The following is a 72,089-nucleotide window of genomic DNA, read 5'->3' on the forward strand; positions in this document are numbered from 1 at the left end:
TTTTGGTTCTGTCCATTTGTAGCTTGTTTTTGGACACAGGTCCAGGAATGGCTAAAGGATTGCAATATTTACCTGGAGCTAACCTTGCAGATAGCATTACTGGGTGATCTGAAAAGTCATAGTCAATCAATCAATAATATAATAATACTTTTAGCAAAAATGTTTATTTTTAATTCACAATCTGTAGAAGCAATGAGAATAGAAAGGTTCAGAACTTTTGTAAAACATCACAGTACGGTTGAAATATATATGGCAAATAGAAATCCTATATGGATGGTGTTAAGAGATCGATGGGAGGTATTGAATAGAGTTGAAGGATGGGACTAATAACAAATAACAACAAATAATAACAAAGATAGCTAATAATGTAAGCATACTGTGTCCATAATAAGTATATAGGTTGTATGTTGGGAGCTTTTGGGAAAGAGCACAGTTAGAAAGATATGGCATATAGAAGCAAACCGGATGGACATCATGAAAATGATCGGAGAGGTTGAGAGTAGAAGAAGTTCAGGAGCAATATATATATATATATTGTAAAATTATTGTAAAATTAACTCTGTCCATAAGGTGTAGATAGTAAGTATAGACCGGAAGTAGAGGCCTGGGCATTGTTGTTCACTAATTTACACCAAGTAGGGAAAGGATGGTGGGGTTGAAAAGTAATAAAGGGGAGTATATATATAATATATAATAAATATAATAAATAAATAACAGGTTTGAATAAATTGTTGCAAATTTATAAAAATAAAAAACTGAAATATCACATTTAAATAAGTATTCAGACCCTTTACTCAGTACTTTTTTTAAGCACCTTTGGCAGAGATTACAGCCTCAAGTCTTCTAGTATATGACGCTACAAGCTTGGCACACCTGTATTTGGGGAGTTTCTCCCATTCTTCTCCACAGATCCTCTCAAGCTCTGTCAGGTTGGACGGGGAGGGTCGCTGCACAGCTATTTTCAGGTCTCTCCAGAGATATTCGACCTGGTTCAAGTCCGGGCTCTGGCTGGGCCACTTAAGGACATTCAGAGACTTGTCCCGAAGCCACTGCTGCATTGTCTTGGCTGTGTGCTTAGGGTCGTTGTCCTGTTGGAAGGTGAACCGCCCCAGTCTGTGGTCCTGATCACTCTGGAGCAGGTTTTCATCAAAGATCTCTCTGTACATTTCTCCATTCATATTTCCCTCGATCCTGACTAGTCTCCCAGTCTCTGCCGCTGAAAAACATCCCCACAGCATAATGCTTCCACCACCATGCTTCACCGTAGGGATGGTGCCAGGTTTCATCCAGACATGACGCTTGGCATTCAGGCCAAAGAGTTCACTTGGTTACACCAGACCAGAGAATCTTGTTTCTCATTGTCTGAGAGTCCTTTATCCACAGAGGAACTCTGAAGCTCTGTCAGAGTGACCATCGGGTTCTTGGTCACCTCCCTGACCAAGGCCCTTCTTCCCCGATTGCTCAGTTTGGCCGGGTGGCCAGCTCTAGGAAGAGTCTTGGTGGTTCCAAACTTCTTCCATTTAAGAATGATGGAGGCCACTGTGTTCTTGGGGACCTCGGAGCTCGGAGCTCTACGGACAATTCCTTCGACCTCGTGGCTTGGTTTTTGCTTTGACATAAACTGTGTTGTGACGTGACTTTCATTAATATGATGACTGTTATTTATCGAATCAGCTAACTATGTTTAACTGTTACTCAAGTAAATTAGTCATGTAACAATGAACTCATTAGGATTTGGGGAACCACGGAATAAGTTGTTTATAGAGTTACCATCTCCCGAATTAAACTCTAAAAGGTATTTACCTATCACTATGTATAAAACAGTCAACGTGCCAATCATTACCTCTTATCAGTCTTCATTCTGAAAGGTCACAGAATTCTTGGATCCGCAAGAACCCCAGCTTTACTTATGATTCAGCACTACACAAATTGGCTTAATTATTTTTTTATTAGCTAACTAAATAATTACACAGAATACATACATACTTAATACATGAGAAAAAGTCCCTAGCGGACTAACAACAGCATGATTGCTTGGTTATCAAAAGAGGGAGGGGTAAAGGGAGAGGGTGAGTCAAAGAGAGAGTCAAACCTATCATTGAGACATCTGGAAACTACCCTCAAAGTAATCATCATACTTTGCTCAGAACTAGCGCCCGTTTTGGAGTAAGAAACCAATGAATGTATTTACATGTTTGCCGCTCATCTATCTCTGTTGAACCAAGCCCTCTTGGAAAGGAGGTTTTGGCTGGGTCTTCACTCAGCTCACTTGTAAGGCTCTGATTGTCCACCAGAGGTCACAATGTCCTTCTTCTTTTTTCTGGCTTGTAGTGGAGTGTACTCAGAGCAGATACTCAGATGCACCAGTGATTGTCTGAGCTTATATGAAAACCTATGATCTCGTTAGATAACTAAAATCACGTCCCTATCTTACCAAAAATACTTACATCATTTTTCATTTCTTATACACAACGTATTGGATGAAGACTTGACAGATAGAATGTGTATACTTTCCAAATTACAGTAATTTCTTGATACCATCCTTAATGACATCACAAAATAATAAACAATATGACATGATTATTATTTAGATCCCCACTGACCATTCCCCACATTCTGATGTTGGAAATATTGATCAAGTGTTCACTTTTTGGACTTAAATGTTTTGGCGGCAAAAGTATTCTGGAGACAAAGCACATTCCTTTACCAATACTGAGAGGCAACGGAGAGATTCTCAGTTACACAGGTGGACTCCAATCAAGTTGTAGAAACATCTCAAGGATGATCAATGGAAACAGGATTCACCTGAGCTCAATTTCGAGTCTCATAGCAAAGGGTCTAAATACTTATGTAAATAAGGTATTTCTGTTATTTATTTTTAAGAAATGTGAAAACATTTCAAAAAACCAGTTTTCACTTTGTCATTATGGGCTATTGTGTGTAGATTGATGATAATTTGCATTTATTTAATCCATTTTAGAATAAGGCTGAAACGTAACAAAATGTGGAAAAAGTGAAGGGGTCTGAATACTTTCCGAATGCACTGTATGTCTGATATTCATGTCCCTCCAATCAAACACTAATTTACCGTGACCTCAATGACCCCATTATGAAAAAAAGGTAACTCCTGCACACACAATAATATTAACTCTAATACACATGATAATAACACACGATAATGTTACCTCTATTCACATGATAACAACACATGATAATATTACCTCTATGCACATGATAACACACAAGAATATTACCTCTATACACATGATAATAACACACGTTATACTACAGCATTGTTGAATACTCGTTTCTGATTGGCTTGAAGGGCATTCTTGAATGCACATTAAAACCAGATAGCGGGACATTTGGAAAATATATCTGGACACCTTGCAATCATGATGCAATTTGCGCCTACACATGCAGACCGTACTTGCTACAAAGTTACAGAAAGCTAAACCAACAACTACACAAACTGAAATGGGATATATTGTACACGCAGGTCCAACAAGTAAGAAACTTAGATAGCATTCTTTTTTTTTTGCAGATACTTTTTTGGGGAGCATCTGATGACCTAATGTGGTGAGTGGTAAACATGAATTTCTGCTGTCCCCTCTGCCACTAAAGCTTTCAAATCCTCCCACATGTTTCTAGTTTGACCTTGATATTGGCAGGTTTGCTAGCAAAAAACTATTTAGCTAGCTTCTAGCATAGTGTTTGATATGCAATGTGATCTCCTTGTAATTAACAGTCAGTGTTAACGAGTGTCCTGATGAGAAGGCAAACCTTTCTAGCTAGGCCAGGCAAAATCGGGCATTATTGTTATTGTTATGGATGTATCCAAATGAATGTCAATAGAAAACAGCTACTTTACTGTTATTCTGGCTGCAGAGCTCGTGACTGTGTAGCCATAGCTAGTTGGCAAGCTAGCAGCAAGCAAGGGATAATAAGGTTGCCAGCGAGCATGGAACGGAACATAAAGAATTAACAACTGGGTCGTAAATATTGAACTAATTGACCAAACGACCAAAAGATGAGAAAGTATGAATTTGCTTATAAAAATGATAATATTAACAAAATAAAAGTATTTATATCGGTAAATATGTGCTTTCATATTGTTTTCTTTGGCAACTGTGGTATAAACGTGATAAACGCCTCTGTTCACATTACCTTGAAAAAATGAGCTCTGCAAAGGGACTCGCTTGTGTGACCATCAATCAATCAAATGCATTTTAAAACCCCTTTTTACATCAGCGGTTGTTACAAACCAGCCTACAGCATAACAAATATTATTGTAAAGTTTACACTAAACAGCAAGATACAATGAGTGTAGCTTCCTCAATAATAATTATGTCAAACTACAAATGAAAAGCCTACTGCTTTTAGCACATCCTGGCCTTAATGTACATACAAAATAACTGCATATTTATATTCAGATTTCTGAGGTCTTGTAACTTATCTGGCGGCTGGTTATGAGTTATGGACGTGTCACAGAGAGTCCAGTTGTCCTTGATACACCTTTGTGATTCAGTGTAGAGTCCTGCAAGATAAGAAATGACCCCTAAAACACTGATAAACTATGGCTGTGGACACCAAGAATAAACACACGCTTCCCAATGAGAATCACACATGCATAAACCAACCTCTGCTGCTATTCTGAAGTTGTTGTCAAGACAACACCTATACGCATTCTGAACCCAGTCCCACTGCTACTCAGATATATTATTGATGGCATACAGAGCCATATGTGCAGTAAAGAGTGGGAAATATGCCCAAGAAGTAAGTGTTTTAAAACTGTATTATGGTAGTGTTCCTAAATATGATTTGCATAGTCATCTAAAGCCCATATTTTGGTCCTCGACTGTACACATCTACCTGGGTTTGTGGTAAAAACACTGGTCTCCAGGGTTCTGGAGAGTATGCCTATTGTATATCAAAGAAGCTTCCTCACAGACACAGTAACTGCTGCGTCACACCACAACGCTATGGCATCTGTTCTGTTAAGGAAGTTTAGACTTTACTGAGTCATAAAGACTCTTGCCTGTGTTTCTAAACTTGCTGTCCTTCTGTGAAGTTTTAGGTGTTATTCTGCCTGTTAGGACAGTGGAGGTGGGCGGGGCGGGTGTGTGGGGCGGGCAAGTTGCTGACTGATCAGGACAGGAGAGAAGTTGAACCCATAGACAGAGTGGGAATGGATGAAGTCTCCTGGCTATAGAGAGAGACTGTCTGTCTGACCGCCAGCCAGCCAGCAAGCCAGCAAGCCAGCCAGCCAACTCTCTGTCTGGGCTGCAGTTGTGGCCTGTAGCTTCACAACTGCAATGAGATTAGACAGCTCTGTTAGGACATAATACCCTGACTGGATTAAACAGCACACTTAGAGCTGAAAACACTGTTAAAATGGGCTGCAGCACATACATTTTTATTTTATTTTATTTGAACAGTCAGAATATAATCCTCCCAATAGAATGGACTTTGGAATGTTCTAATGGAATACTCTGCTGAATGGTTAGAATATAATGCACATATAAGATTTTAGACTCGGAGGTCCAGAGGGCAACAAATCAGGGTACCTCCTCCGTCTAGGACTGTAAACACGACACAATGTCCTTTCCTCCTCGACATCCTCCCTATTCACCTCAAACACGGTTATGGTTTGAAATCTCTCCTTCGTTAAACCCTAAAAAGCACTACAGGTGGAATTACCCAAACACTACATTTCCACCAACTGACAAAAGTGCAGACAGACAGTCCCTGAACGGACAACAGATCGTCTGACCATGATAGTCATACAAATATCAAACAGAGTTTATCCTCAATAGTCTGATTTCACTCAGAGGAAGATGCCTGTTCTCTCTAGTCCTTGATTTGCTTTAAGGAGTTCAGGCCTGGTTACTTTGTGAAGTGTACAAGAAAGAGGGCTTTGCAAAGAGGCTCTATACAAATAGAATGTGATTTGATTACATGACAAGAAGTGGAAGTTCTGTATTGGGAGTTTGAAAATAAAGCTTGATCTGACTGTCTGCTTCTTGACATCAGCCTTGAACAAAATGGGTGTCTTCAATCACAATTAGAACTGTCAAGCCGTCGCTGTTCAGTGTCACATTCAAATGAGACAAGAAAGAAAATAAACCTGAAGTCTCTCCGCTCAGGAATATAATAATTAGGCCATGTAGAGTTTGACGTGGTTGTCAGACGTACCTGTCTAATTATTTTTCAGAACTCATTAGGAAGTTTGAGTTGAGACTGAAACACTGAATACTGCACCACCTCAGCTAAGAAACACCTCCGCATCTGTGTTCTAACAATAAACGTGTCTGTCTGATTGCTTGCCTAAACAATACGAAATGTGAAAAACATTCCTGGAGAAATAGCAAAAGCAAATCAAGCGGTGAAGAGTAGAGCAGTACCCCCCAAAGTGACTATGCATACTTGACTGATCACAGTAACAAATAAAAAGTGCCACACACCAGCCCTGCAATCACCAACACAGTGAGAGCTCCAGTAATGGGCCTCAGGAATTGGCGATTCTTTGATTTTCTTTGTGTTTCCTGGATCATCAAGCGTCTGACTGAACCGATTCCCTGGACCGTCGTTAGTGTGGCTGAGGAGGCTGTTTTTCCACCGTCACCTGAGAGAGCAATTAGAGAAACGCCGCTTCTCAGGCATCTCTGTGAGTCCGCCCCACGCCGTCCCACCGCCACACAACAAATCAGATCCAGTAACGCATCGCAGCCCAAAATTACCCAGACCACACATAATTACTGATACAAACATTACCCACCACTGAATCGGATGGAGAGAGAGCGAGAGCGCGCACGAGAGAACGAGCAAGAGAGCGAGAGAGAGAGAGAGAGAGAGAGAGAGAGAGAGAGAGAGAGAGAGAGAGAGAGAGAGAGAGAGAGAGAGAGAGAGAGAGAGAGAGAGAGAGAGAGAGAGAGAGAGAGAGAGAGAGAGAGAGAGAGAGAGAGAGAGATAGAGCTCAAGACAAAGACACTCACCTACTGTATGTGCACACAATACTTACACTCACCTACTGTATGTGCACACAATACTTACACTCACCTACTGTATGTGCATACAATACTTACAATCACCTACTGTATGTGCATACAATACTTACACCCACTCTCTGAAAGGTAAATACAGAGATATTTTAGAAATCGTCTCAAAGAGGGGTTTAGAAACACACGCACGAACGGGCTGCTCAGACACACACATAACACTCCTCAGACACACACACACACACACACTCCTCAGACTCGCACACACCTCAGCCGAGCAAGGCGAAAGACACCCATGCGCTCACACTGCTGCGAAAGCTACAATCAGTTCTGCAAAGGTCACCTATTACTCAAGACACTCGGTTTCTTCTCCGCTAGGAGAAAAAGGTCAGACCTGAATCACTCTTAACCACAGACATGAAACACTCAAAGGAAAGCTGAGATCTTGGGCAACTAATTGCCCCTCGTATGCAGTGCCCTCTTGATGTTCAGTTTATTAATCCTGTCTAGTCCCATTACGAAATGTACTGACTGAGTGAGTGAGTGAGTGAGTGGGGGAGGGAGGGAGGGATTTTGCAAGCAAGCGGAGACTTTTCCAGAGAAACAGTTGACCAGAAGAGATTAAAGTGGAAAGTAGAGAGGTGAAGAGTCATGTGCCTTCTTTGAATGTGAATACTGTTTCACGGAAAGTGAAAGATATGTAGCGTTCATATTCCAGCAATAGACTTTATGTTCCACCCAAAATCAGAAGAACCATAGAACAGAGTGATGGAGATGTAAAACATTCTTCAGACAAGAAGACACTCTGGGTGGGAGTGTTCTAATGATGATAATGGTAGTAAAATAATCCTCTGCTAGGCTACCTGCTGAGAGTGATGTGTTGGGGGTTTGAAAGCTTTTAATAATGAATGACTCAAAACTTGCTGCATAATTATCTGCTCTAAAAAGCTGACACCGTGGCTCCTGCATAGAGAGAAAGAGAGATCAAGGAAGAGAGAGAGACAGAGAGAGACAGCGAGAGACAGAGAGAGACAGAGAGAGACAGAGAGAGACAGAGAGACAGAGACAGAGAGAGACAGAGAGAGACACAGAGTGAGAGAGAGAGAGAGAGAGAGAGAGAGAGAGAGAGAGAGAGAGAGAGAGAGAGAGAGAGAGAGAGAGAGAGACAGAGACAGAGACCGTGACTGGTTTCAAAAGTCTTCCGCGATAGAGGGGAACATACTCCTCCGTTCGCCTACTAACGAATTGACGCTCTCCTCGACCACTTGACCATTTATCGGTTTCCGGATCACGGAGGAGAGGAGGAAGGAGGAGTCGAGGAGAGGACAGACTTATTCCAATTGAGAATCTCCCCATGTATCATGCCCATAGAGAATTATAGAGGCCTCTAGTGGCCAAAAGGCAGTATTACCATGGACAGCGCCATTGCAGGCTTTCACCATTTTAATGTAGTCAACTGGGTGGGACTTCCAACTTTATTGGCTGATCCCTCCTGGTGACCCTGTTGGAGTCATGTCCAATCGTGTCATCAGGAGGGATCAGCCAATCATGAAGAAGATAATTTACTACTTAAAAATTGAGATAGCCTCAGTAGCGCTGCCCATGCTGTCACAGACGCCATAATGGCACGGATACAATGATGAGGCCTCTTTCCATCTCTATGGTCATGACACACTGGACCAAGGAAGAGTAGCCTTTCAAATGTTGAGAACTTACATTTTTGATGCCTATACTCCCACCTGTGAGTGCTGTAGGAGGGTCAGACTCATTCTAGACAAAATATGTCTCATTCTAGACCATTCACTCTGTCATCTAGTCAAATCGAGCTCCAACAGTGACAATGAAAAGGTCCCTGATGGTCTGCAAGCAAAAGATAACCCTGAGATTGTTATCCATTTTCACATAGCTTTTATGGCAGAAATGTACTTCCCTATACTGCTACAGTAACTACAGGCCCTAGTTATGTCGCACCTGGACTGCTGCCCAGTTGTGTGGTCATGTGCAGCAAAGAGGGACAAAGGTAAATTGCAGTTGGTACAAAACAGAGCAGCACGTATTTGCACTTAGATGTGCACAGAGGGTGAATGTCAGTAACATGTATGTCAATCTCTCTGACTCAAAGTTGAGGAGAGATTGACGGCATCACTATTGGTCTTTGTGCAAGGTGTTCATGTGTTGAAGGTACCAAACAGTCTGTTCAAGCAGTTGGCAAACAGTTTGGACACTAATCGGTACCACACAATACATTTATTTATTTTTATTTTATTTCACCTTTATTTAACCAGGTAAGCCAGTTGAGAACAAGTTGTGTGGGCTAATTACAGATGGGCGTTGTGATCGGTAAGCTGCTCTGATAACTGATGCTTAAAGATAGTGAGGGAGGTAAGTGTCTCCAGCTTCAGAGATTTTTGCAGTTCGTTCCAATCATTTGCAGCAGAGAACTGGAAGGAATGGCGACCAAAGGAGGTGTTGGCTTTGGGGATGACCAGTGAGATATACCTGCTGGAACGCATACCACAGGTGGGTGTTGCTATGGTGACCAATGAGCTAAGATAAGGCGGGGATTTGCCTAGAAGTGATTTATTGATGACCTGGAGCCAGTGGGTTTGACGACGAATATGTAGTAAGGGCCAGCCAACGAGAGCGTACAGGTCACAATGGTGGGTAGTATATGGGGCTTTGGTGACCAAATGGATGGCACTGTGATAGACCACATCCAATTTGTGGTGTTGGATGCTATTTTGTAAATGACATCGCCGAAGTCAAGGATCGGTAGGATAGTCAGTTTTACGAGGGCATGTTTAGCAGCATGAGTGAAGGAGGATTTATTGCGAAATATGAAGCTGATTCTAGATTTAACTTTGGATTGAAGATGCTTAATGTGAGTCTGGAAGCAGAGTTTATGGTCTAACCAGACACCTAGGTATTTGTAGTTGTCCACATATTTTAAGTCAGAGCCGCCGAAAGTAGTGATTCTAGTCGGTCAGGCAGGTGCAAGCAAGGCTATTTAGACTGCCTATACGAATGCGGTGATTGACAGAGTCAAAAGCCTTGGCCAGGTCAATGAAGACGGCTGCAAGGTACTGTCTTTTATCGATCGCGTTTATTATATCATTTAGGACCTTGAGCGTGGCTGAGGTACACCCATGACCAGCTCGGAAACCAGATTGCATAGTGGAGAAGGTACGGTGGGATTCGAAATGGTTTGTGATCTGTTTGTTAACTTGGCTTTCAAATACTTTCGAAAGGCAGGGCAGGATGGATATAGGTCTGTAACAGTTTGGATCTAGAGTGTCACCCCCTTTGAAGAGGGGGATGACCGCGGCAGCTTTCCAATCTCTGGGGATCTCAGACGATACGAAAGAGAGGTTGAACAGGCTGGTGATAGGGGTTGCGACAATTTCGGTAGCTAATTTTAGAAAGAAAGGGTCCAGATTGTCTAGCCCAGCTGATTTGTAGGGTCCAGATTTTGCAGCTCTTTCAGAACATCAGCTATCTGAATTTGGGTGAAGGAGAAGCGGGGGGGGGCATGGGCAAGTTGCAGCGGAGGGTGCAGAGCTGGTGGCCGGGGTAGGGGTAGCCAGGTGGAAGGCATGGCCAGCCGTAGCAAAATGCTTGTTGAAATCTTCGATTATCGTAGATTTATCGGTAGTGACAGTGTTTCCTAGCCTCAGTGCAGTGGGCAGCTGGGAGGGGGTGCTCTTATTCTCCATGGACTTTACAGTGTCCCAAAACTTTTTGGAGTTAGTGCTACAGGATGCAAATTTCTGTTTGAAAAAGTTAGCCTTTGCTTTCCTAACTGATTGTGTATATTGGTTCCTGACTAGTCTCCTGAGTGGCGCAGTGGTCTAAGGCACTGCATCGCAGTGCTAACTGTGCCACTAGAGATCCTGGTTCGAATCCGGGCTCTGTCGCAGCCGGCCGTGACCGGGAGACTCATGGGCGGCGCACAATTGGCCCAGGGTAGGGGAGGGAATGGCCGGCAGGGATGTAGCTCAGTTGATAGAGCATGGCGTTTGCAACGCCAGGGTTGTGGGTTCGATTCCCATGGGGGGCCAGTATAAAAAATATATAATGTATTCACTAACTGTAAGTCGCTCTGGATAAGAGTGTCTGCTAAATGACTAAAATGTATTTTTTTTTGTGCTGGTCAAGGGCAGTCAAGTCTGGGGTGAACCTGGGGTTATATCTGTTCTTAGTTCTGAATTTTTTGAATGGGACATGCTTATTTGCTTATTTAAGATGGAGAGGAAAGCACTTTTAAAGAACAACTAGGCATCCTCTACTGACGGAATGAGGTCAATATCCATCCAGGATACCCGGGCCAGGTCAATTAGAAAGGCCTGCTCGCTGAAGTGTTTTAGGGAGCGTTTGACAGTGATTAGGGGTGATCGTTTGACCACGGACCCATTACGGATGCAGGCAATGAGGCAGTGATTGCTGAGATCCTGGTTGAAGACAGCGGAGGTGTATTTAGAGGGTAAATTAGTCAGGATGATATCTATGAGGGTGCCCGTGTTAACGGATTTAGGGTTGTACCTGGTAGGTTCCTTGATAATTTGTGTGAGATTGAGAGCATCTAGTTTAGATTGTAGGATGGCCGGGGTGTTAAGCATATCCCAGTTTAGGTCACCAAGCAATACGAACTCTGAGGATAGATGGGGGGCAATCAATTCACATATGGTGTTCAGGGCACAGCAGGGGGCTGATGGGGGTCTGTAGCAAGCGGCAACAGTGAGAGACTTATTTCTGGAAAGGTGGATATTTAGAAGTAGAAGCTCAGACCTGGATAGTATGATAGAGCTCTGCAGGCTATCTCTACAGTAGATTGCAACTCCGCCCCCTTTGGCAGTTCTATCTAGACGGAAAATTTTGTAGTTGGGAATGGACATTTCAGACACTGCTAGAACATCAGGGTTGGCTGAGTGTGCTAACACAGTGAATAACTCAAACTTAGGGAGGAGGCTTCTGATGTTAACATGCAAGAAACCAAGGCTTTTGCAATTACAGAAGTCAACAAATGATTGCACCTGGGGAGCAGGAGTGATACTGGAGGCTACAGGGCATGGGTTAACCTCTACATCATCAGAGGAACAGAGGAGGAGTAGAATAAGGATACGGCTAAAGGCTTTAAGAACTGGTCTTCTAGTGCGTTGGGTACAGAGAAAAAAAGGGGCCGATTTCCAGACATTGTAGAATAGATTCAGGGCATTATGTACAGACAAGGATATGGAAGGATATGAGTACAGTGGAGGTAAACTTAAGCGTTGGGTAAAGATGAAAGAGATAGCATCACTGGAGGCACCGATTGAGCCGGTCTCCGTGTGTGGGGGGTGGGACAAAGGATCTATCTGAGACAGGTTGAGCAGGACTGGGGGCTCTACATTGAAAAAGTACAGTTAGAACTAACCGAAACAGCAATAGGCAAGGCATATTGACATGGGAGATAGGCATAAAGCAGTCACAGGTGTTATTCGAGAGAGCTAAGACAACAGCTGGTAATGGCAACGAAAGTTTGAGCTGAGGCTAAGCAGATCAACAGGATGGGGTACCGTATAAAGCAACAGTCCAGCAGGCATCAGCTGTGTAGCTGAGTGATAATAAGGTCCAATGAACAGCAATAAGTAAGTCCTGGAGCAGTTCAGTGGCTGCTACGCTACAGGCGAGCTGGAGGCACGGCTGTTGATTGCGTGTGCTAGCGGGCCGGGGCTAGCAGATGGATCTTCGTGGTCGTCGCAACGGGAAGCCTGTTGAAAACATCACATTTTGCTTTGGCTGACCACTTTTCTATACCCATACCGAGGGAAAGTGGTGTTATAGGGCGAGTGCTTGAGTTACCGCCGCCTGAGCCTGCAGCTCCTGTAGAGGATGTGGCTGCTGCTACTGTAAGCCTGTTGGTGTCTGAGGACGAGGGTGAGGCTAATGCTCCAGCCACATTGCCCCGTTTTGACCCACTCTCCCCACTGTCCGACAGTGATGCCAGGATGGATGTCTGCTCGATAAGGCTACAAATCACTTATTTTTTTACATTTTTTCTCATAATAAAAAAAATAATTAAAAAAAAAATATTTTTTACCATCAAACACAAAATGTTTATTATAAACACACGGTAAACGGCTTGGGGAAAACGGTCTGAGGCTGGACCCAAGGAATGAAACAATTAAGTCAAAAACCCCTAAACTGATCTTGCCTGCCTCAAGAACCGCTAAGCTTACTGCTAACCATACAAAAATACAGTGGGTGGTCCGCTCAGGTCTAACTAGTGTGTTTAGACAAGGTTTTCCTACGGGTAGTGTAGGCCCAAGGGCAACTTGCTAAACCCCTCTTTTCCCAGGCACAGACCAAAAACATACAGTGAGGGAAAAAAGTATTTGATCCCTTGCAGATTTTGTACGTTTGCCCACTGACAAAGAAATGATCAGTCTATAATTTTAATGGTAGGTTTATTTGAACAGTGAGAGTCAGAATAACAACAAAAAAATTCAGAAAAACGCATGTCAAAAATGTTATACATTGATTTGCATTTTAATGAGGGAAATAAGTATTTGACCCCCTCTCAATCAGAAAGATTTCTGGCTCCCAGGTGTCTTTTATACAGGTAACGAGCTGAGATTAGGAGCACGCTCTTAAGGGGAGTGCTCCTAATCTCAGCTTGTTACCTGTAGAAAAGACACCTGTCCACAGAAGCAATCAATCAATCAGATTCCAAACTCTCCACCATGGCCAAGACCAAAGAGCTCTCCAAGGATGTCAGGGACAAGATTGTAGAGCTACACAAGGCTGGAATGGGCTACAAGACCATCGCCAAGCAGCTTGGTGAGAAGGTGACAACAGTTGGTGCGATTATTCGCAAATGGAAGAAACACAAAATAACTGTCAATCTCCCTCGGCCTGGGGCTCCATGCAAGATCTCACCTCGTGGAGTTGCAATGATCATGAGAACGGTGAGGAATCAGCCCAGAACTACACGGGAGGATCTTGTCAATGATCTCAAGGCAGCTGGCACCATAGTCACCAAACAATTGGTAACACACTACGCTGTGAAGGACTGAAATCCTGCAGCGCCCGCAAGGTCCCCCTGCTCAAGAAAGCACATATACAGGGCCGTCTGAAGTTTGCCAATGAACATCTGAATGATTCAGAGGAGAACTGGGTGAAAGTGTTGTGGTTAGATGAGACCAAAATCGAGCTCTTTGGCATCAACTCAACTTGTCATGTTTGGAGGAGGAGGAATGCTGCCTATGACCCCAAGAACACCATCCCCACCGTCAAACATGGAGGTGGAAACATTATGCTTTGGGGGTGTTTTTCTGCTAAGGGGACAGGACAACTTCACCACATCAAAGGGACGATGGACGGGGCCATGTACCTTCAAATCTTGGGTGAGAACCTCCTTCCCTTAGCCAAGGCATTGAAAATGGGGCGTGGATGGGTATTCCAGCATGACAATGACCCAAAACACACGGCCAAGGTAACAAAGGAGAAACTGTAACTAGGCCAATGTGAATTCATCTCCCAGTGTCTGTTGGAAAGAAGACTGAAGCAGGTTTTCCTAGGATTCTTTCTGTGCTTAGCTGTATTCTGTTTCTTTTGATTTAAAAAAAAACTCCCTAGTCCTTGCCGATGACAAACATACCCATAATATGATACAGCCACAACCATGCTTGAAAATATGAAGAGTGGTACTCTCTGATGTATTGTGTTGGATTTGCCACAAAAATAACGCTTCGTATTCAGGACAAAAATGTAATTTCTTCGTCTATTTTGTTGCAAACAGGATGCATGTTTTGGAATATTTGTATTCTGTACAGGCTTCCTTCTTTTCACTCTGTAATTTAGGCTAGTATTGTGGAGCATCTACAATGTTGTTGATCCATCCTCAGTTTTCTCATATCACTCTGTAACTATGTTAAAATCACCATTGCCTCCTGGTGAAATCAGTGAGCAGTTTCCTTCCTCTCAGGCAACTGAGTTAGGAAGGATGCCTGTATCTTTGTAGTGACTGGGTGTGTTGATACACCATGCAAAGCCTAATTAATAACTTCACCATGCTCAAAGGGATATTCAGCGTCTGCTTTTTTAATTTTTACACATAAACCAATCAGTGCTCTTCTAAGAGAGGCATTGGAAAACCTCTCTGGTCTTTGTGGTTGAATCTGTGCTTGATTGAGGGACCTTACAGATCATTTTATGTGTGGGGTACAGAGATGGGGTAGTCATTCAACCACTATCATGCTAACCACTATTATTGAACACAGAATGAGTCCATACAACTTATGTGATTTGTTAAGCACATTTTTACTCCTGAACTCATTTAGGATTGCGATAACAAAGGGGTTGAATACTATTGACTCAAGACATTTCAGCTTTAATATTTTTATTAATTTCGAAAATGTTCTATAAACAAAATTCCACTTTGACATTATGGGGTATTGTGTGTAGATCAGTGACAAAAAAATCAGGCTGTAACATAACAAAATGTGGAAAAAGTCAAGGGGTGTGAATACTTTCTGAAGGCACTGTAGGTGAGTGGCATTGCACGAGCCTTGGCTTGTGCAAGCCAGAACGGCTCATAGGGCAGAAGCCATCTCCTGTTTCTGAAGCGTGAGGCAGAGGCAGGAGATGATGTAGTATATCATTTTATGTATTTTTGTTGCCAGGAAGAGTAGCTAATTGGTGATCCCAATAAAATAATAATTACTAACTGACAGTTGAATGTGCAGCAAACAGCACTCTGATTCTATATCAGCTCTGCCACCGTTGTCGTCACTGTGAACAACCAAGTGGTAAAAAACATGCAGAAAACTCAGATGTTCAGTGTGACTTTATGAGTACCAGCATTCACAGATCACAGATGTTCAGTGTGACTTTATGAATACCAGCATTCACAGATCACAGATGTTCAGTGTGACTTGATGAATACCAGCATTCACAGATCACAGATGTTCAGTGTGACTTGATGAGTACCAGCATTCACAGATCACAGATGTTCAGTGTGACTTGATGAGTACCAGCATTCACAGATCACACATGTTCAGTGTGACTTGATGAGCACCAGCATTCACAGATCACAGATGTTCAGTGTGACTTGATGAGTACCAGCATTCACAGATCACAGATGTTCAGTGTGATTTGATGAGTACCAGCATTCACAGATCACAGATGTTCAATGTGACTTGATGAGTACCAGCATTCACAGATCACAGATGTTCAGTGTGACTTTAGGAGGAGTAGCATTCACAGATCACAGGTCAAATCAAATCAAATCAAATCAAATTGTATTGGTCACATGCGCCGAATACAACAGGTGCAGACATTACAGTGAAATGCTTACTTTCAGCCCTTAACCAACAGTGCATTTATTTTTAACAAAAAAAGTAAAAATAAAACAACAACAAAAAAAGTGTTGAGAAAAAAAAGAGCAGAAGTAAAATAAAGTGACAGTAGGGAGGCTATATATACAGGGGGGTACCGTTGCAGAGTCAATGTGCGGAGGCACCGGCTAGTTGAGGTAGTTGAGGTAATATGTACATGTGGGTAGAGTTAAAGTGACTATGCATAAATAATTAATAGAGTAGCAGCAGCGTAAAAAGGATGGGGTGGGGGGGCAGTGCAAATAGTCCGGGTAGCCATGATTAGCTGTTCAGGAGTCTTATGGCTTGGGGGTAGAAGCTGTTGAGAAGTCTTTTGGACCTAGACTTGGCACTCCGGTACCGCTTGCCGTGCGGTAGCAGAGAGAACAGTCTATGACTAGGGTGGCTAGAGTCTTTGACAATTTTGAGGGCCTTCCTCTGACACCGCCTGGTATAGAGGTCCTGGATGGCAGGAAGCTTGGCCCCAGTGATGTACTGGGCCGTACGCACTACCCTCTGTAGTGCCTTGCGGTCGGAGGCCAAGCAATTGCCATACCAGGCGGTGATGCAACCAGTCAGGATGCTCTCGATGGTGCAGCTGTAGAATTTTTTTGAGGATCTGAGGACCCATGCCAAATCTTTTTCAGTCTCCTGAGGGGGAATAGGCTTTGTTGTGCCCTCTTCACGACTGTCTTGGTGTGTTTGGACCATGATAGTTCGTTGGTGATGTGGACACCAAGGAACTTGAAGCTCTCAACCTGTTCCACTACAGCCCCGTCGATGAGAATGGGGGCGTGCTCAGTCCTCTTTTTTTTCCTGTAGTCCACAATCATCTCCTTTGTCTTGGTCACGTTGAGGGAAAGGTTGTTGTCCTGGCACCACACGGCCAGGTCTCTGACCTCCTCCCTATAGGCTGTCTCATCGTTGTCGGTGATCAGGCCTACCACTGTTGTGTCGTCGGCAAACTTAATGATGGTGTTGGAGTCATGCCTGGCCATGCAGTCATGGCTGAACAGAGAGTACAGGAGGGGACTGAGCACGCACCCCTGAGGGGCCCCCGTGTTGAGGATCAGTGTTGCAGATGTGTTGTTACCTACCCTTACCACCTGGGGGCGGCCCGTCAGGAAGTCCAGGATCCAGTTGCAGAGGGAGGTGTTTAGTCCCAGGATCCTTAGCTTAGTGATGAGCTTAGAGGGCACTATGGTGTTGAATGCTGAGCTGTAGTCAATGAATAGCATTCTCACGTAGGTGTTCCTCTTGTCCAGGTGGGAAAGGGCAGTTGGAAATAAGCCCCCAGGTAGGGTTGCAAAACGTTCCCAAAATTACCAGGTTTTCCAGAAATCCTGGTTGAAGGCCTCCTGCATTCCCTGCGTATTCTCTCCTGATTCCAGGATTCTTTCAACCAGGATTTCTGGAATGCCTGTACATTTTGGGAAAGTTACCGTAATTTTGCTAACCTACCGTCAGGCTTTACTGTGTATTGTGTTCATCCTTCCACAATAATAGTTGTATTTATGTAATGTTGTCTCCAAAATTGTGCAGCTTTATAACCATGTATTTCAAATGATCAAATAAATCCAACATACAGTGTATCTTTCTAGATCTCTGACAGATCTCAGAAAATGCACAAATCATGCCTAAACAAGAACCAACCGTACTCGAACAAACAGATGTCATTTTTAAGACAACAGATAGACAAAGCAAGCCACACAGATCTCTTCATTAAACCTACTGCACATATTAAGTGTATTTTGCCAGTCTGTCCCTAGCAGGGCTGTCTGTCCCTAGCAGGGCTGTCTGTCCCTAGCAGGGCTGACTGTCCCTAGCAGGGCTGTCTGTCCCTAGCAGGGCTGACTGTCCCTAGCAGGGCTGTCTGTCCCTAGCAGGGCTGTTCAATTCTGGTCCTGGAGGGCCAAAACCTGGTAGTTAATTGCACTCACCTGGTGTCCCAGGTCTGAATTTGTCCCTGATTAGAAGCAGAAGATGAAAACCAGAAGTGTTTTCACCCTCCAGGACCGGAATTCAACAACACTGCTTAGCTAACAGTCTCAGTGTGGCAGCATCTCCACCCATCTCCTCTGAGACAGACAGGGCTTGATTCCATAATGATGCAGCCGTCACAGCTTGACTCCATGGGGATGCACAGATGCCGTGCAGCCTTCACAGTTTGAATCCATGGTGATGCCCAGATCCCATGCAGACCACCCTCCACTAAGCTTCCAGTGCCATTTGGTTTACCCCAAGCAGGGGTCACACGAGGTGGTGTGCGGCTACTGGGCGTGCTCGAGGCGCCAGGGTGAAAGAGAGACCTTCTCAGCAGTTACCGCAGTAACAAATTGATCTGACCTCTGGAGTAGAGACACCCGGAAGACACTTTGATGCATAAAAATCTATTCATGCACCACGCTTTAATCCATTCTCTTCTCTCTCTCCCTCTCCCCTCAGACACACACACTCACACACGTAGCACACAGAGTTACAGACACAGGCACACATACACACATATGCAAGCACAAAAAAACATACACCCCCACACAAATTCACGCACACACACAAAAACTCACAACTGCGAACACACACTCACAACTGCACTCACGCACGCAGACAGGCACGCAGGCAGACACACACCATTATTCCAAACTTTTCCCATTAATATGGATGAGATAGGCAGAAAAATGTACACAACTGATAGAGAGCAGGAGTCTTCCCAGCAAACCAAAATTGTTTCTGTGAAAGTTCCCAGAACATTAGTTAGGTTGATGCAAATGTTCTCATAACACAAAAGCTGTCCAGTCGTAGATTATAGAATGTTTGTTTAAAACATTTGCCTGATGTTGCAAGAACGTTCCTAGAAAACATTTACTCCCAGAATGTAATCATTAGGATGTGGCAACATTGTGGGGACATGACAACCGATATGTTCCCAAAACACAAAAACTTTCCAGTTGTGCTAACATTCAGATAATGTTTGTATCAGGGTGCACAAAACATTCCTTAAATGTTGCAAGAATGTTGACAGAACAGACTTTCTGAGTTATTTAAAGGGTCCCAGAACATCTAATTAGGTTGTGGGAACAGTGTGGGTACTGTACAAAATCAGGATGAAGGATGCATGTTAAGGGCAGGTAGAAACAGGGCTAAAAAAGGAAGCGTGGAATTCCTGATAGACCATAATGCCATGGCTATACAGTTGAAGTCGGAAGTTTACATACACTTAGGTTGGAGTCATTAAAACTCGTTTTCCAACCACTCCACACATTTCTTGTTAACAAACTATAGTTTTGGCAAGTCGGTTATGACATCTACTTTGCACATGACACGTAATTTTTCCAACAATTGTTTACAGACAGATTATTTCACTTATAATTCACTGTATCACAATTCAGCTTGGGAAATTCCAGAAAATGATGTCATGGCTTTAGAAGCCATTTGAGTCAATTCGAGGTGTACCTGTGGATGTATTTCAAGGCCTACATTCACACTCAGTGCCTGTTTGCTTGACATCATGGGAAAATCAAAAGAAATCAGCCAAGACCTCAGAAAAATAATTGTAGAGCTCCACAAGTCTGGTTCATCCTTGGGAGCAATTTCCAAACACCTGAAGGTACCACGTTCATCTGTACAAACAATAGTACGCAAGTATAAACACCATGGGACCACGCAGCCATCATACCGCTCAGGAAGGAGACGCGTTCTGTCTCCTAGAGATGAATGTACTTTGGTGCGAAAAGTGCAAATCAATCCCAGAACAACACCAAAGGACCTTGTGAAGATGCTGGAGGAAACAGGTACAAAACGATCTATATCCACAGTAAAACGAGTCCTATATCGACATAACCTGAAAGGCCGCTCAGCAAGGAAGAAGCCACTGCTCCAAAACCTCCATAATAAAGCCAGACTACGGTTTGCAACTGCACATGGGGACAACGATCTTACTTTTTGGAGAAATGTCCTCTGGTCTGATGAAACAAAAATAGAACTGTTTGGCCATAATGACCATCATTATGTTTGGAGGAAAAAGGGAGACGCTTGCAAGCCGAAGAACACCATCCCAACCGTGAAGCATGGGGGTGGCAGCATCATGCTGTGGGGGTGCTTTGCTGCAGGAGGGACTGGTGCTCTTCTCAAAATAGATGGCATCATGAGGAAGGAAAATTATCTGGATATATTGAAGCAACATCTCAAGACATCAGTCAGGAAGTTAAAGCTTGGTCGCAAATGGGTCTTCCAAATGGACAATGACCCCAAGCATACTTCAAAAGTTGTGGCAAAATGGCTTAAGGACAACAAAGTCAAGGTATTGGAGTGGCCATCACAAAGCCCTGACCTCAATCCTATAGAACATTTGTGGGCAGAACTGAAAAAGCGTGTGCAAGCAAGGAGGCCTACAAACCTGACTCGGTTACACCAGCTCTGTCAGGAGGAATGGGCCAAAATTCACCCAACTTATTGTGGGAAGCTTGTGGAAGAATACCCGAAACGTTTGACCCAAGTTAAATAATTTTAAAGACAATGCTACCAAATACTAATTGAGTGTATGTAAACTTCTGACCCACTGGGAATGTGATGAAATAAATAAAAGCTGAAATAAATAATTCTCTCTACCATTATTCTGACATTTCACATTCTTAAAAAAAGTGGTGTTCCTAACTGACCTAAGACAGGGCATTTTTACTAGGATTAAATGTTAGGAATTGTGAAAAACTGAGTTTAAATGTATTTGGCTAAGGTGTATGTAAACTTCCGACTTCAACTGTATACTGATAAAAAAGAAGCTGTAAGAACGCTTCCCTGGTGTAGAGGATTAAACACCTGGTTTGGGAACCTAACATTGCATGTTCAAACCCCACGTGCAGATTGTCAATACATGAAGTGTAAAAAGTATATGGTTATATTTGTATCATCAAATGCTTTTCAAATGTCCTATGAATAAAGTAATGTGCAGATTGAAATAAAAATGCCATTTGTTTCTATATCGCCTACAATACAGTCCTCAAATGTGAATTGCTATTAAATCTGGAGAGAAACATGAAAGGGAAGTAATCTGATTTCTTATGCTTTAATTTGCATGCTGAGAATGTTGTGGTAATATTAGGTAAAAGTTAAATATAACATTTTCTAAATGTTCTTGAAATGTTCTGAGGACCTCCAAGACAATGTAAAATGTATATTGCATGAACATCAATGAAATATTATGTTAAACCTAAAACAAATATGCTATGAACGTCATAAAAACTGACTTATTTCATTCTTACAACATTAAGGGAATGTCCTGTGCAACCTAACAGAAGCGTTGTATGAATGTCATCACAACTGAGCATATTTTGTGTTTTGGGAACCTAACTCTTGTAATGTACCCACACTGTTAGCACAACTTAATGAAACTTTATTGGGAACGTTCTTGTAACATCAGGTGAATGTTTATTTCACCCTAAAATAAACATTGTACAATCATCCAAACAACTGGACAGTTTTTGTGTTTTAGGAACATATATTTTGTGATGTTCACACCAGACTATTCCAACAACCTAATGAAACATTCTGGGAACCTTTAAAGAACAGATTAAATGTGTTCTAGGAACGTTCTTGCAACATCAGGCAAATGTTTTATACATGTTATGAGAACATTTGTCGCTACCTAACAAATGTTCTGGGAACTTTCACAGAACCAATTTCGGTTTGCTGTAAAGAAATTACTGGTACATTGTGTTATCAAATCAAATCAAATCAAATGTTATTTGTCACATGCGCCAAATACAACAGGTGTAGACCTTACCATGAAATGCTTACTTACAAGCCCTTAACCAACAATGCAGTTTTAAGAAAAATAAGATAAGAGTTAAGAAAAATATTTACTAAATAAACTAAAGTAAAAAATAAAAGAGCAACAATAAAATAACAAAAACTAGGCTTTATACAGGGGGTACCGGTACCGAGTAAATGTGCTGGGGTACAGGTTAGTCGATTACATTAGGTTAGGTACAGGTTAGTTATTACATTAACTGGACACCTAATGATATCTTTTGGGGAATGTTCTGTGGTGGTTATTACAGATGTTGTGCACAACATTTGAGTGAATGTTAGCCATTCCAAGGATATTTAATTTAAAATGTTGTTATCAAAAACATTCTGAATGTATTTTTGGAATATTGTCATCCTAATGTTAGATAAAACCCTAACTAGAGCTTAATGAGAATCTTAGCTGATGTTCTGGGAATGTTCCCAGTTTGCAGGGTTGCCTGTGTAAAGTTGAGTAAGTCAGGTCCATTGGGGAAAATAATAACCACAGATAAAATACACCTCAAGCAATTTCATATGAATTCCAATAGGAGAAGAACAAGACTTATGATGTGAATTTAATTTGTTATTGAGGGGAACAAAGTGGTTTCTATTGTAATGTTACGAGGCTCATGAGGCTTATGTCTATACATCATGATATAAAGAGGGACAATTTATTGCCTCCAATAACAAATTGCAGTCACAAAGATACATACATAAACAGTACATAAGACATTTCTACACATATATGAATCCAGTATTTTCATAATGAAGTACATGAACTTTAATTGATGTGGATGTGTGTTCCAGACCGTATAGACCACTCAGGTTTTACCAACCAGTAGCAACGCAGCCTGCGAAAGAACAATTTACATAAGGTCATTACAGTAATCAAACTAATTGGCAACGCCACCATAAAACTAATTGAGCGTGAATGCCAATCATGATTATATAATATTTCAATGTTTGGCAGGGGTGAATCAATCAGACCCCTCTTTGCGCAACGTGAATCCACTGCAGACTGGCTGGCTGCCTGGGAGGATGTTGATATTTACACATATGCACGCAGGCGCACACACACACACATAATCACGCGCACACACACACACACACACACACACACACAGTGCCACTGACTAGGGGGATGTTGTTCATATTTACTCAGGTCAGGTGGAATGTTGTTGTTGATGTTTCCCAGCCCCTAAATGCCACTGCCTCCGTACATGTCGTTTAGGAGGGACAGACATTTAACAAGCTGTTAGGTGAGCTGCTGTAACTGGAGCCTTCTGGTCAAGTTTGCCAGGCTGCTACACCTCAACCAGTGGCAGCAGCATATAGCATCACCCCTGTGGATAAAGGAGCAGTGGACAAGAGGAGAGTAACTCCACACTGCCACCAAGAGGTGTGGCTGTGACATGGTAGGGCCATGTAGGTGCTATAGCTGACACATGGATGCCTCGGTTCTGTGTGCCGTGGAGAAACGACTTACAACATATAACAACACCGCCAGAAATTTGTCTGAAATATGTCTTGAAATTGCTGCTGCTCTCTCTCTTTCCCTCTGTCCCCCACACACACATGCACACACACACGTGTGCACACACACACACACATCAACCAGTGTGAGTTGCTTATCCAGGACACAGAATTACATTTTTCCTCCAAAAACCTGAGAGCCATTGATAAGAGCTTTTGCAGAGAGAGCAGAATGCAGGATAGAAAGGGCTGAGCACACACACTCCTCTCTCAGTCAATAAGTACCATGCAGTATCTAACCATGCAGTATCTAACCATGCAGTATCTAACCATGCAGTATCTAACCATGCAGTATCTAACCATGCAGTATCTAACCATGCAGTATCTAATCTAACACAGACAGTAGAGGACCCTGGACCGCAACAGCTTTCAAAGGATTAATACTACACTGTGTTTTAGGGAAGTTGCATTTACGAGTGAATATTTGATAAAGATGAACCCGTTTCTCTGGATCCAAAGCTAGGTGTTTAAATTGAGAAATATTATGCTCTCAAAGGAACCCATGATGCAGAGGATCATACAGTAAAAGACGCTAGCTTTAGCCTTATTTGATTTAAGCTGCATTTTATATCTGGAGCAGAAATGACTTCATTTGCTTAGATCTCATTCACACAGAACTCAAAAAGCACCACAAAAAAACTACGTTGCAGATCAAAAACAACTAAAAACTATTGACCCCCAGAATCGAATCTGACAATTTGACTGGTTCCTTTTGTGAGAAAGAGCTCAAACACTACTATAGCGATTGGACAAACAGAGCTAAAAAGCCTTGCGAAATCCTTTCTCTGTCAATGGGGAATTGAGCTCACACTTTAAAATCTTGTATAAACGTCCAGTAAAGGAAAGACTAACACACTGGGATAGAAAACCTTATACAATATCCACACACTAAGGAAATATTTTCTTACCTCTCTCTCCCACACGTTCTCCCTCCAACTCAATTTTATTTATTTCACCTTTATTTAACCAGGTAAGCCAGTTGAGAACAAGTTCTCATTTACAACTGCGACCTGGCCAAGATAAAGCAAAGTAGTGCGATAAAAACAACAACACAGAGTTACATATGGGGTAAAACAAAACATAAAGTCAAAAATACAACAGAAAATATATATACAGTGTGTGCAAATGTAGCAAGTTATGGAGGTAAGGCAATAAATAGGCCATAGTGCAAAATAATTACAATTAGTATTAACACTGGAATGATAGATGTGCAAGAGATGATGTGCAAATAGAGATACTGGGGTGCAAATGAGCAAAATAAATAACAATATGGGGATGAGTTAGTTGGGTGGGCTAATTTCAGATGGGCTGTGTACAGGTGCAGTGATCGGTAAGGTGCTCTGACAACTGATGCTTAAAGTTAGTGAGGGAGATAAGAGTCTCCAGCTTCAGAGATTTTTGCAATTCGTTCCAGTCATTGGCAGCAGAGAACTGGAAGGAATGGCGGCCAAAGGAGGTGTTGGCTTTGGGGATGACCAGTGAGATATACCTGCTGGAGCGCATACTACGGGTCAGTGTTGCTATGGTGACCAATGAGCTAAGATAAGGCGGGGATTTGCCTAGCAGTGATTTATAGATGGCCTGGAGCCAGTGGGTTTGGCAACGAATATGTAGTGAGGACCAGCCAACAAGAGCGTACAGATCACAGTGGTGGGTAGTATATGGGGCATTGGTGACAAAACGGATGGCACTGTGATAGACTATATCCAATTTGCTGAGTAGAGTGTTGGAGGCTATTTTGTAAATGACACCGCCGAAGTCAAGGATCGGTAGGATAGTCAGTTTTACGAGGGCATGTTTGGCAGCATGAGTGAAGGAGGCTTTGTTGCGAAATAGGAAGCCAATTCTAGATTTAACTTTGGATTGGAGACGCTTAATGTGAGTCTGGAAGGAGAGTTTACAGTCTAACCAGACACCTAGGTATTTGTAGTTGTCCACATACTCTAGGTCAGACCCGTCGAGAGTAGTGATTCTAGTCGGGTGGGCGGGTGCCAGCAGCGTTCGATTGAAGAGCATGCATTTAGTTTTACTAGTGTTTAAGAGCAGTTGGAGGCTACTGAAGGAGTGTTGTATGGCATTGAAGCTCGTTTGGAGGTTTGTTAACACAGTGTCCAATGAAGGGCCAGATGGATACAAAATGGTGTCGTCTGCGGAGAAAAGAGCCGGCCCAAGAATTGAACCCTGTGGCACCCCCATAGAGACTGCCATAGGTCCAGACAACAGGCCCGCCGACTTGACACATTGAACTGTATCTGAGTAGTTGGTGAACCAGGCGAGGCAGTCATTTGAGAAACCAAGGCCAATATTTAATTCAGTATACTTTATTGACATGGAAAGTAAACACTTACAATGTCAAAGTAAACATATAGTGATGATGGTCAAAGACAGGAATGTACTAGACTGTTTGTGTCAGGAGGCCACAAATTCAGCTGTTAAAACACAGCATTTTGGTTTTTCACCAAGTATGGATTTCAGGTTTTCAAATTCTTCGTATTGTTTCATAATTTTTGGGAAGAATGTATTTCTCATGTCAGAATATCTGTTACAGTTTGACAGAAAACACAGCTCTGTCTCTATCTCTTCCTGGGGGCAGAATGAGCCCAGCATGTCTTCTCTAGGCAGCCAGGTTTGTCTGTGAGGACCGGTCTCAATGGCCAGGCTGTGCTCACTGAGTCTGTACATAGTTAGTGTTTTCAGATAGTCAGATAGTCTGCCACGATGTACTGTCTGTTTAGAGCCAAATAGCATTAAAGTTTGCTTAGATGTTGTGTAGTTTCTTTCCAATCGGTGATATATTTTTCTTTTTGCCTTGTGATAATTTGGTTGGGCCAGATTTTATGAGTGCTGTCCTGAGGCTTTGTTGGGTTGGTAGTGGTTAGTGAATTGAGCCTCAGGACCAGCTGGCTGAGGGGACTCTTCTCTATGGTCACCTATTGGCAGATGAGGGCTTTGTAATGGTAGGAATGGGGGTCACTTGTTTTTAAATGATTATAACACTTGTTGGCTCTTTGTTGGATATGAATCAGAAGAGGGAATTGGCCTGATTCTGCTATGCCTGAGATGTCTGGAGTTTTTCTCTGTACTCTGAGGATGTATTCTCTTTCTTTCTCTGAATCTGAAATCTATCTACGCTGCACAAACCAACTAGTCAATAAGCCCCCTTGGACACACACACACACACACACACACACACACACACACACACACACACACACACACACACACACACACACACACACACACACACACACACACACACACACACACACACACACACACACACATACACACTCACCTGGACACCTGTGAATCAATATAGTTCAGTTATAATTAATACACTCACTCTCAAAGCCCATGGGTCACAGCATCCCAACCCCCTCCAGTTCACACACTCCACTGTTCCAGATGGATCCATCAACCCCCTTCAGTCCTCTCTAACCTGCAGCTCAGACCCCATCCTTCACGGCCATTAAGAAGGAAATTACACATTAGAACGGAATATCAAACTCTATTAATGGCTATGAGAAAGCAGAGAACTCAGGTTAGGGATTGGTTAATATCAAACTCTATCAATGGCTCAGGTTACATCTCTAGACTCATGAACAGCAGTATGCAGTCAGTTACTTAGCCTATTAGCCTACTGCCTTTGTGTGTAAAATGGTGTCAACCAGAGCCATAGATATATGACTGTGGTGCAAAACATGTGTTGTACCTCTGTGTGTGTGTGTGTGTGTATAGCTCCTTGGCACAGTGACATTATATTGTCTACTGATGGTGTGGGACAAACCTCACAGGATAGTCCTCTCAAGTCAGTTGCACAAAGCTCTTTATGAATTCTGGACATTCAGGTAGGTAGACTATAACTGTATATCATTTTCAGCTTCCACTTCTTCTGGACCCCAACATTCATCATACACTGCGAGTAACACGCTGATGTGAAGCCATTTGTCACAATACCAAGTGGCTTTAGTCACATTCTCAAAAGCATCGCTAGCATTCCATACAGTAGATAAATGGTCTAAGAGGAAAGGCACACTATCAAAAAGGATGTGAAAATACACATTATGGTGACCAAGCTATCAATTCACTTCATTGTGCCAAGTGTTAGTCTAAAAATGTTCTATAATCGGTCATATCTATGAGAGATGAATGTGCAGACAGACTGAGGCTCGCAGTGCTTGATGTATGATTCCTATGTGATGGTCAGTGACTGCAAAGGAGAGATGGAGTTTAGAAGCATAAACTCCCCAGCTGGCACATTTGGTTCCTTGGAAGTTGTGGGAACGCATGTTTTTGGTTTCCCATTGGTTCTGGGAACAAAGCCATTCGTTTCCCGGATGGTAAAACTGAACGTTTTCTAAATGTTCTGAGAACGGAAGGGAAAATGTAGCTTGTTCTGGGAACTTACATTTTTAAGCAGCATGGAGGTTCTGAGAACGTTTTACTATGGTTCCTGAAAGTTTTCCTGGGAGGTTTTATTAATGTTCTGAGAACAGAAATTATAGGTTATTTGAAGGTAATTAAATAACATTCTGAGAACATGTTTCAATAAGACTTTTAATAACACTGCTAGCTTAGTATAGGTTAACTGTTTTGAACTCAGATAGGACACATAAAAATTAATTTGATTAGGCATTAATCATGAAAACACATTTATTTTTTATTGTGGCACAGCGTCAGTGAGATTCAAACCTATGATCTTCTGTTCTCTCTCCATGGAATTAGTCCACTGCGCCACCAAGATGGAGCTAGCATGCCATGTTTTTTTTTTTTTTACTCATACATAGTTGTTCATTTTAGTCTATTTAAACAGATGCCATTTCAAAGGTAATAAGCACTCATCAAGATCAGGTGTGGGTAATTGGTGGGCGTGGCCAACACACCCAAACACACTTAACAATATAGAGAATAGAGAGAGTTTTGTTGCTGCTGAGAACGGAATGTCTGTTTTTAAATAACATTCTTAGAACATTCTCTGAACTTTGCTAAAGTTTTCTTGTGGTTTTTATGGAAAGTTTTCTTCATGTTCTCAGAACTATTTGAGAGCATGACTTTAAATAGAACCATGAGGAAAACTGTAGGAAACCTTATGCTGAAGTACTGAAATTCCCACAGAAGAACGTTGTTTCTTAACATTCTATTAACTATTTGAGAACATTCCCAAGGTCAAACCAGTTGGAGAACGTTCCTAGAACATTACCATAATTTCAATTAAATGTAACCGTGTTTGAACTTTTAGGAATCGTTCTGTTAATGTAATGAAATACCAAGAAAATAACGTATTTTTGTCAAGTTCTTTAAATGTGCTGAGAATGTTCCAAAGCCAAGCAACTATCCTGTACCATTCCCAGAAAGTTGTGGGAAGGTTGTATGCAAAATACCCATAGGACAACCACGCTCTCACCAAGCTCTAAGAAACATATGGTTCTCAGCACGTTATGTGCTAGCTGGGTCTGTAGGTGATGGCTTTACAAATCCAGTCAGCTCTAGACATCACACTGAGGGGGGTAGCTGTCAGGTCTGGCACAACTCTTCCTAGTAGTGGTCAAGTATCTAGTTTTGGCGCAATTAAACGTTGAACACACAGGCACATGCATGCACACATGCACACACACAGAGAGAAATGCAGTCTTGGCAGTAAAAAAAATGTAATCAGTAAGCTGCTATACTGTATGGCCTGATCTCTGTCAGGATCTTCTACCAGGCCATGCTGGTAAAATGATGAACATGTCTATAACGTGTGGTGGCACTTACAGCCTAACGTTACATTTCCCACTCTCCTCACAGAGCTCTGCTTCCCTTCAGATGGATGTGACAGAGAGCGATGCTTTATACGCTTGATTTTGAAGTATTCTAAGACGGTAGAGAAAGTGGCAGCTCTTTATAGTGGAATAACTTTATAGTTCATCAAAACACAGAGCTGTCACCACAGGCGTAGCGGAAATGACAGCACAAAATGAAGGAACGTTACAGGGTGCCGAGATTAAACGTTTTCAGTGACTACAGTAGTCTCTGGTACACAAGGCAAGGGGGGCAGCTGTGACACACATTACACCAGAGTTAAGGAAGGAAGGGGACTTGAGAAGAGGTTGACATTGACATGCAATCTAATTGACATTCTAATCTGATATCTGTCTTCACAATATTATAAATAGATTCACTGTCATTTGATAGATGATTAATGGGAATGTAGAAAACTGTTTATTTCTGTTTACTTTAACCTGGTTTCTCAAAAACGTACCATAGTTGTTCCATGCACCTGACTTCATCTGATCATCACAAATCTGTGTTGGGCACAGCATCAATAAAAGTTTGGATTTTGGATCACACAATCAGAATCAGATCACTGTGGACCAGGTGGCCGGTTGGTGAGGGCCACAGTGTGGATGAAGAAGCTGTTCAGGTGGCAGGTGGTTTTGATAATGATTGACCAAATCACAAGTCCTAACCAAAATGCACAAGTTAGCACAAGTATGAAAACAGGAAGGAAGAAACAGGCTGTTTAAGGAAGAGCTCGCAGCTCAACATTGCCCCCTTGTGTTGAGGGAACAGCACTGTCTTTACTTGGTATGGGAGGGACCTTTGGGAATGGATGCCTGGGGCAGACAGGCCTTGGGAGAGTGACCATAATGCACAACTGCAGATATTTAAACATTAGTGAGGAAAAATTGTTTTGTTAGCATTCCACAGATAGCAGTAATGGTTTGGGTAATTAGATGAAGCAATTTCAGTTATTATGATAATGCATTTTTTTATTCCATTCAACAACTCAGTTGACTTTAATGATTTTAATGTAATGACAGCTCAAACAGCATCAAGCCTGTCTGATCACTCTTCAGTTTAGTCTCTCTTCCTCCTTAGTGTAGTGTGGTGTAGTGTGTGTGTGTGTGTGTGTATGTGTGGTGTAGTGTGGTGTGTAGTGTAGTGTCTCCCCCTAAAAAAAATTATAATAATAATAATAATTGTACAGTGGTCTATAGGGTGAATGCACCAATTTGTAAGTCGCTCTGGATAAGAGCGTCTGCTAAATGACGTAAATGTAAATGTAAATGTAGTGTGTGTGTGTGTGTGTGTGTGTGGTGTAGTGTGATGTGGTGTGATGTGATGTAGCGTGGTGTGGTGTAGTGTGTGTGTGTGTGTGTGTGTGTGTGTGGTGTAGTGTGGTGTGGTGTGATGTGATGTAGCGTGGTGTGGTGTAATGTGTGTGTGTGTGTGTGTGTGTGTGGTGTAGTGTGATGTGATGTAGCGTGGTGTGGTGTGATGTGATGTGTGTGTGTGTGTGTGGTGTGTGGTGTAGTGTGGTGTGGTGTGATGTAGCGTGGTGTGGTGTAATGTAGTGGGATGTGGTGTGGTGTGGTGTGGTGTGGTGTGGTGTAGTGTGGTGTGGTGTAGTGTTGTGTTGTGTGGTGTGGTGTGGTGTGATGTGATATAGCGTGGTGTGGTGTAATGTAGTGGGATGTGGTGTGGTGTAGTGTGGTGTGATGTGATGTAGCGTGGTGTAATGTAATGGGATGTGGTGTGGTGTAGTGTGGTGTGATGTGATGTAGCGTGGTGTGGTGTAATGTAGTGGGATGTGGTGTGGTGTGGTGTGGTGTGGTGTAGTGTGGTGAGGTGTAGTGTGGTGTGATGTGGTGTGGTGTGATGTGATATAGCGTGGTGTGGTGTAATGTAGTGGGATGTGGTGTGGTGTAGTGTGGTGTGATGTGATGTAGCGTGGTGTGGTGTAATGTAATGGGATGTGGTGTGGTGTAGTGTGGTGTGATGTGATGTAGCGTGGTGTGGTGTAATGTAGTGGGATGTGGTGTGGTGTGGTGTGGTGTAGTGTGGTGAGGTGTAGTGTGGTGTGATGTGATGTGGTGTGGTGTGATGTGATATAGCGTGGTGTGGTGTAATGTAGTGGGATGTGGTGTGGTGTAGTGTGGTGTGATGTGATGTAGCGTGGTGTGGTGTAATGTAATGGGATGTGGTGTGGTGTAGTGTGGTGTGGTGAGGTGTAGTGTGGTGTGATGTGATGTAGCGTGGTGTGGTGTAATGTAGTGGGATGTGGTGTGGTGTGGTGTGGTGAGGTGTAGTGTGGTGTGATGTGGTGAGGTGTGGTGAGGTGTAGTGTGGTGTGATGTGATGTGGTGTAGTGTGGTGTGATGTGGTGTGGTGTGGTGTAGTGTGGTGTGATGTGGTGTGGTGAAGAGTGGTGTGGTGTAGTGTGCAGTGGTGTAAAGTACTTACATAAAAAAACTTTAAAAGTACTACTTGAGTCGTTTTTGGGGGTTTCTGTACTTTACTATTTATATTTTTGACAACTTTACTTTTACTTCACTACTTTCCTAAAGAAAATAATTTACTTTTTACTCCATACATTTTCCCTGACACACAAAAGTACTCGTTACATTTTGCATGGCTAGCAGGACAGGAAAATTGTCAAATTCACGCACTTATCAAGAGAAGATCCCTGGTCGTCCCTATTGCCTCTGATCTGGCGGACTCACTGAATACAAATGCTTTGTTTGGAAATTATGTCTGAGTGTTGGAGTGTGCCGCTGGCTATCCGTAAATTAAAAAAACAAGAAAAAGGTGCCGTCTGGTTTGTTTAATATAAGGAATTTGAAATGATTTATACTTTTACTTTTACTTTCAATAATTAAGTATATTTTAGCAATTACATTTACTTTTGATACGTAAGTATTTTTAAAACCAAATACTTTTAGACTTTTACTCAAGTAGTATTTTACTGGGTGACTTTCACTTTCACTCTAATTACCCAAACCAATAATCTCCAATTTGGACTCCAGACTAAAGGACACATTTCCACGGGTCTAATGTCCATTGCTCGTGTTTCTTGGCCCAATCAGGTCTCTTCTTCTTATTGGTGTCATTTAGTAGTGGTTTCTTTGCAGCAATTCGACCATGAATGCCTGATTCACACAGTCTCCTCTGAACAGCTGATGTTAAGATGTGTCTGTTACTTCAACTCTGTGAGGCATTTATTTGGGCTGCAATTTCTGAGGCTGGTAACTCTAATGAACTTATCCTCTGCAGTAGAGGTAACCCTGGGTCTTCCATTCCTGTGGCGGTCCTCATGAGAGCCAGTTTCATCATAGCGCTTGATGGTTTTTGCAACTGCACTTGAAGAAACTTTAAAAGTTATTGAAATGTTCTGTATTGACTGACCTTCATGTCTTAAGGTAATGATGGACTCATGTTTCTCTTTGCTTATTTGAGCTGTTCTTGACAAAATATGGACTTGGGGTTTTACCAAATAGGGCTATCTTCTGTATACCTTGTCACAACACAACTGATTGGCTCAAACGCATTAACTGTTAATTGAAATGCATTCCAGGTGACTATCTCGTGAAGCTAGTTGAGAGAATGCCAAGAATGTGCAAAGCTGTCATCAAGGCAAAGGGTGGCTACTCACAAACATAAAATATATTTTAATTTATTTTGGTTACTACATGATTCCATATTTGTTATTTCATATTTCACTATTATTCTACAATGTAAAAAACACTCAAAATAAAGAAAAACCCTTGAATGAGGAGGTGTGTCCAAACTTTTGACTGCTAGTGTATATATTTTCTCGCTCAGCTCCATGGGAATTTCCATGAAGTCATCCACCTTTATTTCCTGTCACAGAGCGTGACATACGACCCCACTCTCACCTCTGTGGCTCAACGCGGGAGGCTAAATGAATTTCTTCTGGCATGCGTACGCACACATGCATGTACTATATTGTTTTAAAATAATGTATTGATATAGCACCAAAAGTGTTGCCCTGCCAATTCATATGGCATTTCCTCCCTTCTTATGACCCTTCTTAGAGTCACTGCCTAGCTTAGATACCCCCTCAGACCTCCACATCAACATGAGTGAATATATCCTGTTAACAAGACTGACTGTTAAATCCCTGGGCTGTTGCTGTCATCCCCCTCGGTTAGGGCGGGGCACTGTTCAATGTCATCCATGTGTGAGAGCTTGGCCGGTGGGCCGGGTAGGTCAGGGCTGGTCTGTGATTTTTTCCCTCTCTCCCTCTCTCTCCCTCTCTCTCCCTCTCTCTGTCTAGGGCAGCAATGAAATTCACATGGCCTATAACCCCAGGGAAGTGGTCCTTGCCAGGCCCTCAGCACCCTTAAGTGTTCAGGTTGCACTTAAACACAACAGCCTCTCCTCTTTACAGCTCCTAGCTCCTGTCCTGCAGAAGAGAGATATCTGCATTCATGGCATTACCGCAGGCATGGCCAAGGGCCCGGGAATAGCAAGGAAATTACTCCCCTCTGGACTGGTGGAGAGGTGTGTTCCAGAAGCACAAACCATAGAAATAGAATCTCATTGTGTTAATGTGTTAATCTGTCCTCTGGAAATGTAGAGCCAGAGAGACACTGTCTATAAACCCTGGTTACATTTACGACTATATTTACAACTTAGACATACTCTGAATAACAGATATTATGAGGGAATATGTGGCTGCTTTATTGTTAAAGCAGAGTCTGAGGCATCAACAACATGCATATATTCCTTCATTTATTTTCCAACCATGAAAATGCAAATGTAACCACAATAACACAGCTCACAATCTGTGGAAGCAAAATGCCTACTCTTGACTCGGTAAAGACAAGGTCATCTTGATTCATATTGTGTTTGTGGGTTATTCTGTCAGTGGATATGACAACTGAGCACTAGAGTGGAAAGGTCTCACAAACTAGTGATTGGCAGTTTCAATTAAACGACATGGGAAGTGTTGGGCGCCATAGAAACTGCAGATATTTAAAAACAAATTGATGTTCCTGAGCTGTGGCATCTGAAACGCATTGAGAACATAATAATACATGTCAGCAGTGTAGGCCTATACCTTTGTGTGGCTTCCACTGCGACCATTGCACAGTGCATCTTGAGGACAGTGTCAAGAAAGCCCATTCCCTGTGAGCCGGCCGGTACTGTACAAGGTGAGGTGGTGATGAGGGAGCAAGTTAATCCACTGTTTCTGCTCAGAAAGCATTATCATTATTTTTCTGGTTAAAATGTCTAACTATGCCCCGTCCCTCTGCCCCTGGTCTCTTTGGCCCAGTGAGGGTGTGGCAAAGCACCTGCTTGCATTACCCACCACTGGACCGGATGGAGAGAGAGAGAGAGAGAGAGAGAGAGAGAGAGAGAGAGAGAGAGAGAGAGAGAGAGAGAGAGAGAGAGAGAGAGAGAGAGAGAGAGAGAGAGAGAGAGAGAGAGAGAGCGAGAGAGAGAGAGAGAGAGAGAGAGAGAGAGAGAGAGAGAGAGAGAGAGAGAGAGAGAGAGAGAGAGAGAGACGGACAGCATCATGCCCCTCATCATCAGACAGACACAGGGAGAGGATCCAACTTCGGCAGTAAGTCTCCTCTGTCTTGCTTTCTCTCTCTCTATGTGTTTATGAGCTGTGAAGTGTTTATCTCTCAGGTGTCTCTCAACTCCCAGATATGTGTGTTTGTTTGTACCTCATGAACTATTTAGTGAATATGTTGCTACACTCAACATGTGGGAGCTTGTTGGTGGAAAATCAAGAGACCCAGAAACACCATTAACAGAATCAATAGAGATCGTATAATATGGGATGAGAGCCTGGAATGTTCTCCTGACCTGAAATGACCTTCCTTTCTTTCAGAAAATGAGCTTGGCTGGGATCCATGATAAACACAAGTTAAAGAAATACAGGGAGAAGAACATCGAAATTCACAGTGAGATGATGGGGAGTGAGGAATCCAGAATGAAGAGAAGTGCTTTGTCAAAGTGAGTATCTCTGTCAGGAGCCACACTGCCTTATCAAATACGGTATTACTGTTTTGGGCTGTAGAAAAGTACATTTTTCTAACCTCAGGAAGAAAAGTATCTTCTTCTGTCTTATTACAGTCTGCAGCATAGACGGTAATTACCAATGGAATCCTGTCTCCATGCACGACCATAAGAGACTACTTTGAAAATGACTATAGTTCACAAGGGCTCATTGGCAGGGGAGATGGAGCAGAGTGGAGCGGAGGTTAAAATATATTTCACAGTGCATTGAATAATTGGCTTTTCCCAAATGTTCATTCTCCATCTCTAGAGGATCTAATTTGAACCAAAAATCAAATGTTACTGTCGTTTCTGCTGGGTTTCTTTTTAACCTGCAATGCAGCCTATTGATAGGCCAAGTAGATTCTTTACAGGAAATAGTCTAATATCTGAACCAATCTCTTCATAATGAGCATCTGCTCTTGATACACACCTCAGAACCAAGACAACCCGCATTGGAACCTTGGAGCGCAAATTATAAGCAAATGAGTTCCAATCGATGGCAGGCTGAGGTGGGTAGGCTACAGAGCCTAGCTGCAGACAGGCAGGCAAACAGGCAGGGGGACATGCAGGCGGTAAGGCAGACAGGCAGTCAGGTAGGCGGGCAGGCAGGCAGGCAGGCAGGCAGAGAACCAGGCAGGTAGTGTGCTGTGCTATGCCTCTGCAGTTACAGTTGAAGTCGGAAGTTTACATACACTTAGGTTGGAGTCATTAAAACTCGTTTTTCAACCACTCTTCACATTTCTTGGTAACAAACTATAGTTTGGCAAGTCGGTTAAGACATCTACTTTGTGCATGACACAAGTAATATTTCCAACAATTGTTTACAGACAGATTATTTTACTTATAATTCACTGTATCACAATTCCAGTGGGTCAGAAGTTAACATACACTAAGTTGACTGTACCTTTAAACAGCTTGGAAAATTCCAGAAAATTATGTCATGGCTTTAGAAGCTTCTGATAGGCTAATTGACATCATTTGAGTCAATTGGAGGTGTACCTGTGGATGTATTTCAAGGCCTACCTTCAAACTAAGTGCATCTTTGCTTGACATCATGGGAAAATCAAAAGAAATCAGCCAAGACCTCAGAAAAAAAATGGTAGACCTCCACAAGTCTGGTTCATCCTTGGTAGCAATTTCCAAATGCCTGAAGGTACCACGTTCATCTGTACAAACAATAGTATGCAAGTTTAAACCCCATGGGACCACGCAGCCGTCATACCGCTCAGGAAGGAGACGCGTTCTGTCTCCTGGTCCTCTGTAGCTCAGCTGGTAGAGCACGGCGCTTGTAACGCCAAGGTAGTGGGTTCGATCCCCGGGACCACCCATACACAAACAAACAAAATAATTATGCACGCATGACTGTAAGTCGCTTTGGATAAAAGCGTCTGCTAATTGGCATATTATTATTATATTATAAACGTACTTCGGTGTGAAAAGTGCAAATCAATCCCAGAACAACAGCAAAGGACCTTGTGAAGATGCTGGAGGAAACAGGTACAAAAGTATCTATATCCACGGTAAAACAAGTCCTATATCGACATAACCTGAAAGGCCGCTCAGCAAGGAAGAAGCCACTGCTCCAAAACCGCCATAAAAAAGCCAGACTACGGTTTGCAACTGCACATGGGGACAAAGATCGTACTTTTTGGAGAAATGTCCTCTGGTCTGATGAAACAAAAATAGAACTGTTTGGCCATAATGACCATCGTTATGTTTGGAGGAAAAAGGGGGTACTTGCAAGCCGAAGAACACCATCCCAACCGTGAAGCACGGGGGTCGCAGCATCATGCTGTGGGGGTGCTTTGCTGCAGGAGGGACTGGTGCACTTCACAAAATAGATGGCATCATGAGGAAGGAAAATTATGTGGATATATTGAAGCAACATCTCAAGACATCAGTCAGGAAGTTAAAGCTTGGTCGCAAATGGGTCTTCCAAATGGACAATGACCCGAAGCATACTTCCAAAGTTGTGGCAAAATGGCTTAAGGACAACAAAGTCAAGGTATTGGAGTGTCTATCACAAAGCCCAGATCTCTGTAGCTCAGTTGGTAGAGCATGGCGCTTGTAACGCCAGGGTAGTGGGTTCGATCCCTGGGACCACCCATACGTGAAAATGTATGCACACATGACTGTAAGTCGCTTTGGATAAAAGCATCTGCTATTGGTCAAAATTGATTTTTAGAGTATATTTATAATTTGTATTTATTTATTTATTTATTATTATTATTATTATTATTATTATTATTATTATTATTATTATTTTGTGGGGGTGGGGTGGGGGGGTAGAAGGATTACTTTTATACTATCCCAGGTATTCCTTAAAGAGGTAGGGTTTCAAGTGTCTCCGGAAGGTGGTCAGTGACTCCGCTGTCCTGGCGTCGTGAGGGAGCTTGTTCCACCATTGGGGTGCCAGAGCAGCGAACAGTTTTGACTGGGCTGAGCGGGAACTGTGCTTCCGCAGAGGTAGGGGGACCAGCAGGCCAAAGGTGGAAGAACGCAATGCCCTCGTTTGGGTGTAGGGACTGATCAGAGCCTGAAGGTAAGGAGGTGCCGTTCCCCTCACAGCTCCATAGGTAAGCACCATGGTCTTGTAGCAGATGCAAGCTTCAACTGGAAGCCAGTGGAGTGTGCGGAAGAGCGGGGTGACGTGAGAGAACTTGGGAAGGTTGAACACCAGACGGGCTGCAGCATTCTGGATGAGTTGTAGGGGTTTAATGGCACAGGCAGGGAGCCCTGCCAACAGCGAGTTGATGTAATCCAGACGGGAGATGACAAGTGCCTGGATTAGGACCTGTGCCGCTTCCTGTGTAAGGTAGGGTCGTACTCTGCGAATGTTGTAGAGCATGAATCTACAGGATCGGGTCACCGCTTTGATGTTAGCGGAGAACGACAGGGTGTTGTCCAGGGTCACGCCAAGGTTCTTTGCACTCTGGGAGGAGGACACAACAGAGTTGTCAATCGTGATGGCGAGATCATGCAGCAGGTAGTCCTTCCCCGAGAGGAAGAGCTGCTCCATCTTGCCTAGGTTCAGCTTGAGGTGGTGATCCAACATCCACACTGATATGTCTGCCAGACATGCAGAGATGCGATTTGCCACCTGGTTATCAGAAGGGGGAAAGGAGAATATTAATTGTGTGTCGTCTGCGTAGCAATGATAGGAGAGACCATGTGAGGATATGACAGAGCCAAGTGACTTGGTGTATAGAGATAATAGGAGAGGGACTAGAACTGAGCCCTGGGGGACACCAGTGGGCATATATATGGGCAAAAAGCTTACATTCTTGTTAATCTAACTGCACTGTCCAATTTACAGTAGCCATTACAGTGAAAAAATACCATGCTATTCTTTGAGGAGAATGCACAACAACAAAAAACTTATCACAGCAACTGGTTTGATACATTTATCTCTGAAGGTAAATAATGTACTTACATTCTGTAATCTTGCTCTGATTTGTCATCCTGAGGGTCCCAGAGATAAAATGTAGCATAGTATTGTTTGATTAAATCAATTTTTATATTCAAATGTAGGAACTGGGTTCTACAGTTTGAACCCCTGCTGTCTCTGGCTCCACACCCACCCCGCCCGGCCATCTAGATGTATGCAAGTTAGTGTATAAGCTAATGATCCATCATTTATGATATTCCTGGGAGTGTGTAAACTTACATTTTGTATTACCATATCATTTTTGAATGTTCTCTATAGTTATGTACTTGAAAATGTATCAATTGACCAATTCGGCACATTTGGGCAGACTTGATACAAAATAGTCCAGTTTTGCAATCCTTCACTGGATCAATCTGAAACTTTGCCCACACACTGCTGCCATCTAGTGGCCAACATCTAAATTGTGCGTAAACTGTAATATTATATTGTAGCCTTTCTCTTGCATTTCAAAGATGATGGAACCAAAAAAAATGAAGAAAACAAATGTTTTTTTGTTCGTATTATCTTTTACCAGATTTAATGTGTTTTATTCGCCTACATTAATTTCACATTTCCAAAAACATCAAAGTGTTTCCTTTCAAAATATATCAATAATATGCATGTCCTTGCTTCAGGCCCTGAGTTACAGGCAGTTAGATATGGGTATGTCATTCTAGGCAAAAATTTTAAAAAAGGGTCCGATCCTTAAGAGGTTTTAATGCGTTTGAGCCAATCAAGCCAATGGTCCTCTGTAGCTCAGCTGGTAGAGCACGGCGCTTGTAACGCCAAGGTAGTGGGTTCGATCCCCGGGACCACCCATACACAAAAAAAAAAATGTATGCACGCATGACTGTAAGTCGCTTTGGATAAAAGCGTCTGCTAAATGGCATATTATTATTATTGTGACAAGATGGGGGGTAAACAGAAGATATCCTTATTTGGTAAAATACCAAGTCCATATTATGGCAAGAACAGCTCAAATAAGCAAAGAAAAATGACAGTCCATCATTACTTTAAGACATGAAGGTCAGTCAATACGGAAAATGTCAAGTACTTTTAAAGTTTCTTCAAGTGCAGTCGCAAGAACCATCAAGCACTATGATGAAACTGGCTCTCATGAGGACCGCCACACGAATGGAAGACCCAGAGTTACCTCTGCTGCAGAGGATAAGTTCATTAGAGTTACCAGCCTCAGAAATTGCAGCCCAAATAAATGCTTCACAGAGTTGAAGTAACAGACACATCTCAACATCAACTGTTTACATTTTAGCAGACGCTCTTATCCAGAGCAACTTACAGTTAGGGAGTGCATAAATGTTTCATACTGGCCCCCAGTGGGAATCGAACCCACAACCCTGGCGTTGCAAGCACCATGCTCTACCAACTGAGCTACAGGAGGAGACTCTGTAAATCAGGCCTTCATGGTCGAATTGCTGCAAAGAAACCACTACTAAATGACACCAATAAGAATAAAATACTTGCTTGGGCCAAGAAGCACACGCAATGGACATTAGACCGGTGGAAATTTGTCCTTTGGTCTGGAGTCCAAATTTGAGATTTTTGGTTCCAACTGCCGTGTCTTTGTGAGACGTGGTGTGGGTGAACGGATGATCTCTGCATGTGTATTTCCCACAGTAAAGCATGGAGGAGGAGGTTTTATGGTGTGGGGGTGCTTTGCTGGTGACACTGTCTGTGATTTATTTAGAATTCAAGGCACACTTAACCAGTATGTCTACCTCTTAAGATAATTTATTAACTAACTATTTCAGTGCATCTCCCAAAAGGTTGTAAGGCTTTTGGATCAAGTAACGGAAAGAGCCTCAGTGCAATAGCCAGGTCTTATTCGAGAATTCTGTTATCACAATTTCAGGGTCCATCTTTTATACACACACGTCATACAAAAATCCCACCCCGCTTTAGGCGGGCTGTATATTTCCACTGTACATGGGTTTAGCTCATGTTTTCCTCTGCTCTCCTGACCATCAGGTCACACACACACACACACACACACACACACACACACACACACACACACACACACACACACATACACACATGTTCTTATCATAGTCTACTCCCTGCTCTGGCAGGCTGCATTCCTCAGTTATCGCCATTCTCACAATATCCTGCAACATATTTCATACTCTCTTCCAAGCCTAACGGTTTCTCTCCTCCCTAAATTGGGAGGCCTCTTTATCTTGGTTTCTCAGTTGTCTGTAGACAGTTTTCCTTGTCCTATGTTGTCTGGCCTAACTCTTACTCACATTGCTAAATAGTAACACAATGTCATAATCTTTACTGGTCCTACACTCACACATTACCAGGTAGTAGATTCTAACACATCTCACACAGTTTTGGAGTGTAATAATGAGTCACTACCAAGAAAGTACTAATCATACTTAAAACAAAAACATTTCACAACTCAATTTAAGGGTGGAACATTTAGTCATTACTTTTAACCTGTATATATATTTTAATTTCTATATCAATCCACCCTTTGACTAAATTATCCACACTTTAATACACAGAAAATCAATTACTTTTAAACTAGAGATTTATAGTTCTAGGAAAACATCCAGTCACAGTTCTTCGTTAGATTTTCACTGCAACCTTCACACATTAGAACTAATAAAAGTTTCATCCAGTCTCAAACTATCTGAATCGTCATCCTCCACCAAGCCTGGTGGATCATATTCTTCATTCCTTAGGCCGGAGTCCGGGATTGGGCCGTATCTCACCAACTGCTGTAATACAGCATTCTCCAACGCCTTGCTCACCAACCCTCGGACACAGGGAATAAGACAACATCCACAAAGAACAAGCATACCCATACAAGCTATAGCTGCACCCAGAATAGTTGCAACAATAGCTTTCCATTTTCCAAACATGTTATCAAACCAACCAGTCATTGATGTATTCACCCCCGAGTTCTCAGCCCATTCTTCACTTAATGCCGTGAGACCAGCCAGTGCTCTAGTTACTGTACCATCTGGGGCTGTATTGTTGGGGATAAACGTACAACTATGACCTCCCACCATCTTGCAAACTCCCGCCCTTCTCTACTAAAAGCATATCGAGAGCCAACCTATTGTCTATAACATTGATAATCTCCGGGGGTCATGGTGAATTGGGGTGCCTTAGTATTATCCTTTTTAAGAGTGGTTGTTTTAATATCAGAACAATTAGGTAAGGTTTGGTTTGATCCCAAATCTATCACACAAGAGAACATGGTCTGAGGCATAGGTGCAGTTAAAAGGGTTGGCCTACCTGTTGAACAGGCATAACAATTAGTTTGACCTAACGTCCTAGCTGTGTAGTTCATCCACCTTACCCAGAAGTTCTAATTTGAAATTCCTTCTACTTCTCCTTGGTTCATTTCCTGCATGAGGAAATCTTCTACCCTTGGTGGTTTAGTGCTATTTAGGATTCCTTCTGAGGGCCTTCCAAGGGGTTTTAGACTAGTTTTTGATACCTCTGGTGATAACATTGGATCTACCTGCTGATCTGTCTCGGAGGTGGAAAATTCATTTCTCTCCTGAAAAATGAACCTCACACATGTATCTGCCCCGTGCTCATCAACACAGGCCCAATAGTTCCTTGCTATGTCGTCTTGCATAATTGACATTACCGTTATCACCAGTTCCATTTTACATTTATCATGGGTTTGTTTAATTCCCCATCGGTGTACTGCACCCATCCCATTCTCATAGTATGTTCCCCAGGTATGTTTAAACACCCTTGCCCAAGGACTTAAGCTTTTCCCAGTGCAAATGTATTTACCATACCTTCTAGGACCTAACTTTCTTCCACACGCCCTCAAAACCTCCTAACTCTTCATGGGAGAAGTCGAATGGTATCTTGAATCCCCCATCTTGTCCTAAACTGACTTTAACTATAAAATAATAATTCCCCCAATAGTCTTTCTTGGTTTCAGTATTTCTACGAGATCGAATCAGTGCCTTGGTGTTATTTTGTTCATCATTTCCCTGTTTAGGTTGACCTGGATTAATCCATAATATGGTTAACACGATGATGCAGCTCAGAGTCCCCCAAAATCCCCAAAACCGCCATCCCAATCCTGTCCCTGACCCACCTGCCTGGTACTTCCCCATACCCACACCTCTAGGAACACCCCACAGTGATGAAAGGTCAGGGTAGGGTTTCTTCGTTAACAGAGTTTACCCCCGAACCCTAGTGGGTCAGTTCTTCTCTTTAACTCTGTGTGTGTTCAACGGTGTTGGTATGTGGGCCTACCTTTTTACAGTGGGTAACGTGGACCCAAGTGGCTCTCTCAGCTATTCTTATAGCGAAGGCAGTTACCATTAGGACTTGGTATGGTCCCTCCCAGCGTGACTGCTTTCAATCCTTTTTCCTCAACGATTGGATCCACACCCAGTCTCCAGGTTGTATACTCTGAGTCACCTTCTCCTTTAATTCTCCTGTAGGACACAAATTCTTAGACATACGGGTATGGTTAACGAACAATTTTCTCATGTGTTCTGCTAGTGTATTCTCTAGTTCTATGTCTGCCTGTTCTGGTCCTGCCAACTGTGGCATTCTGTAAGGTCTTCCAAACACTTTCTCAAAGGGGGACAACCCAATTTATCTGGTGTTACCCTAATCGTCATTAATACTATCGGTAGACATTGTACCCAATTTCTTCCTTTCACTCAGTGATAACTCTATAAAATCAATTTCCAATTGCTGGACTGGATATTTTGCCAGGGGGATATTCCCCCGGGGTGCTCTCTGTCTATCTTGGTGATTATTCTGTGCACAGATGACACATCTGGAACCAAAAATATATATTTTTAGTAATTTGTTATACCATAGGCCACAAAGTGTTTCCTAACCTGCTCTACCATCTAACCTGATCTACCATCCCCCTATTGACACATTGCTTTACCCATGTGTCAATATTTCCGCATATCAAAACAGTGACTTTAATAAATTTAATAATTTATCCTTATGCCAGACATTATCTTGTAGGATTGCCCCTTTCTTTACAGTATGAAAATGTATGCACTCACCAACTGTAAGTCGCTCCGGATAAGAGCGTCTGCCAAATGGCCAAAAGTAATCAAGAACATAGGAAATATCTGTTTCCCCGTATATTGTTCCTGTCACCCTTCTTAATGTCATATTTCACTCATGTGCCAATATAATCCCTTACTTCGCATAAGTAAGCAGTGATATTTTATTCCAGGCATCTATTTTTTTTTTTTATTATACGTTGTCTCCTACTGTCCCTTCATTAAATTCACTAAACCTATAAATAACAAGCCCATAACCACATTCCGGTAATCTACTGATTTAAACCTGTTGCATTAATTTATTAAAATATAAACCTATTGTTTACTTTGGGGCCCTAGTTCCACTTCCACTGCTGCGTGGGTGTTGTCATAGTGAAACCATTTTAGTGCTACAGTTCTTTCTGTGGTTTTAAATAATGCTTCCTCATAGATTGAATCTGGACCTGGGTGTTGGTTTTACCAGAGAGTACAGTGTAGGTCATCAGGGGACATTTTAGTGGGGCCTGGTACCACATCATCAGCAAGTTCCATTAAGGTTCGGGGAATATCAGTTATTCCCCCCCATAACAAGTCTTGACTATACCAATAACATGGTTCCCCTTCCCCACAGACCACCATATTGTCTCTGACTATGTGTGCTTTCATTCCCCTATCAGTGGAAATGACGGCCACATTCAATTTAGTCATTACATCACATCCTAGTAAATTTATCGGACACAGCTTAGATATCAGGACGGGTATGGTTGCCTCTCCTCCTGATTGGTCATGTTTTAGGGTTATTGAGGCTGATAACCTTTCAATACATTTTCTCCCAATCAATCCTCACTCCCTCTGGTTTGTCTGCTGAACAGATTGCTGTCCTGCAAGCCCCTCTATCGCATAGGAATTTAATTTTCTTACCCATTACTGTCAATGTCAAATTAGGTTTCTGTTCCTGTTGAAGTGCTAGGTCAATAGTAGCCAATTCAAACACCTCACAACTTGGATCAATGGGCTCCTCAGTCTCTTCCTCACTAGAATCTACTCCCAGCAGAACTGACAAAAAAACTAAACAGACTGTGATTTCCAGGACACTGCTCCTTTGTTCTGGCCTCAATATCTTTCAGAGAGTTGGCATGACTCAACTCCCTTTAGGTCTCTCTTAATGAGTGTTGCTGTGCCCCAGCCAATCAGGGTCGTTTTAATGGTTCTGCTTATCTCTGGTCTCAATCCACTGAGGAACATTATCTTTAGTTGCTGATGGTAGGGCGTATCACTCCCCTGTCTCTGGTCTGGCTCGGGTATGCCACTGTTTGCGTTAAACACATCTTTAAGCATCTCTAAGTACTGGCTGACAGTCTCACTATCCTCTTGTTTACACTCATGTACTTTAGAGAAGTCTGCATGACGATGGTAATGTTCTATGAGGCTATTACACAATTCAGTTATTTTCCCAACATACTCTCCGTGATCGGCCCATGGCAAAAGTGCCCTCTGGGCATCCCCTGAAACCCACTGCCCTCTAACGGCAGCCCAATCCTTACTATTCCTATTTTGTGGTGGGTCAATTCCTTCTACCGCTCGGGCCACATCCCTCTGTGTTCATGGCCTGTATACATCTAAGGTTGCTGGGGCCCCTTCATTCCCTGCCAATAGATTAGGTAATGCTATCATTGGGTACTGGCCCCCTCCTACTCTCTCATCTCCTGACTCATACTGACTCTCTCCTGAGCTTAGCTCTGAATCCTCCTGTTCCTCTCTCCTAACTGGACTTTTGTTGTGGGGTTCAAGTCTCCTCAGGGACCTGGGTCTTCCACCCTTCGGTCCCTTGACCCCCTTAGTGTACCCTAGTACTCTAGTTACTTTCTTAGCCTTCTCTTTCTGGCTTTCTGCTCTTTAACTTCCTTTTTCTGTCTCTTCTTCTCCCTTTCTCTTGACCTCAGCCATGTACCTCTCTAGCTTTCTTCTTGTCTTGTCTTTCTCTCTTTTCAACTCCTGTCTGAATTTATCTGCCCTTGTCCTGTACTCCTCTACCCTTTGCTCTTCCTCATCTTCGCCTTCCCTTCCTCCTCCAGCCCCTCCTTCCTCATAGGGAGGTAGGGCCGGTGGGGGGGCGACGTTGTTCCCCTGCACTCTCCTTCTCCTCACTACGTACTGCATTACCCAAAGTAATACGATCCTTCCCTGTACTATGCGCCTCGCACTTACATATTGCAAGCTGTTTTGGTAATAGTACTGCATCTAGGAGGTCAAGAATCAACTCTGCATGTGTAATTGTCGTGCTGGTGACATGTACGCCATCTTGTGTTCCAATAGCAGAATTGATACTGCATGTGGAACCTTTAAGGTTAGATCAAGGTATAGTACAATTGAAGCTGAATCCTGCACTGCATTAGCAGCTGCCACAACTGATTCGAAACAGGCAGGCATTGCCTGAGCCACCTCATCAAGTCTTGAAGAAAAATATGCAACCATGTCACGTTCGTTCATGAACGGGTCAGACCAAGGCGCAGCGTGATATGCATACATGTTTATTTGAACTGAATAAACAACGACAAAAACAACAAACTAAACGAAACGTCCAAGGTACACCAACAACATACCTCACACAGAACAAGATCCCACAACCCACTAGTGCCAATAGGCTGCCTAAGTATGGTTCCCAATCAGAGACAACGAGCGACAGCTGCCTCTGATTGGGAACCACACCAGCCAACATAGAAATACCCATACTAGAACCTATAACATAGAACAACACAACATAGAAAATCACACCCTGACTCAACAAATAAGAGTCCCCAGAGTCAGGGCGTGACAGTACCCCCCCTCCCCCAAAGGTCCGGACTCCGACCGCACAACCTTTACTTAACAGGGTGGGGGCCGGGTGGGCATTCCGCCTCGGAGGCGGATCCGGCTCCGGGCGTGACAACCACCTATTCTCCGCCTCCCTGTTGCTCCCCTGGTCTGGTCTGGACCTCGGCGCGCTGCTTCCCCTCTCCTTCCTCCCACTATACTCCAAGCCCTGTCTGGACCCTGGTGTGGGAGACCCCGAACCTGGAGAGGGGCTGACGTCTGGGTCTGGACTGGAGCCGCTGACCGGAGCTGGACCGCGCACCGGTGGAGCGGACTGCTCAGGCTCCGGACTGGAGCCGCTGACCGGAGCTGGATCAGGCACCGGTGGAGCGGACTGCTCTGGCTCCGGACTGGAGCAGCTTACCGGAGCTGGATCAGGCACTGGTGGAGCGGACTGCTCTGGCTCCGGACTGGAGCTGCTGACTGGTGCCGGACCAGGCACCGGTGGAACAGGCACAGGCCGTGCCGGACTGGACACACGCAACACTGGCTTGTTGCGAGGAGCAGGCACAGGCCGGGCCGGGCTGGCGACGCGCACCACTTGCTTGGTGCGAGGGACAGGAACAGGCCGGACTGGGCTGGTGATGCGCACCACTGGCTTGGTGCGAGGGGCAGGAACAGGCCGGGCCGGGCTGGCGATGCGCACCACTGGCTTGGTGCGAGGGGCAGGAACGGGCCGGGTTGGTGACGCGCACCACTGGCTTGGTGCGAGGAGCAGGAACAGGCCGGGCCGGGCTGGCGACGCGCACCACTGGCTTGGTGCGAGGGGCCGGAAAAGGCCGGGCCGGGCTGGGAACATGCACCACTGGTTTGGTGCGGGGAGCAGGCACGGGCCGTACCGGACTGTGGAGGCGGACTGGAGGTCTGAAGCGGAGAGCTGGCACAACCCGTCCTGGCTGGATGCCTACTTCTGCACAGTATGTGTGAGGCATTAGCACAGGACGCACAGGGCTGTGCACGCGCACTGGCGATACAGTATGTAGAACCGGCGCAGGATATGCGGGACCGAGGAGGCGTACTGGAGACCAGGAGCGTTGAGCCGGCACACCCCGTCCTGGCTGGATGCCCATCTTCGCACGGCACGTGCGTGGTGCTAGCACAGGACGTACAGGGCTGTGCCGGCACACTGGCGACACAGTACGTAGCTCCGCATAAAACGGAGCCTGCCCAGTCAAACGCCTCCTCGCGTGAGTACGGGGAGTTGGCTCTGCTCTAACACTAAGCTCCGCTAACCACCCATTTAGCCCCTGTGGTATCTGAGGAATTTATGACTTTGCTAATGGTTTCAAATGGTTTTAGAGGATGTTGACTCAGCTTAAAGGGAGCATCTGGGGAGTAGTTCTATAGGGGCACCCTAAAGCCGAGGAAGTCTGTTAGGTGGCCTCCTGGGATTGGTCTGTAGGGAAAACACCCATATTATGTTACATAGGGCATAGGATATAAATACTTGGTTAAAACAGAGGAGGGGGAGAATAACATATTACAGATTGGGGTCCGGTTATTCTCCAGATATCGGCAGATATCTGTAAATTGACGCTGTAACCCTTTGATATAAATAAACCTTTATAATCAAAGTACAGTGTCAGCGGAATTCTTGTTCTCACAGCATCTCAGCATAGTTTTCTCGACGCCACAAAATGGCGACAAGGTATTTGGGTCGTGTTGCGTCTTTTCTCAGCGTTCCATTCATGGGCGCCGAGCTGACTTTCGCTCCGGAGTCCGGCAGATAAGGGTGAGTTTTCTCACTACTTTGGGCACTGGTTAGTTCGTGTGTCTGTGTGTGTGCGTTGAATGAATGCACCGTTAAGAACTTGCGTGTGTGCTTTGCTGTTATTTGCTGTGGGATAGGAGTCCGTTCTAAATTTGTTTGCGTTGAAAGCAACGCAAAAAGGGGGGAGTGTCTATAGGGATATTTTGCTTGAATAAAATTCAAAAAGAATACAATGAAGGAAAGGCCAGGAACTAAGGTAAATGTATACAAATTAGGCCATTGCGAATCTAGGAAAGCCCTCTAACGAGGCGATCATTAGGATGGGCCTAAAAATCCTAAAAGCACGTTAGGTGTATTTAGGTAAGTCCCGGGGACTTGAGGTTGTGGTATATATATTCGGTTGCAAGTTACCGCTCAACTTATGGTTGACTAATTTTATGATTGATGTGACCGCTCATCGAATGTCCGCGGAACTCGTGGTAGCAGAAATGTAGGAACAATGGAAATATACGGCGCAATGTAGGTAGCATACTGCCTTAGAGGTCCATAGGAATGGGATAAGCCTCTTAAACTGTATGTATGTGTGTGTAGAAGAGAGTAGGATTTGTGTTCTATGGTTTGTGAGCTCTGTTAAAGTGTTTCTGTTTGTCTCTGGGGGGTAAAAGAGAGGAAGTACAGCGGGACTGTCTACTTTCTGTTGTCTAGCTGGGAGAGAGCTGGGAGAGAGCTCCCTCCACTCTGAAATCGCATTGGTGAATGTACTACGCATGCGTGTGATTTTATGACTTTAGAGTTACGTAGGGCAAATGTGCCACTCCTCTGCCTGCACTGAGTTGCTGGGAGACGCAGACTCAGAACAGAGCAGACAGAGAGAGAGGGGGAGATTTGTTTGTTAAATAGGCTGTTGCTTAACGATGAAACTATTTGATTGAGATCTATTGAATTGATAAATGAGAGAGAGATGTTGACGGATTAAAAATAAAAAAATAAATTAAATAAATACATTAAATAAAATGTTATTGAGCTATTTATACTATTCTTGAGTTAAGTTGTTTGCTTATTTCTTATAGCGAATGTGACTAGAGGGGTATTGAATGGTTGAAATAACTCAGTGAGTGCATAAACTACTAAATTATTGTCTGTTTCTTTGTTCTTCTGTCATATGAGAGATAAGAAGGAGGAGACAGAGAGAGAGAGGAAGTGCTGACGAGTGCATCATGCGACAGAGTGTGCTGCAACGGATCAAGTCAAATTAAGTCTAGTACTGTTCTATTTACAAAGCTTACCTTCCCATAGAGGATATTTTGGGTGCCTAGCATATTTGATGTTATGACAATTTGACAGGGACTTGGCAACAGACTGATCAATTGATGTAAATAAGAATTGCATTTTGGAGTTTTTGTGCATGAGTGGGTTTGATTAGAGTTGAGGGGGAAATCGAGTACTGACATTATTCTGTAAAATTAAGGTAATTGGGTGCTTATTAAGCAATGGGGTTTGTGAGTACTGTAGTGTTGCTGGATTATAGGTCTTTCTTTTTTGGATTGCTCTGAAGTTGACTACTTTCATTTACTTTCCTGATTGGATGTGGTAAGATTGCCACTAATAAAAAATTTGGTAAAATAAAATAAAATGAATAAATAAGTAAATTGATTAATAAATTAATACATTAATTGATTAATTAATTAATTTAGGTTAGAAAAAAAAGAGGGAACTATAAGCTATATAGTCTAAAATAATGAAATAATTTACAATAAAGGAATATAAAAGCGTTGTTACAAGGGGGAATAAGGACATAAAAACTATGAAAGTAATTACTTCTGTTGATGTAGTACAAAATAGTAATCCTCTAGTTAATGGTATTGCAAGGTTATCTGGAAAAGGGAATAAACGTTGGCCTGACATTGAACAACCATAGCTAGTGGAAGGGACTCTTAACCCTGACGTCATCAACATGATGAAAGTGATTGAAAAATAGAGAGAGGAAAAGCAGAAACGACAATAAAGATGAATCCAAAACTCCAAAAGTAGGAAGAAAACAAGATGTCTGGAAACTAAGGGTGGAGTGAGGTTCAGGAAGATGGAACTTGAAGATGAAGATGATGATGATGATCAGAGTGATTGAGAAGAGATCATGGGTGGATATGACTCTGTGATTAGAAGGAGGTTGGCCAGAGCGGAAAGAAGGGGTGATGGATGTTTGAAGAAGAAGAATACAAGATATTCTAGTTCTGATGAAAGCGAAGATGAAGACAGCGATAAAGATTTGGAGATTAAAGGTGCTTCATATTCAAGAGGATTTTATCCTACAATGACTAGCACAGAAGAAATAGAAAGAGATATAGACTGATGCGTATCATGCCTGGATAAAGCGAATAATTTAGAAGGAGTAACAGAACTGCAAAGAACAACTCAAGAAGCTGAAGATACAGAAGAGGAGAAAAACTGCTGAGAAAAGGATCCCAAGAATTGGAGAAAAAGTATACATTGAGGCCAAGGAAAGAGAGCACAAGTAAGAAGATGATGCCAGATGATATTTCGAGGACAGAACTTAGAATATAAGCCTTTGCAAAATACCGATATGTCAGTTATACTTGAGAAGCTGTCTACTCTTCAAGATGGAGCATATCCTTGGATAAAAAAAAAAAAAAAAGGGAAGAAATTATGGTGGGAACATAGTCTGCCATAGGAGACATTAAGATACTTTTGGCTAATCTCCTTGGGATTCCAGATATGGAAGAAATATTTCAGAGAGCTAAACTGCAGATGGGACTGCCCTCACAAGTAAGGAGCAAACTGACAGAGGTGGTTGGACTTGGAAGCATGACAAAAGGTGTCTATAGAGATTATATAGCCCATCAAGTGGATATGTAGAGGAAAAAGGAACACAACTAGAAAGAACAGGACCAAGAAACTCTCAGAAAACTTGATGAAATACAACTGGGGGAGAATAAGAAGGAGAAAGAAAAGCTTTGGTTATGAAGAATCAGTGTGCACCAAATCAACAATCACTGCCACAGCTTCAACTGAACAAGGTCAAATGCAATTGTACCAGCCACAACTAGTGGTACAAGTTGTTTCATATCCATAGATAGTTTCTGGAAAGAGAAAGAATTGGAGAGGAAGAGGACGAGAAGGCTTAGGAAGAGGAAGAGGAGGAAGATTTAAGCCATACTTCCAGCAATCTTAAGAAGTGTGTTATGATTGTGGACAGGTTGGTGACTTTGCTGTGAGTGTAATGGGCCAGAAGGAAACACAAGAGGGAATTTCAGAGGAAGATACAGGAGCAAGTGAAGATCATCTGGAGGACAGGTGAACCCTTATAGGGGCAAGGAGCAAGGATTCTAGGGGTGCCTAGAAGATCCGAAAGGGGGGTGTCAGCTGGTAGCACCAGTTAGGGAAAAAGATCCAACAATTGAAGTGAAAATAAACAACGGACTATGGGAAGTGATGATGGATAGCGGAACTGCTTTTATCTGTGTTCAGCCTGAAGAGGTTACACATCTCACTATGTCAAATCAACCAGTTAGGAGGGGGATTTGGAGGAGTGAAGATCAGCGATTTCTGAAAATGATGATTTTGGCTCAAGGACAAGGAGAGTCATAAGCTGTACGGAAGACAAATGAATCTGTTTGAAGTGTGAAGATGGATTGAGAATCTATGAAAGAGGAGATGTTGCAAAAAGTTCAAGAATATTTGTGATATCAAAGTAGTACTGATATAGGATTTGTGAAATCAGCCCAATTGAGGTGAAAGTTGAACTTCGACGAGGAGCCAGACCTCCTTGGAAGAATCAGTATCCATTGAAAGATGAAGCAATCCAAGGGATTGAACCAGAAATTGAAGGACTTTCAAAAGCAGGTGTTTTGAAGACAATGAAAAAATCCTTAGAGGAGGAATCAATTGTTGTTTTGGGAGAAACCATGAGGGGTTGATAGTAGCGCCTCTAGACCTATTAGGTCTGATGATTTAGGAAGCTAGGGGTTAGCTAATGTTGCAAGGGGGGAGATTAGGAGACAGATCATAAAGGAGTAAGGTTTTTGGGAACCATATTTGCTTGAATAGATTGACTATATCATAGGAAGGAGGACAATCTGTCTGAAAAGTGATGTTTACAGGGGGTGACTGTTATTCTTGGTTACATTCCTACACCAAGAGGGGAATAAGATTTCAAACTAAGCTAAAAGATGCTCAATCGTTTGCCAAGTTTTTGTGTAAAGAAGTCATAAGCAGGTGGGGACTTCCGGATCAAATATCCTAAAATTAGTGGGAAAGGAATTGGTGGATAAATCAGTGAAATGGTTTTTGAAAAATTAGGAGAAAAAGTCAGACTAAAAAGTTAAGAAAACTAGAATTGAAGGAACTCTAGGACAGTCAGCTCAGCTTCAATGTTGGTAGGAAGAGAGAGAGAACAGTGGTGAAGGGAAATTTAGAGTTTTGTGGGAAGATAGATATGGTAGGAGTTTAGATCTAAAGGAGCAGATGCATTGAGAAAGTATGCGTTGCTGAATGATAAGAGAAGAATGAAGATTGAGGGTGATTGCAGTATCTATATTTACAATTCCCAGCAGGGGGATCAAGGTGATTATGAATGTAATTTTTATAATCAACAGTTTGAAAGTCAGGGATTAGAGTTGGGACTGAGAGTTAATGTAGTGACACTAGTGGTGATAGATGGAAATACAAGTAAAGAGTTCAAAGCTTTAGGGAGAATGGATGAATCAACAACAATGACATCAACACTTCAGCCTATTAAAACAACAGTGAGAAGCAATTCAACTCTTTCAACATTGACAGTTATTAAAGCTATAAACGTATCACATTTGATTACAAGGGAGCCAATCGCTCCAGCACCAATATTAGAGGAAAAGACTGTCATTAGGGTTAGGATGGGTGGTACAGCTCATCTTCCTTGTAGATGTGAGAGAAGGAATGTGTAGAGGTGAGATTCCTCTCATGTGGAGAGATAATTATGGAGAAGAAGTGTTGTTATGAAGACTAGAAGTAGAAGCTGTTTCACCTAGTGAAAGGAAGTATATTTTGTAGAACGATATGAAGTGGAAGAGGGTTATGAGTGATTGCTAACTTATTTTGAGTAATGTTAGAGGGAGAATACTATCATGGAGGTACAGGATGAGTTGTTTGATTTTGATGGAAGACAAGAAGATATATCTGATCAATACTGTTCGTTAGGAAAGAGAGAAGTGGTCCACTGGACCGGGCTGGGCTGGCGACGCACACCAGGGTCCCGAAGAGAACCGGTCTGCCGTTGGCGAGCCATGGGGAAGCGGAGGATGTCGAGGCACCAGATGGAGTCCAAGAAGAAGAAGCAAGCACGAGTCCAAGTGCCAACGTCGAAGGACAACATGCACTCCCTCCTGCAAATCCGGAGAGTAGGGAGGTGGGGCCTGATGATGTGGGGAATACTGCTGATAGGATACCTGCCATGGCAGATGCCCCAAACACAAGCAGAGACCCAGGGAATGGAGGGACAACAGGAGAAGGAGGAGGAAGCGATCTTTCTACCATTGAAGGAAGAGACTCTGCTGTTGAGGAAAGGGACTTTCCCACAATTGACTTCTCTGCCCTCACATGGTCTCCGACAATTTAAGAACTGTGGAATTGCTCTAACGGTAATAGCAGTTAACCTAGGAGAGATGGTGGTGAGTCTGCCTACAACTATACAATATTCTAGAGATAGTCTTACTGAGCCAGGAAGAATTGTTGTTGTGAATAAAGAACAAGTATCGTACACAGGATGGCCTAGATTGGGGAAATGTCAGATTGAAGGATATGCAATGTTTAGAATAAAATGCCTAAAAAATCATTGTGTAGAAGTTGAGCTAAAAGGGAATGAATATGAAAAAATAATGGATATAAAACAAGCCAAACATCTCATGATTTCGTCAGTACTTAAGAAATTGGTTCCTGAAGCTAAAATAAGAAATAGATAAAAAAAAGCAGGTACCTTTGGAATGTGAGAAGCAAACACTGGCAATGCCATTGATTTCTCCTTATGAGGATCAATCGGTGGCAGTGGCAGATTTATTTTGGGTATGTGGAGAACAAAAGATTAGAGCTACTTTGCCTAAAGGATGGAAGGGAGTATGTGTTAGAGTACAAATGCTTCAGGAGGTGGTTATATCAGAGTGGGAGGTAGACAAAACAACAAATACGGATGCACAGAATAGTAATAAAAGGGTAAAAAGATCATATGAACATGACCACCATGTATATTTAGATGCAATAGGTCAACCAAGAGGAATTCCAAATGAACACAAGGCAAGAGATGAAATTAAAGCAGGATTTGAATCAATATTTGTCTGGATTTCAACCAACAAAAACCTAGAATTGATCAATTATATTTATTATAATCAACAAAGGTTTATTAATTACACAGAGTCTGCATTATCAGCTCTAGGAGAACAGGCTACCAGTAGAATGGCATGGCAGAATAGGCAGGCTCTAAACTGGCTATTAGCGGAAAAAGGTGGAGTTTGTGTTATGTTTGGAGATGAATGTTGTACTTTTATCCCCAATAATACTGCCCCGGATGGTTCATTCACTGAAGCAATGACTAAGCTCAAAGGACTATGAAAAGAGGTTAAGGACAATGCTGGGTATGATGCTCATGTTTGGGACTGGATGGACTTAACTTTGGGAAAATGGGGTGCAATGTTTACAAAAATTGCAATAATTATAGGAATATCACTTGTAGTGATGGGAGTAGTGTTTTGTTGTATACTACCTCTGTTAAAATCACTTTTGATTCAAACCACAGTAAAACAAATGACTGTACAGACCGTTGTTACTAGTTCAGCCAAAGAAATACACCCAGTTCAGGGAGCTCCAGGACAGTATGTTAATGAATATGGGAAACTTTGTATTGTTAAAGGTGGACCAATGGACTGTCCAATTGGGAATCCTGAATGTTTAAATGGAGTTGTTCCTGGGGGTGGATGGGCTTGTCATGGTTACAAAGCCCAATAGAAAAATGTGGAGGTTAATTTAGAAGAAAACCTTCTAGACTTGTAACCAATACCTGACTGGGCTCTGGGTCCTCATCAGGATGGGTCAAGTAATGAGGAAGATATATTGGTTTAAATATATGCACGTAAAATGAAACCACATATGGCAAGGCTAAGAATAAGTAAATGCACATGCTTACATTCATTTTTAAAATTAATCTTTGTATTATTGGGACTTTGTTGGAAAGTCCCAAAGGGGGGATTATATAGAATTATTTTATGTATCGTTAAGGCAAATGTAGGGAGATGCCAAAGGTAAAATATAATAAACATTTTTGATATTTTATAATCCAGATGCATGCTTAAATAAGGAATATAGCCATGTAATATATAACTGTGTTTTAAATTAATATATGTGCTCTTTCACAAAAGCTCTCAACCTATAACCCATGTACTTATTATGGACACAGTATGCTTTACATTAGTTATTTTTTAAGAAGGGGCCTAAGCCACGCAGCCAATAGAATGATAGAATGAGAGGCTTCATATAGAAAAAAGCATTCATGACCTTTTGGAGTGGACATTGTGTGACAGCTGGACGTTGAAAAAGAAGGGTGGTGCAGAACTAAAATAAGTTAGGAATTTGCCATAAGGGGGTAACTGTATATGCCATGTAAGCATGTTTGTGCATTTGTGTGTGTATAAAAGGGAGCTCTAAACCAAAGAGAGACAGTTGTTTCATGGAACATCTCTGCATTTGTTATTAGATAATAAAGGTCTAATTTTTGGATTCACAAGCTCCAGTTTCTTGAAAGATATTTTTGAGTTGACTACTTTTGAGTCAAATATTTCTACCACAAGAGGAGTGGGACAAAATCCCTCCTGAGATGTGTGCAAACCTGGTGGCCAACTACAAGAAACGTCTGACCTCTGTGATTGCCAACAAGGGTTTTGCCACCAAGTACTAAGTCATGTTTTGCAGAGGGGTCAAATACTTATTTCCCTCATTAAAATGCAAATCAATTTATAACATTTTTGACATGCGTTTTTTGGATTATTTTGTTGTTATTCTGTCTCACACTGTTCAAATAAACCTACCATTAAAATTATAGACTGATCATGTCTTTGTCAGTGGGCAAACGTACAAAATCAGCAGGGGATCAAATACATTTTTCCCTCACTGTATGTGGGAACTCCTTCGAGACTGTTGGAAAAGCATTCTAGGTGATTGAGAGATTGCCAAGAATGTGCAAATGGTGGCTATTTGAAGAATCTCAAATATAAAATATACTTTGATTTGTTGAACACTTTTTTTGGTTACTACATGATTCCATATGTGTTATTTCATAGTTGTGATGTCTTCACTATTATTCTGCAATGTAGAAAATATTAAAAATAAAGAAAAACCCTTGAATGAGTAGGTGTTCTAACATTTCTGACCGGTAGTGTAAGTATTCACACCCCTGAGTCAATCAATACATGTTAGAATCACCGTTGGCAGTGATTACAGCTGTGAGTCTTTCTAGGTAAGTCTCTAAGAGCTTTGCACACCTGGATTGAACAATATTTGCCCATTATTATTAAATGCTCTGTCAAATTGGTTGTTGATCATTACTAAACAACCATTTTTAAGTCTTGCCATAGATTTCAAGCAGATTCAAGTTGAAACTGTAACTCAGCGACTCATGAACATTCACAGTCTTCTAGGTAAGCAACTACAGTGTACAGTCGTGGTCAAAAGTTTTGAGAATGACACAGATATACATTTTCACAAAGTCTGCTGCCTCAGTTTTTATGATGGCAATTTGCATATACTCCAGAATGTTATGAAGAATGATCAGATGAATTGCAATTAATTGCAAAGTCCCTCTTTGCCATGAAAATGAACTTTATCCCCAAAAAACATTTCCACTGCATTTCAGCCCTGCCACAAAAGGACCAGGTGACATCATGTCAGTGATTCTCTTGTTAACACAGGTGAGAGTGTTGACGAGGACAAGGCTGGAGAGCACTCTACCATGCTGATTGAGTTAGAATAACAGACTGGAAGCTTTAAAAGGAGGGTGGTGCCTGAAATCATTGATTTTCCTCTGTTAACCATGGTTACCTGCAATGAAACACGTGCCGTCATCATTGCTTTGCACAAAAAGGGCTTCACAGGCAAGTATATTGCTGCTAGTAAGATTGCACCTAAATCAACCATTTATTGGATCATCAAGAACTTCAAGGACAGAGGTTAAATTGTTGTGAAGAAGGCTTCAGGGCGCCCAAGAAAGTCCAGCAAGTGCCAGGACTGTCTCCTAAAGTTGATTCAGCTGCGGGATCGGGGCACCACCAGTGCAGAGCTTGCTCAGGAATGGCAGCAGGCAGGTGTGAGTGCATCTGCACGCACAGTGAGGCGAAGACTTTTGGAGGATGGCCTGGTGTCAAGAAGGGCAGTGAGGAAGCCACTTCTCTCCAGGAAAAACATCAGGGACAGACTGATATTTTGCAAAAGGTACATGGATTGGACTGCTGAGGACTGGGGTAAAGTCATTTTCTCTGATGAATCCCCTTTCCGATTGTTTGGGGCATCCGGAAAAAAGCTTGTCCGGAGAAGACAAGGTGAGCGCTACCATCAGTCCTGTGTCATGCCAACAGTAAAGCATCCTGAGACCATTCACATGTGGGGTTGCTTCTCAGCCAAGGGAGTGGGCTCACTCACAATTTTGCCTAAGAACACAGCCATGAATAAAGAATGGTACCAACACATCCTCCAAGAGCAACTTCTCCCAACCATCCAAGAACAGTTTGGTGACGAACAATACCTTTTCCAGCATGATAGAGCACCTTGCCATAAGGCAAAAGTGATAACTAAGTGGCTCGGGGAACAAAACATCGACATTTTGGGTCCATGGCCAGGAAACTCCCCAGACCTTAATCCCATTGAGAACTTGTGGTCAATCCTCAAGAGGCGGGTGGACAAACAAAAACCCACAAATTCTGACAAACTCCAAGCATTGATTATGCAAGAATGGCCCGCCATCAGTCAGGATGTGGCCCAGAAGCTAATTGACAGCATGCCAGGGCGGATTGCAGAGTTCTTGAAAAAGAAGGGTCAACACTGCAAATATTGACTCTTTGCATAAACGTAATGTACTTGTCAATAAAAGCCTTTGACACTTATGGAATGCTTGTAATTATACTTCAGTATACCATAGTAACATCTGACAAAAATATCTAAAAACACTGAAGCAGACCAATACTTGTGTCATTCTCAAAACTTTTGACCACGACTGTAGATTTGGCCTTGTGTTTTAGGTTATTGTCCTGCTGAAAGGTGAATTAATCTCCCAGTGGCTGGTGGAAAGCAGACTAAACCTGGTTTTCCTTTGGGATTTTGCCTGTGTTTAGCTCCATTCCATTTCTTTTTTATCCTGAAAAAATGCCCAGTCTTTAACAATTACAAGCATATCCATAACATGATGCAGCCGTCACTATGCTTGAAAAAATGGAAAGTGGTACTTAATAATGTGTTGAATGGGATTTGCCCCAAACATAAAATGTTTTATTGAGGACAAAAAGTGAATTGCTTCGGCAAATGTTTTTTTTCAGTATTACTTTAGTGCTTTGTTGCAAACAGGATGCCTTTTTTTAAAATTATTATTCTGTACAGGCGTTCTTCTTTTCACTCTGTCAAATAGATAAGTATTGTGGAGTAACTACAATGTTGTTGATCAATTTTTTTTGGGTTAGGGTTAGTGTTAGGGTTAGGACATAGAGAGTCAAAGGATGCAGAAAGGGAGGAGAGGAGGGTTGAGGAGGCAGAATCAGGAGATTGGAGGGATAAGGCTTGAGCAGAGGGAAGAGATGATAGGATGGAAGAGGAGAGAGTAGCGGGAGAGAGAGAGCGAAGGTTGCGACGGCGCATTACCATCTGTGTAGGGGCAGAGTGAGTAGTGTTGGAGGAGAGGGAGAGAGAAAAGGATACAAAGTAGTGGTCGGAGACTTGGAGGGGAGTTGCAGTGAGATTAGTAGAAGAACAGCATCTAGTAAAGATGAGGTCAAGCGTATTGCCTGCCTTGTGAGTAGGGGGGGACGGTGAGAGGGTGAGGTCAAAAGAGGAGAGGAGTGGAAAGAAGGAGGCAGAGAGAAATGAGTCAAATGTAGACATAGGGAGGTTGAAATCCTCCAGAACTGTAAGAGGTGAGCCATCCTCAGGAAAGGAACTTATCAAGGCGTCAAGCTCATTGATGAACTCTCCAAGGGAACCTGGAGGGCGATAGATGACAAGGATATTAAGCTTAAATGGGCTAGTGACTGTGACAGCATGGAATTCAAATGAGGAGATAGACAGATGGGTCAGGGAAAAAATTTAGAATGTCCACTTGGGAGAGATGAGGATTCCTGTGCCACCACCCCGCTGACCAGATGCTCTCGGGGTATGCGAGAACACATGGTCAGACGAGGAGAGAGCAGCAGGAGTAGCAGTGTTTTCAGTGGTAATCCATGTTTCCGTCAGCGCCAAGAAGTCGAGGGACTGGAGGGTAGCATAGGCTGAGATGAATTCTGCCTTGTTGGCAGCAGAACGGCAGTTCCAGAGGCTGCCTGAGACCTGGAACTCCACGTGGGTCGTGCGTGCAGGGACCACCAGGTTAGAGAGGCAGCAGCCACGCGGTGTGAGGCGTTTGTGTAGCTTGTGCGGAGAGGAGAGAACAGGGATAGGCAGAGGCATAGTTGACAGGCTGCAGCAGATGGCTACAATAATGCAGAGGAGATCGGAATGAAATGAACTAAACATCTGGGAAAGGAGAGAGCGGGGCCTCCCTCACCACAACTCCCAAATATAACTCTCCCAACTTCCACCTCAGAAACTATAATTGTTTTAAACTACAGCGGTTCAATGTTTTCTAGGAATAGACTAACTTAGTTTATTCAGCTAGCTAACTAGGTGCAGTATTATTCCGTGAAAAACGTCCGGGCACCTCGTCATAAGACGCTACAGCCAGCTAGCATGCCGGTCTCCAACAACACGGTTTAGCGCCAATACTCCTTTAGCGCCAATACGCCACAACAAACCACCAGTGTATCAACACGCAAGCAGATCGTTCGTGTCCGTGTCTAACGTTGTGGGTTAGTCCCGACAGCTTGAGCGAGTCCGTCGTCAACTTATTCAGCCAGTTAGTTAGCTAGAATAGTTTCAACGTCACCATTGGCCTCCTTGAAATTCCTTCCTCTCCGGCAACGGAGTTAAGAAGGACGCCTGTACCTTTCTAGTGAATGGCTGTATTGATACACCATCCAAAGTGTAATTAATAACTTCACCATGCTCATCGGGATATTTCATGTCTGCTTTTCGTGTTTTTTTACCCATCTACCAATAGGTGCCCTTCTTTGCGAGGGTCTTTGTGGTATCATCTGTGTTTGAAATTCACTCCTCGGCTGAGGGACACAGATAATTGTATGTGTGGGGTACAGAGATGAGGTAGTCATTAAAAAATCATGTTAAACTCTATTGCAACTTATTATGTGACTTGTTAAGCACATTTTTACTCCTGAACTTATTTAGGCTTGCTATAACAAAGGGGTTGAATACTTATTGACTCAAGACATTTCTGCTTTTAATTTTGTATTAATTTGTAAAGATTTCGAATAACATAATTCCACTTTGACATTATGGGGTACACTTTTAGAACAAAGTGTTCCAAAAGGGTTATTTGGCTGTCCCCATAGGATAACCCTTTTTGGTTACATTTAGGAACCTCTGGGGAAATTATTTTATCAGATTGATTCTCCATGAGGTAGAGCTAGATGGTAATGTTCATCATCCCTACAACAGGCTGCTGAAGGAGTGGCTGAAGCTTCGGAACCAGCAGCTGGAGAGCTTCAAAGAGGAACGCATCAGGACGGCCAAGATGACCCAACAGGCCTTCAAGATACCCAGTCAATGACATTCTAATCTACTTTCTAGAACTTCAAGATAGTCCCAGTTGGTATTTTTTTATTTATTTAACTAGACAAGTCAGTTAAGAACAAATTCTTATTTACAATGGCAGCCTACCCCGGCCAAACCCAGACGTCGCTGGGCCAATTGTGCGCCACCCTATGGGACAACACTGCCGGATTGTGATACAGCCTGGAATCGAACCAGGATCTGTAGTGAAGCATCTAGCACTGAGATGCAGTGCCTTAGACAGCTGCGCCACTCAGGAGCAGTGGCCTAGATAGAACGTTGTGGCCCTGTCCGCCTGTGGGGAAAACATATTGTGGTTACCCCATTGGCTCACAGCAAAAACTTGACCTTTTTCAAATGCAATTTTGTTGTCTGCTTGTTTTACGTCAATTACAAAACTACATAAAAAAGTACAACATGTCTAAAGATTACTTTTCAACATTGCCTGCTCCTGAATGTTCTCACTACTCAGAAAAACGTAATATTGTAGGGCTTCCCTCATGCCCCTTTTCATGACAGTGCTAGTGTAGCACATGGGGATGTGTGAAACTTACTCCTCAGTCAGAAGTGTCGCCACTTGCGCCAGCGAATAGCTAGCTTTTCACGTGGTGCCGACTGGTAAGACGCTTCAGGAGGGCGGTCAAGCAGCGTGACGTCCTTTACACTAGCAGCCATGTGAGTGAGTGCTAGCTAGCTACCGACCGGAACATTAAGCTAGCCAAGACCAACAACACAAACAGACTATACAGCTACAAATAGTGAGTGGAGTTACAAACGGACTATACTAAACAAAAGTTAAATGTTTACCTGTGATTAAATGTTTTCCACACATAGCTACGTGTAGCCTACTTGGACACCGTCCTGGTCCTCACATTTCCCACTCTCCCACGCAGAATAGCCTGAAGCCACAGGGCTCTTCTCGCAGGCTCCATTTCCCTACGTGGGAGCATTGCAAACCATGTTTTTGACCTGGTTACATGTTTTGTTAGTTCTGTATAACAAACAATTGACTACGAAATGTGCTCTTTTACAATGGGGGTCAATGGGAAGGAATGTTTGTTTTCCCCAATTTGTGGGCGTGGTCAAGGGGAATTCCTTATTGTTGAGTGAATATCGACTCGGACTATACCCAGTGAATGACATTCTAATTTACATTCTAGAACTTCAAGATACCCAGTCAATGACATTCTAATCTACATTCTAGAACTTTAAGATACCAACTCAATGACATTCTAATCTACATTCTAGAACAGGCCTTCAAGATACCCAGTCAATGACATTCTAATCTACATTCTAGAACAGGCCTTTACGATACCCAGTCAATGACATTCTATTCTAAATTCTATCCACTTCATTTTCGAACGTTGCTATGGGTACAGCCAAACAACGGACATGATGGATTCCACTTCCGCATTACTTCCCTACTGCAGCACGCCGGTGTCAAACTTGCCAGAGTCAATTATTTGAAAGAGTCAATTGATAGAGTATAAAAGTCAAGTAAACAAGTATACTGTAAGGTATAGCTTAATTTTATATTAATTTATTTCATAGCTAGACTTACTAGTAGGCTAGTTCTGTTGTGATAATAACGTTAGTTGTGTTGTGTCCGAGTTAAGAATCATTCTGTGCATGGTGGTGGCATTCTTTGTGTGCTGGCTGCCGTATCACACCATTTGTATGGTGATTGCATATGTTAGGTTTGCCTCGCCCATTGCAGCCTGGGATCTATACCCCCTGGCCATCTCTCTGGCCTATGTCAACAGCTGCCTCAATCCTTTCCTGTACGTGTTCATCGGCCAGAACTTCAAGGACAGCGTCAGGGTCCCTCTGCATAAAGTATTTGTTCAGCCAGGATGTCACTAGATGCAGGGCTGGGTAGTAAAGGCTTACAAATAATTAGGATTATGTAATACACTACATGACAAAAAGTATGTGGACAGCTGCTCGTCGAACATCTCATTCCATAATCATGGGCATTAATATGGAGTTGGTCCCTCCTTTGCCTCTATAACAGCCTCCACTCTTCTGGGAAGGCTTTCCACTAGATGTTAGAACATTGCTGCGGGGAATTGCTTCCATTCAGCCACAAGAGCATTAGTGAGGTCGGGCACTGATGTTGGGCGATTAGGCCTGGCTCGCAGTTGGCGTTCCAATTCATCCCAAAGGTGTTAAAGTCAGGGCTCTGTGCAGGCCAGTCAAGTTAGGAAAGGGCCTTCCCCAAACTGTTGCCACAAAGTTGGAAGCACAGAATCATCTAAAATGTCATTGTATGCTGTAGCGTTAAGATTTCCCTTCACTGGAACTAAGGGGTATAGCCCAAACCATAAAAAACAGCCCCAGGCCATTATTCCTCCTCCACCGAACTTTACAGTTGGCACATCAGAGGAAGGCCCAAAAAATTGTCAGACTCCAGTCACCAGGTCATAGACCGTTCGCATCCACCAAACTTACGCGCTTCAGCACTCGGCAGTCTCGGTCTGTGAGCTTGTGTGGCCTACCACTTCGCAGCTGAGCTGTTGTTGCTCCTAGAAGTTTCCACTTCACAATAACAGCACTTACAGTTGACCGGGGCAGCTCTAGCAGGGCAGAAATTTGACGAACTGACTTGTTAGTAAGGTGGCATCTTATGATGGTGCCACCTTGAAAGTCACTGAGCTCTTCAGTACGGGCCATTCTACTGCCAATGTTTGTCTATGGAGATTGCATGGCGGTGTGCTTGAGTTTATACACCAGTCAGCAACGGGTGTGGCTGAAATAGCCGAATCCACTAATTTGAAGGGGTGTCCACATACTTTTGTATATTTAGTGTACGAATACAAAAGTTAACTGTAACCAACCCAGATTACAGTTTGTAAATCTTTATTCAAGCATTATTATATTATTATAAATCTTTGCCTAATTAATAACTTCACTATGCTCAAAGGGATATTCAGCATCTGCTTTTGTTTATTTTTCTTTTACATATCTACCAATCGGTGCCATTCTTTGCGAGGCATTAAAAAATCTCCCTTGTCTTTGTGGTTGAATCTGTCCTTGAGATGCACTACTTGATTGAGGGACCTTACAGATAATTGTATGTGTGAGGTACAGAGATGATGTAGTCATCCAAAAATCATGTTAACCATTATTATGGAACACAGAATGAGTCCATGCAACTTATTATGTGATTTGTTAAGCACATTTTTACTCCTGAACTTATTTAGGCTTGCCATAACATTTACATCATTTAGCAGACGCTCTTATCCAGAGCGACTTACAGTTTTACATTCTTTTTTTTTCCCCTACCCCCTGTGGGAATCGAACCCACAACCCTAGCGTTGCAAACGCCATGCTCTATCAACTGAGCTACATCCCTGCCGGCCATTCCCTCCCTTACCCTGGACGACGCTGGGCCAATTGCGCGCCGCCCCATGGGTCTCCCGGTCACGGCCGGCTACGACAGAGCCTGGATTCGAACCAGGATCTCTAGTGGCACAGCTAGCACTGCGATGCAGTGCCTTAGACCACTGCACCACTCGGGAGACAAAGGAGTTGAACACTTATTGACTCAAGACATTTCAGCTTACCATTTTTTATTCAATATACATTTTCCACTTTGACATTATGGGGTATTGTGTGTAGATCAGCGACACGAAATCTCAATATAGTCCATTTTAAAATCAGGCTGTAACACAACAAAATGTTGAAAAAGTAAAGAGGTGTGAATACTTTCCTAAGGCACTGTATGTGCAATATGGTTTAGATGAGAAGCTCCTGAATAGTTTGAATAGCTAGCCTGCTTCTGTTTGTCTATATACTGTGGCATCGACAAAGGGGATTTGGGGCTCAATGTTGTAGTGGTTTGTATAGTCAAAACTCTGTAATGTTAATCTGTACCATCCTCCATCATCTCTGTTACATATTTGATCAAATAAATCAATTCTATTTTGATCAGTAGCTTTCTCTTTGGGTATTGATAATGTATGATGTCACACTTCAGAAAGCGTCACATGATGATGCTGTATAGCAGAGGATGTTTAATCTAATTCAGTCATTTGTTCATCACATCTAACTGGAAGGAAGGAAACACTAACAGCATGGTCTTGCCTAGATTATTCTAAAATAAATGCTAAAATAGACACCCTAAATGCATTGACATTCTGTAAATTCAAAACACACTTCACTCTTAAAACATTTCATCAAACTGATGATTAATAGATGTTCAGTCTTAGTGAGGATGTGTTCCACTCTGAGGCATGTGAGAATAAAACCACTCATTTGAATAGATCAGAATGCATGTTTCAGAGGTGTCCTGGAAAATGTTAGTTCTTTTTTCTGAGTGGAGAAGCGGAACCAACATTTTCCCAGACACTTCTGAAACATTGCGAACACATTCTAACCATTCTGATTGGGCCCAGGAACCAATGGGTTGAGCCAGAGCCAGAACACACGTGGATAAAGTGGCATTTTGAAAATTCGTCATTGGCTTTGATACTCTGTTTGGTTAGAGATGATCAAATCGCTAATGAATTTGTTTTGCACAACACCCCTCATTTTGATGTCACCACATCTGACTTCAACGATGGCAGTCTCAGACTGAAGTATGTAGCAAACAGAGCAGCGGAAGAACTCAGTTTGAGTCATTATGCAACCAGTTAATGGCCACATGGCCTCTTAATCTCTACCCGGTACAGCCAGTAGAGTACTGGCTACCCATCTGAGCCTGGTTCCTCTCTAGGTTTCTTCCTAGGTTTCTGTGTGTCTAGGTAGTTTTTCCTAGCCACTGTGCTTCTACATTGCTTTATCTTTGGGGTTTTAGGCTGGGTATCTGTAAAGTTATTTGTGACAAATGCTGATGTAAAAAAGGCTTTATAAAAATGTATTTATTGATTGATTGATATTCAGATGCATGGTATTAGGATGAGTATATTCACAATCCCTCTTGGCCAGGGAGTGACACTCTACCAATTGGGCACAAACTGGTTGAATCAACGTTGTTTCAACGTATATTGTAGACGTATTGTGACGTAGAATCTACGTGGAAATACATTGGATTTGAAAAAGGTCAGCAACGTAAACTGTTGTTTTGAAGGTGACATTTAAACCACAGGATTATCATCATGGTAACCACATTTCAACAGACTAACCTTGTATAAAATGTGTTGCATTTTTACCTTTAAAACAACATCTGATCTATATCCACTATCAGAAAAAAATACCTTAGGCTGGGCAGCACCTTCTACTGGAGAAGTGCTCTATCTACAGCTACCCTTTGGTGTCCCGTCCAGGGATTTAACCAAGCCCTGTTTAGCTATGATATTTGTCACTGACTATTATCAATGTACTATCGTGAGATTGATTGTTGCGAGAGCTCCACTTAAAACTATATAGATTTACTGTTGCTATCAAAGTCATACCAAAGGGTAGGTTTAAAAGAGCAAATTAAATGTGACCATACTTTATCACTCATATCATCAATTATGCTATTAAGGCTTATATGGCATTTGCAAAGTCATCAACAGCTATTGTTTCAATTCAACACAGAATTCAACTAAACATAGACAATAGGCCTAGGGTTTCAAGCTCTGGTTGATTTAAAATGTAATGATATTCAGTGATATCGAATTGTGTTTGGTTGTCGATGCAACCAAATATCAACTTTTGAAGGAGATGTATCCAGGGATGGATTAGGAAATCATAGGCCTCCATCTGCACCAAAAACCTAAATAAGAAAATAGGACTAAATCAAATCAAACTTCATTTAAATCAGCAATATGTATATTTTTGGCCGACCCGACCAAATGAATCTAGAAATGTGAGTTATAGATATGTCATTATCATTGAAAGCATGTCTAAGAATATGTAGATCTGTTCTATGTGCGCTATTTCTATGCTTCCTGTTCTTAAGTTTAGTTAGCTATGGAAAATGTCACAGCGGTTTAGATAGTACAATGATTCTCTATACTATACTTGCTTGTTTTGTCACATAAACTGAAATTAGGCAAACTATTAGAATTTTAGCAACCAGGAAATGGAGGAGTGACTTCTGCATAGTGCACTTTTAAAGTTCTATAACTTTGAATTTTGTTTGAGATAGAGATGTGGATACAACATGTCAAATGATTAAATTGTAGACAAACTGGAATTAAAGCCAGACTAAGTCAGTGGCTCAGATGAAACTATCCAAGCTGTAGGCTAAATCTCCTTTAAATGTTGATATTTGGTTGCGTTGTCAACCAAACACAATTCAATATTACTTTTTTGATACAGTAAATAGCCTAAGGTTAAGGCTATCTTACAAACAAATGTAACATTCAAACTTAAAATGAGTAACACATCCATGGCCACATGTTGAGGTTACTATAACTATACATTACTTCTTATGTAATCCTATAGTATACAGTTGAAGTTGTAAGTTTACATACACCTTAGCCAAATACATATAAACTCAGTTTTTCACAATTCCTGACATTTAATCCTAGTAAAAATTCCCTGTGTTAGGTCAGTTAGGATCACCACTTTATTTTAATAATGTGAAATGTCAGAATAATAGTAGAGAGAATGATTTCTTTCAGCTTTTATTTCTTTCATCACATTCCCAGTGGGTCAGAAGTTTACATACACTCAATTAGTATTTGGTAGCATTGCCTTTAAATTGTTTAACTTGGGTCAAACGTTTCGGGTAGCCTTCCACAAGCTTCCCACAAAAAGTTGGGTGAATTTTGGCCCATTCCTCCTGACAGAGCTGGTGTAACTGAGTCAGGTTTGTAGGCCTCCTTGCTCGCACACGCTTTTTCAGTTCTGCTCACAAATGTTCTATAGGATTGAGGTCAGGGCTTTGTGATGGCCACTCCAATACCTTGACTTTGTTGTCCTTAAGCCATTTTGCCACAACTTTGGAAGTATGCTTGGGGTCATTGTCCATTTGGAAGACCCATTTGCGACCAAGCTTTAACTTCCTGGCTGATGTCTTGAGATGTTGCTTCAATATATCCACATAATTTTCCTTCCTCATGATGCCATCTATTTTGTGAAGTGCACCAGTCCCTCCTGCAGCAAAGCACCCCCACAGCATGATGCTGCCACCCCCGTGCTTCACGGTTGGGATAGTGTTCTTCGGCTTGCAAGCAACCACCTTTTTCCTCCAAACATAACGATGGTCATTATGGCCAAACAGTTCAATTTTTGTTTCATCAGACCAGAGGACATTTCTCCAAAAAGTACGATCTTTGTCCCCATGTGCAGTTGCAAACCGTAGTCTGGCTCTTTTTATGGTGGTTTTGGAGCAGTGGCTTCTTCCTTGCTGAGCGGCCTTTCAGGTTATGTCGATATAGGACTCGTTTTACTGTGGATATAGATACTTTTGTACCTGTTTCATCCAGCATCTTCACAAGGTCCTTTGCTGTTGTTCTGGGATTGATTTGCACTTTTCGCACCCAAGTACATTCATCTCTAGGAGACAGAACGCGTCTCCTTCCTGAGCGGTATGATGGCTGCGTGGTCCCATGGTGTTTATACTTGCATACTATTGTTTGTACAGTTGAACGTGGTACCTTCAGGAGTTTGGAAGTTGCTCCTAAGGATGAAGCAGACTTGTGGACTTTTTCTGAGGTCTTGGCTGATTTCTTTGATTTTCCCATGATGTTAAGTTTGAAGTTAGGCCTTGAAATACATCCACATGTACACCTCCAGTTGACTCAAATGATGTCAATTAGCCTATCAGAAACTTCTAAATCCATGACATCATTTTCTGTAATTTTCCAAGCTGTTTAATGCACAGTCAACATAGTGTATGTAAACGTCTGACCCACTGGAATTGTGATACAGTGAATTATAAGTGAAATAATCTGTCTGTAAACAATTGTTGGAAAAATTACTTGTGTCATGCACAAAGAGGATGTCTTAACCGACTTGCCAAACTATAGTTTGTTATCAAGAAATTTGTGGAGTGGTTGAAAAACGAGTTTTAATGTCTCCAACCTAAGTGTATGTAAACTTCCGACTTCAACTGTATATCCTAAGTGAGCATGTATAAGATAGCATGCATAGGTTGAGGCATGTCTGTGGAGATCTTCACAATTGCTGTAATAATCTGTGCAGAATCTCGAATGGCATTTATGATAGGAGAATTTAAATGTAGTGACTAAAATATTCCACCCTGTCACTATGTAACAGTGTGAAATGTATTAAGAATTATAAGACTATAATCTAATAATGTGTGTGCGTAGGACAAGTTAAGATTATGACATTGTGTTACTATTTAGCAATATGAGTAGGAGTTAGGCCAGACAACGAAGGAGAAGGAGAACTGTCGACAGACAACTTGTGACGACTGTGAAACCAAGATAAGGAAATAGCCCTAAAAATTTAGGGAGGGGAGAAACCGTTAGGCTTGGAGAAGATTATGAAACATTTTGCAGAATTAAGATAACAAAATTCTCGTAACAATTTATCACTTGCACCGTGTACTTTTAATCTAATCTCAAATGCTATCTTGGTCATTTGGTTCTGCTATTAGATGAAGCACAGTGATAACACATTCAACTGTGCATTCGGAAAGTATTTAGACTCCTTTCCTTTTTCCATATTTTGTTACGTTACAGCATTATTCTAAAATGGATTAAATATAAAAATGTCCTCATCAATCTACACACAATACCCCATAATGACAAAGCAAAAACAGGTTTTTGGACATTTTTAGAATACAGAAGTATTGAGACCCTTTGCCATGAGACTCAAAATTGAGCTCAGGTGCATCCTGTTTCCAGTGATCATCCTTGAGATGTTTCTACAACTTGGAGTCCACCTGTGGTAAATTCCATTGATTGGACATGATTTGGAAAGGCACACACCTGTCTATATAAGATCCCACAGTTGACAGTGCATGTCAGAGCAAAAACCAAGCCATGAGGTCGAAGGAATTGTCCATAGAGGTCAGAGACAGGATTGTGTCGAGGCATAGATCTGGGGAAGGGTACCAAAACATTTCTGTAGCATTGAAGGTCCCCAAGAACACAGTGGCCTCCATCATTCTTAAATGGAAGAAGTTTGGAACCACCAAGCCTCTTCCTAGAGCTGGCCGCCAGGCCAAACTGAGCAATCGGGGGAGAAGGGCCTTGGTCAGGGAGGTGACCAAGAACCCGATAGTCACTCTGACAGAGCTCCAGAGTTCCTCTTTGGAGATTGGAGAAACTTCCAGAAGGACAATTCTCTCTGCAGCACTCCACCAATCAGACCTTTATGGTAGAGTGGCCAGACGGAAGCCACTCCTCAATAAAAGGAACATCACAGCCCGCTTGGAGTTTGCCAAAAGGCACATAAAGGACTCTCAGACCATAAGAAACAAGATTCTCTGGTCTTATGAAACCAAGATTGAACTCTTTGGCCTGAATGCCAAGCGTCACGTCTGGAGGAAACCTGGCACCATCCCTATGGTGAAGCATGGTGGTGGCAGCATCATGCTGTGGGGATGTTTTTCAGCGACAGGGACTGGGAGACTAGTCAGGATCGAGGGAAAGATAAACGGAGCAAAGTACAGAGAGATCCTTGATGAAAACCTTCTCCAGAGCGCTCAGACTGGGGCGAAGGTTCACCTTCCAACAGGACAACAACCCTAAGCACACAGCCAAGACAACGCAGGAGTGGCTTTGGGACAAGTCTCTGAATCTCTGAGTGGGCCAGCCAGAGCCCGGACTTGAACCCGATCGAACATCTCTGGAGAGACCTGAAAATGCAGCGACGCTCCTCATCCAACCTGACAGCGCTTGAGAGGATCTGCAGAGAAAAATGGGAGAAACTCCCCAAATACAGGTGTGACAAGCTTGTAGCGTCATACTCAAGAAGACTCAAGGTTGTAATCACTGCCAAAGGTGCTTCAACAAAATACTGAGTAAAGGGTCTGAATACTTATGTAAATGTCATATTACAGCTTTTTATTTTTAAGAAATTTGCAAACATTTCAAAACACCTGTTTTTGCTTTGTCATTATGGGGTATTGTGTGTAGATTGATGAGGGGGAAAACAATTTAATCCATTGTAGAATAAGGCTGTAACGTAACAAAATGTGGAAAAAGTCAAGGATTCTGAATACTTCCATAATGCACTGTAAAGAAGCAACTAAAGAAAAAATCAGACATTGTTTTTCCATTGGAATTTGGTGTGCTTTTACATCGATGAAAGAATAGTGTTAACACATTGGAAATTCAACTAACTTTTGCCCGTCTTTTTGAGTTGGTGAATATAGGTTGTAATCTCATTGATCAACATCTAGACCAAGTATTACCCAATTATCCACGTTGAAATTACGTGGTTTGCCCAGTGGGTACATTCAAAACTAGTTCTTGAGCCATATTTTACATTTTAGTCATTTAGCAGATGCTAAATCCAGAGCGACTTACAGTTAGTGAGTGCATGCATTTATCATACTGGCTGATCTTGTCACCTACTCACATCTATTTTGCCTCTTCCGATCACGTGCTATCCTTGCAACACTCCATTATAAATTACAAATTCGAATGACAACAAATTACTTTTCAGATGTCACTAAGTTGTTGTTACTCGGTTAATAAAGAAGATCTGAGAGATGGGGTACGTTTTATGCACATTTTCTATTTCAATATCAGGTAGGCCTACAATTCTTGTGTAGCACCTTTGAAATAATTGACTTGGGAAAACATACTTGGATACCGTGATTCTATTTTCAGATTTGTTTTTATTTATTTGTATTACTTTTTGACACCCCTCTTT

Source organism: Coregonus clupeaformis, chromosome 9 (assembly GCF_020615455.1).
Source record: "Coregonus clupeaformis isolate EN_2021a chromosome 9, ASM2061545v1, whole genome shotgun sequence".
NCBI lineage: Eukaryota > Metazoa > Chordata > Actinopteri > Salmoniformes > Salmonidae > Coregonus > Coregonus clupeaformis.